Raw genomic sequence first — 72,089 nt, forward strand, 5'->3', positions numbered from 1 at the left:
AACTATGCAACTTGACCTAGACCAATGGCTGGCACTGCACATCTGGGCCATAGTTTTCTCAGAGGTTGTCAGGGGGAGAAAGGGAAGCATGAACATAGGGAAAAGATGAAAAGAAGCTGGCTGGTTGGTGGGAAGGAGAAAAGGAAACTGGAAACAGGGCTGTCAAGAAAAGCAAAGAGAAAATAGTGGGGGAGGGGGAAATGATATACCTCCATTAAGGCCTTGCGGGTCCCCTATTTGTTTACTTCTATACCCCACTGTTCTGATAAATCTGAATCTTGAATGTTCTATTTCACAATACTGCTTTGGGTACACATGGCAGAACGCTCCCTCATGACGGGGGAGGGGGGAGAGAGAGAAGAAAACAACCACAAAACGCTCCCTTGGAGGGGGGGGGAGAAAACATCCCCGCCACTTATTTTAATTTGTGGAAGGAAACATTCTATATGGAGTATTCAATTATGTGCATGTGTGTGTGTGTGTGTGTGTGGGGGGGGTACAATCCAAATTTGTCCTCCCCAATAAAAAGCAGGCCAGGGTAATCATCTCATGCAGAAGCTGGAGTTCAGCCAACTTTGGGATTTTTATGTCTGTTTTCGTTGAAATTCGCACGGTAGCACAGGAGACCCTTTCATCAAGAAGCTATGCAAATTGCATAAAAATAGATAATGTTTCTCTGATGTAGAAATCATGAACACTAATCACAGCACAGGCAGAGTTGTGTAAAAGCCCACAAGTGCTGGTTTTTTAAGACTCTCCTGAAGCATCTAAGCTAGCATAGACTTTGCCTAGGTTTAGCTTGGTCCAGTCATGAACTGTCCTGAGATTGGATACATACATTCAGGGATTGCTCATCTCTCTTATTCCCAAGGTTCAGGAGTGTCCTTGAACTGTGCTTGGTAGAATAAACCAGGGAGAGTGCAGTTCCTTGGAGACTTACAATGCAGTCCTTGAGGTTCTGCATGGGAGGGGGTCCTTGAAAAGAGACTTCAAAACACAAGTACATTTCTGCAGAAGTGAACACAAAGCTTAAAGGATCCTAACCTGACAGGAATTATATCTGATCACCTTGTAAAAAAACATCGTTTAAAAATAAAAACAGAGTAGCTACTGGCTTCAAAGCAGTATAAAGGCCAGTTGGTTTAACCTCATGTGTAGATATAGAAGCCAAATGCTGTTGGACTCAAATCAGCCCGACTTTGGAGGTCTAAAGCTTAGGGGAATTGTGTGTACATTAATTAAAGACTCTCTCACCTCTTCCTCCATTATTCAAGCACTGAAGCCAACCACTTGGCAGTCTTTTGTTTGATGAGTACCTTGTTTCTTCATGCAGACTGAAATGCTCAGAGTAAATTTTGTCTTGGTTCTGCTGCAGTCAAATTTCCAAGTGATTCTCGGGACATCACTAGTGCTAGGAACTATAGTTCCTGAGAATAATGTGATAAATTGCACATTGTGTTATCAGTACACTTGAAGATAAGTTACCTTATACTGAATCTATCAAGGTCAGCACTGGCCTGTTACTGGTCCATGAAAGTCAGACTCAGTGTCTCTCCACTGTCTCAGGTCAAACTATTTTATATAATTGATTGCCTTATCCTTTTGGCTGCATATACCAAAGACTGTAGGTGGGTCCTTCTGCATGCAAAGCAGATAGGGATGCCAGAACCCTAGTGAAGCTGGGGGTTCCCCACCACCAGGCCCTGCCCTCCAACTGGTGACCAGCTGCTTGATGGAGGGACTTTAAAAAAGACAGAGGAAGGTAACATCACTGGTAATGTAGTGACATCACTTCTGACATTCATAGGAAGTGATGTCATCATACTAGCACTGTCTGGGAACATTTTGGTATTTGGATAAAAACTCTATGGTAGAAGCCATTTTTACCATAGAGTTTTTGCCGAAATATCAGAGCATCAGAGTGATATTGCCATGTAATGATGTCACTTCCAGTGCATGCCAGAAGTAATGTAGCCATGTCACTGACAATGTTGCCTGGGTCTCCCTTCTTCTCCTGGTAAATCCCCCCATACCCCAAAGGCAATCCTAAAAGCAAATGCACTGCAACTGAGTCATAGACCACCCTGCACATGTGCTAACAATTATATGGAGAGAACTCTCAAGCTTTTTTTCAGAGCACATGCCAAAAAGCTTGTAATATCAACTTAATTCTGAAAACGAGTGAAGAATTTCTCCACCACTTAATCCCCAAGTAATGCATGTCTGAACCTGAGCCCTTGCTGTAATATGTGCCTTGAAAATTGATGCTTCGTTCTACAGACAACCTTAATATAAGGGACCAGCTTTTCAGTAGAACTATTAATGTTTGATTTGGCCTGTATTAGTAAAATAAATATATGTCTGGTGTTCTCTGCCAAAGCCAAATATCCTAGCTATAATTTCAGGATTTCCCTCCTATTTCTTTGTTTTAATGGAAGCACAAAATTATGGATTTAGTTCTTGTAATGGGATCACAGATGGTAAAGTTGGGTGCTAGAACAATGGCAACCTGCCTCATAGTCCCCAGTCAGATTCAGTCATTCATAACATCAAAGGATTGTGGGACCAATAATACTGCTCCTAATCTCCTAATTCATACAATCATCTTCCACTTATTGTTCAAAATGGCAACTTGCATTATAGTACTCAGTGAGAGGATGTGAGGGTGATCTGGCTACAACAATTGTTACTCCATTGATTGCCAGGGTTGATTTGGCTGATCTGGCTGGCTAGGCAGGTAACTTCTACCGCCCTCACTGCTCCATGTGCATCCCTCCCAAAGCTGCATGCTCAGTGGAAGAGGACAACCATCCCAAATAGAAGGATGTAGCATTCTTCAGTCAAGGGTATAAGATAGCTGCACTCCCCTGTTAGAAAAGCCGAGCAATCTCAAGGTACTTAGACCCATTCCGTATTGGTGCCACTACACTGTGCTGCTACCAGGTGTTTTGGCTAGACGGGGGGGGGCATTTTCCCCACTGCACCAAGTCCACCCCAGAATTATGCCCCTGGATGAGGCAGTCAGGGTGGTGAGGTTCTGCTGTGGTGCGGGTCAGCAGGGACCTATTTTTTTGTTTGTTTGAAGAACATGGTATTGCATAATAACAAAGACAAAAAAAATGATCCAGGCGAAGCCACCTGGAGCATTTTTTGTCCTTTCTGGGATGCTGTGGTTGCAGCCATGAGTGGGAAGGAACTGGCCTGACTCTTCCTTTCCCGACAGCCCAGTCTTGACATAGGCCCCGTTGACACCCAGGACAAAAATGGGAATGAGGATATATCCCTGTTCCCTTGTCCTGGGGAAAATGAGTGCCTGAGTTGGGCCAGCGGTGGTTCAGGGCAGATTCCCGGTGTGGAAAAGGTCTTAGTGAGGCATCAGATAAAGGCACCCAGGTTTGGGCTACTGTGTAACACAGAGTGTTGGACTAGGTGGGCGATTGGCCTGATCCAACATGAATTCTTTTGTGCTCTCTTATAGTCTTATAATCCTAACTATGAGTACGATAACATGGTTGTTAGTTACCTATAATAGCCAAGCCATTATTTAAACAACCCATTCTCCTCATGCATTTTTAAAGCATATTATATACAGAACGGGGGAAACCACATCAGCATGGAATAGTGCATTGCTTATGTGGAGCTGAGAAACCAATGGAAGAAACCCTTATTCAATCATGATTATTACTGGATGGCTGTGGGTAAGTTTTCTCACAGTCTAACTTTCCTCACAGGGAGAAATGTCAGAAATCAAACCTGCTAAATGAAAAAGAAGAAGGAGCATGGGGATTAACTTTCCGATCATTCATAGGTCTTAGGAAAGAAAACTCCTCTCTTTATATTTCAGCACTGAGCTTTACAAGAGACCTATTGCTCTACCAGGTACTAATCATTGGCTTCCTGTTTCCACCAGCATTCTTCACTCTTTAGTAGTGGAACAGTTGGTCTATAGCTAATGCTTAGACATCCAAAGTGATTTATCTCAAGACATCTTGCTGGTTTTGCTCTATTAATCTAGAAACAGAAGGTCTGTTCAACTCATGCAATAGGATATTGAAGCCGTCAAGAACTCCCGGGAAGGTTTGCTAAATGCATTGGGGGGAGAGAAGGGGGAGAAATGTCAGCATACCCTGATTTTTATAGAGTCCAGATTCAGTAGAAATATGTATTTTGTGAACATTTGTTTCTCACAGCAAGAGCTATTATTTTCTGACATATTTATCTAGCTTACTGCTACCTTGAGATATAATTTCTGACAGATAACCTTCTTAAATTAAACATACCAATTTGCCATACCGAGAGAGAAGATGGGAACAGTAATGGTTCAGAGGATGACTCTAAAGGAACTCTTCTATTAACTCTTCCGAGCACCACAAAATCTACTTCTCTATTAAAAAACGAAACAGGGGGCCAGGATGATGAAAACGATGCTGAGAAATAATAGTTTGCAGATTTGGGACTTAAAGCTCCATATTATTCACATTAACAGAGTAAAGATTAAAGTAACAGGAAGTTTTCAGATGAATAATTTCCTTACAAAAAAGAACAACTTTTTGTGTACAGAAGAAGTCTACAGTTATACGTTTCACACTAGGATCAGTTATACATAGATGGAAGACATATATCTTTTCATCAGCTTGGCAGGGTGACCAGATAATGACTTTGATCCATGTACAAATGTAATTTATTCATATTTTCCTTAGGACAGTAATGGAGAGGACTTGGGAGAAGATTTAGATGCTACATGGGAATCCTCAGCTGGATAGGTAAAGCTTTGCAAAGTCTTTGGTGATCCACTGAGGTGCAGCAGTTGGACTAAACCTGAGGAAGTCCAGGTTCTCCCTTGCCACCAACTTCACTGGGTGACCTTGGGTCAGTCAATTTTTTTTCCAAATAATCTACTTCCAGGGTTCTTTTGAGTAGAAACTGGAGGAAAGGAGAATCATATAAGCAAACCCCTAGCAGGAATGGTGAGATAAAAATAAATAAATAAATGAAAATTTGCAGAAGGCACACATGTATGCTGACTACAGTTCTTTTGCCCTCCATTTTCTCCTTTGACATTCCAAAAAAAGCACCAGTAGCCAGATTCAAGAATAACTCACTTGTAATAACTGTACCCCATATGGTCCCATTCACAGGCAAATTGACCAATATTTTGACTGGTTTTGTAGATGTGCCATTGGTGGAGCTACCCTGTGCATGCTCTCCATAGATTTACAATGCTAGGATTAGAGGTGCTCCAGGGATCATCAGGTCAAATCACACATTATTTAAGATCAACTACTGCTTGATGGTGTGTGTGTGGTGCTTTGGTATATACGGCATCTGTCATTGGTGGACGTCATCATGCTGACATCTCATAACTTGTTAGATGGAATTAAAGTTGCCAGGCAACAGCATGGAAATGTACAAAGTATTTGTGAGCCAGTTTAGAACTCTCAGTGAACAAGGAACACTTCTATTTTGTATTTTGTTTTTATCTGACAGGTGAGTTGGGTGGATGGTGGATGGGTTTCATTCCTATTTTCTTGTCTTTTTACCTGTGTAATTTAAAGTCCTTTCTCTCAATATGCAGTGGACCTGTAACAATGGAAATAGCAAATGGCTTCTCCTGAATTTTTATTTTTTAAAAAATAGATTATTTTTGAAGAATAACTTTCCCATATTCTTTTTCAGCCACTAATTTCTTGTCTGCATCGGATAGTCATTGTAGAACTCGTCTGATGGTGATATAATCTTCATGCTACCACAGTCCTGTATGTCTATAATTAAGGTGAGGTTCTGTGATTCAGCTTTGTTTTTTCTTAGTGAAATGTGAGGAATTCTCTGGAGGAAGCTTTTTTTTTCTTTTTCTTTTTTTTTGCTGCTTGTGCGATTAAAGTTATATATATTCCTCCTGAATTCTCTCCCCACATAATGTCAAGTACACTCTTTTGAAAAATGGATAATCTATACACTGAATTTTTATAGGCAGGATCCATTTTTAAAAGTCTAAGATAAAACCAAGGAACTAAACAGAAGTAAAGAGAGAAGGGAAAGGTAGGAGAAAGGCAACGAAGGAGCAAAATGAAGCACATTTATTTTATGGCAGGATGGACTGTGAACAGAAAATGTGCTATTGTTTATTGCAATATATTGCTAGAAAAAGGGACTGTGGTTGAAATTATGGGCTGCGAGAATGGAAGACAGCATTTACATTCTAAAAAGGGAAGGGCATGGTAACATAAACAGACCCTTCCTTCATTTTGCTTTTCAAATTTGTATCTCTGCCCATGACTTTAATTTACGGATTGTCTCTGTCAGTCACCAACTCCTAGGATTATAAAGGAATTAGAGACAAAACCCGTTGTGCCCAGAGAATAAATGGGCTCTAGAATGCACACCTGCACTATGGCCTTCCTGTGGGCTGGCTACATGGCAAAAGCTCCTGCCCACCCCTGGACTCTTGAGGCCCCACCTCCAAACCTGAAGGAACATTGCTGACCTAGGGGTCACCAATCTACAGGTGCAGCCTGGAAATCTGGAATTGGAGGTCATCTGCAGACTATAGAGATCAGCTTTCCAGGGGGAAATGGCTGTTTTGGAGGGGGGGCTCTGCAATGACAACTCATTTCCAGGCTCCTGGAGATGAAAGAGACTTTCTTGGGAGGGGGGAACTCTGTGGCAGAAAGGTTGCAGGATGCCAATCTCCAGTTGGGACCTGGGGATTTGCTGGGATTGCAGGACATTACCAGGCAACAGAGATCAGTCCCCCTGGAGAAAAGGGCTACTTGGGAGGAGGGATTCTCTGTCTTTGCATTCCATGAAGGTGCAGGGATGCCAGGCTCCAGGTGGGAAACAAAGAAAAATGCTGTGTGGCAGTAATTGCTAATAACGATAAACATCCAATAATTCATAAACTTGTCAGTTTCTTCCTTCAATGAAAATATTTAATTGATCTGAGAGATCCTGGGCTGACCATCTGCTCTGAGGAAAAACTTGAGTTAGAGCACTGAGTTTTATTGACAGCTACTCCATGCAATGTCTGGACAACTGGGACAGATATTTGGCTGAGGGAATTTGAGCACTGAGGTTATACTCCCAAGGCAAATTGGAATCATAATTCTTCTAGAGGTAAGGGAGATCCCTGCCCAATTAAAAATAGGAAATCAGGTATAAGGATTTCCTCAGACTTGGATATGATAAAGTGCCTCAGATGTCTCAGTTGACAGTAGATTACTGGTTCTTCCAGGGAGGGAGAAAGTGGTGGTACTAACTAAGAGTACCCACCTTCTATCTAGAAGACAGGAGAGTTCTGTGGAGCTAAAAAAAATCAGCAGGTTCTCTGACTTGTCACATTACCCTTTGCTCCACTGATACACCATCTTATTCCTCATCCCCTTTTTCATCCCTTGCATCACTTTTATCATGCTCCCTTTCTGCTTACATTATAGAGGGCTAGATGTTCCATACCTGCAGAAGCTGAAGGTTGTTAACAGATACATAATTTTATTATTAGGGTCAGTTTTAGTACTTGAAAGTGGCAATCTCTCTTTTAGGGAACCAGGTTTGATTTCCCCACTCCTCCACATGAAACCCGCCGGGTGACTTTGGGCCAGACACAGTTTTGTCTTTCAGCCCCACCTTCCTTGCAAGAAGCGTGGAAAGGAAAAGAAGGCCACAAAGTAGCCCACTGAGAAAAATGGGACATAAAAATTCTTCTTCTTCTCTCATACCAGTCAAATTGATAAGCTGTTTTTAAAACTTCAGAGGTTTGTTCTAAATTGTAACTTCTCTCCTGTATTTAACTTGTTTATTATTGCTGTTATCTATAATGAAATATCTTAATGAACTACAGATATTAAGGCTTTAATCCAGTTTTCCCTGGTCATAATCCCCCATGGAATGAAATGAGGTTTACTTCTGAGTAGACTTGCTTACTCCATAACATCCTACCAATTAGCCAAACAAAACCTTACTTGCAATGAAAAAGATGAGGAATGGTAATATTATGCTCATCACTTGTCAAGACATTATAGATATCAATTGATTACATGAATACCTGGATAAATTGCCAGCATATATTCTTGGAAACTGAACCAGTATCTTCTTTGAAAATACAATAACTTCCAGATAATATAATAACTTCCATATACAATTGCACAGGACGAAAGGAGTCTCAAGTTTGTCTTTTCTTCAGACCTGATTTCTGGTAATACAAAAGCAATAATTCTTTCATTGGGACAATACAAACCCTGCCATTGGGAATACTGACTCTCCCCTTTAACGAAATTGATTTTCAATAAGGAGTTCCACTTTACTTAATAGGGCTAACTTCCAAGCAAAAGTTCTAAAATTAACTTTTAGGATTAAAATTATGTTTAAACCTTTATAGAAATAAAATACATACTGTGAGGGCTGCACAAAGTAAGGGTCAGTTCTAATGGATAGTCCACGTTTTTGTTGAGTCTGTGGGCACTTTGGAGTTCTAACACTAGGTGGTGGCCACAGCCTCAAAATGATGATGTCATCCGTTCAGTCGTGTCCAACCCTTGGCGATTCCATAGAAAAGTCTTCGCCATGCGCCTCTGTCTCTAACTGCTTCTTTTAATTGGTTCATGGTCAAAATGTATCAAAATGGCTGCCACAGAAAATGAAGCCAACCACAAAAAGTCAGGGAGTGAAATTATGCTCAACACTTATAGTAGTTCTTCAGCTTTATACACCATGCTTATACATAGCATATCTTCAGCCACACTATGAAGATCCTTATGCTTTGATGGCAGCTGGTAGAGAAACAATGTTGTTATTTTGTTTTTTTTTTAAAAACATTATAGCCAATTAGCACTCAGTAGCCAATCAGAGGGCCTCTTGTGGTGCAGAGTGGTAAGGCAGCAGAAATGTTGTCTGAAAGCTCTGCCCATGAGGCTGGGAGTTCAATCCCAGCAGCTGGCTCAAGGTTGACTCAACTTTCCATCCTTCTGAGGTTGGTAAAATGAGTACTCAGCTTGCTGGGGGGTAAATGGTAATGACTGGGGAAGGCACTGGCAAACCACCCCGTATTGAGTCTGCCATGAAAACGCTAGAGGGCGTCACCCCAAGGGTCAGACATGACCCAGCGCTTGCACAGGGGATACCTTTACCTTTTAGCCAATCTGAAGTTCTGCTGGGCAAAGCCCCCAGCTGACCCGATCACTTTCTAAAAATATTTGATAGGCGCCAAGAGAGGTATCGGCAGGCACTATGATGCTCCTGGGCTGCACCCTGAGATAGTTTGAAAAGGTCCAGTTCTCTTTACGGCTCTTGGAGATTTTGTTAGAGGTAGGAGATTAGTAAATTAAACCACACACAAAGGGAAAATATAGCCGAGTGACATATGACAGGAAATAGTTCTTTGGGGAAGCAATGTAAAATTGCATCAATAATAAAAAGGGAAAGAGAAATTAAGAATAAAGAAAAAATAAAAGAAGGAAGAAAATAATTTACAGGCAGTTAGAAAGCTTTAGGTAGGCTATCAAAGTTTAGAGAGCAAAATTTATTTTAAATTTAAAAAATGAAGAATCTTGAGGAGAAATGAGATACAGATAAAAGTGCAAAAAAAAAAAAAAGCACAAGGAAAAAAAGTGTTGACAGCAGAGCCTATACTGAAGAAAAGTAACAGCTAGCAATTTGGAAAGTTGGTTGAATAAATTCCATGCAAGATAAAAATAAGTATATAAAAAGCATAATAAAAAGATGATTGCCAGTTACCTTGGCAACACAAGGATGCATTCCCTTTAGCAATGAGATATGATGGTTTCTTTGTGAACCCTAGCATACGGTGCCAAAATTGAGGCAATACAACCCCGTTCCCATCACGATGTAACAAAGGGACATGCTGGCCATTTCTGCACATAAGTAAAAATAGCATTACACCAACAGAATGGCAAAGCGCAACATTTTATTGAGCTTCCCAGGCCCTCCTCACCTTTTTGCTGTCTCGCCTTTGTCTGCTGCCTTTTCACACGTTTCACCCTCCACGTCTGCTACTGGAAATGATGGAAGAGAGCAACACGCCTTATACGTGTCCCTTCAACCTGTCAATCAATTCAGGCAACCAGTTCCCTTCCTCCATATTTTGATGTAGTTCAAAGCCACGATGCCCACTAATTTTTTTAAAAAATCTATACTTATCTGTTGCAATGCCTAAGCATAGAATCATATATTCATAGTGCCTTTTGAACGCCAACCCTTATGGGATAACAACTCCTTTGAAAAATTAATATCGTTCCTGATTTTGGGGGAAGAAAACTTTCAAGAGGCATGCTTTGTGTTACAACACTGAAAAAATATTATTTTATTTTTGGCATGGCCTACATGCGTGTCCGCCTATTCGTTGTTCCAGGCACATTGCCATTTTTAAAAAGAAAAGTAAATCCCGGGAACAATGGAAAGGGAGGTGGGTGGAAGGGCAGGACGATGCAGACGACTGTAGTGCATTTGATTCTCCATACGTTCCTTCTGCTGGTTGCCTGCTGGTTGTCTGGCAGTGGATTGTGCTTTTTAGGTTGGTGAATCCACTTTATGTGATTCCCAAACTCGCACATTAAAATGGAGTATATGGTGAGCTGTCAGCTGGCCAGATGCTACATGTGGGTGATTTCATGCAGAGTGGCCGGAATATAACACCTACATTAAATATTTCACTATATTTGTGGTGTGTAGAAATCTCCACTGTCTTACTCGTCACCATGAGCAAACTTCAGGCTGTGTTTGCATTCCTCCACCACAGTATCAAAAGGGGAGCTCTTTCACCACCTGTGAACGAGGGGCCCTTTAGTTCAGCCCTAGATTAGATGCATGCATGTAAAGTGGCATCAAGTAGCAGTCGACTTATGGTGACTCCAATAATGGGCTTTCAAGGCAAGTGAAAAATAGAGGTGGTTTGCCATTTCCTTCCTCTGCAGCATCTTCCTTGGTGGTCCCCCTGCTTAGTTTCTGAGATCTGATGAGATTGGGCTATACCATGCCACTGTCCTTCTCCCCTAGATTAGATAAAGGGCATTCACCCCTGGCCAAAGAAGAGTGACAAAGTTATGCAGTATAGGAAGCCATGGGGATGGCAATTGGCTTGAAGCACAATAAGCATCTGTGCTGCTTCTAGATGAGTAGTTTTCCTGAATGAAAACAGGAACCCCTGCATTAAAGCAGATTTCATTCATTCATTCATTCATTGGAAGTGTGCATGCACATGACAGCTCATACCCTGAATAAAACTTTCTTTGCCTTAAAGATGCTACTGGACTCTAATTTTTTTTCCTGCTGCTTCAGACCAAGTGGCTTTCCACTTGAATGTGGGTTTTCCCTTTTTAACTTGTTTTTCTCTAATTCAATCTCTTCAAAGTTCAGCAGTGGAATAGGCTGCCTAAGGAGGTGGTGAGCTCCCCCTCACTGGCAGTCTTCAAGCAAAGGTTGGATAGACACTTTTCTTGGATGCTTTAGGATGCTCTGGGCTGATCCTGCATTGAGCAGGGGGTTGGACTAGATGGCCTGTATGGCCCCTTCCAACTCTATGGTTCTATAATTCTATGAAAGAGTGTCATCTGGAGAATCCCTCCATTGACACTGTAGAGAGGGACATGGAACTAAGCTCTCCTTTAAGTTGGTTGAGGACAACTCATTTCTCCTTCCAGGTTGAGCCACACTATGGGGTGTGTGTGTTAGGGATGCTGGGGATCCTTTGTGGACACCACTTTAGCTGTAATTTGGCATGGAAGGAATCGGTGTTGGAAGAGTGTGGAAGCAGCAAGCAGAGTGTGACCAGATATGTGTGGATGCTGTTTCTGTCCATTCTTTGTGTTGTCACAACAAGGCCACATTTTCATGCTCCCTATTTCCCACCCTCTCATGTGTAAGCAGCCTGTGTTGTCATATAAACCTTTGCTCAGTGGGCTGACGGAACTGATTTAGATGGCTTAGTTCTAGAAAGCAGAATCATTCAGAAAAAGAAAACCATCAGGTTGTGAAGAAGAGCTTCAGCTGGAACATGTGGAAGAGTTCAAATCAGGAGCTGGTACAGTTGCCATCATTCCCTTCTTTCCCCCCAGACATCCTGCCTTTGGTCCTGGAACTACCCTCTGAGGATTGGGAGAACACTGGAAGCAACATGAGCCACAGGGCATGGTGAATCCATCAGGTAGCTGAACAAACTGGATAAAATACTTTCTTCCTCTTCTCTTCACAGCTTGCACCAGGGGATAGAGAGGGAGGTAGTTTTGCCTGGTTCTCTTGTGTCACCTCAGTACCTTGTCTTGCGTTATATTTTGCTTGCAAGTTTTTCTCAATCCATTTAGAAGAGTTTTGTGGTCAAATGGAGGACCACTTGAGGAAAGAGGAGATGGGGAAGGAGCAGTTCCATCAGGTTCTTCTGTAAACTCTTCCACTGAATTCATCCCAGAATAATCAAGGAATATACGCAAGTATATGACTAGCTCTGTTCACAAATGTACAGTCTGACTCTGTATTTATTTATAAGTTTGTGGTTAATTTGTGTTGCATTCAATAGATATACAGTAGAAACAGCCCATGTATCTATATATCTATTATTTGTGAAACTGTATTTTAGCTCTTTCTCACCCAGAGATGTACAGGCAGGATGTATATGCACTCACTCTAATACAGGGACAAGGTTTCTTTCTGTAAGAAGAACTAGGAATAATGAGGTTGAGCAGTGAGAGTGTATAATGGCAATGAGGAACGAAAAGAAAAAAACCCTTCTTTCTGCTGGTAGAAAATGGATTCAGCCTAGTACTTTTGCTTTTTTTTAAACAAAAAATATCAACAAGTTTAAGATCTCTTTATTCTTCTCCCCTTCTCCTTCGTAAAATATAGTAGGAAGAAGCAACCTTCAACAAATATGTTTGGCTCCAATTTGGGCTGTATTTTGGAAGCCCTATTTTTATATGCAGTTTAATAAGTTACATCCATACCTGCTTCACAACTGGATTAAGATTCTTCAGTGCAGGTACCGTGTATTATCTCCATGCTTTGCTGTTGATAACAGTATTGAAAGCTTTGGCAACTTGGTCCATGGTCAGGTTGTCCAGCTGTACATTCTTCTCTCTGCCAAATTCATATCGAGCCCAGAGCTTGGGCTGCACAGTCTCTGATCTGAAAAGGGAAATTTGGTTTTGCCTTCTTCAATAGAACATCCTGTTTTTCAATGACGTCTCTGGCTGTCCAGCAAACTGGGGGTCCAGATCTCCTTGAGGTGGCTCCCGATGACCCATGCAGCCAAACTCCAGCCCAGTATGATTACATTTCTTTACATTAAGCTTCTTCACTCAAGTTTAATTGAAAAAAAATAGAAAATGAAAAAGGGGTCACTGTCACAACTAAAGATTGCAAGTGCAAGAAACATGGCCATTTCACAGCCAGTTGTCACAATGGCATGGTTGCTAGTCCTTTAGCAGCATGTCCAAGGTTTTTTTTTTATAAAACTGCTCATCTGATAAGCATCCTCTTTCACAGCATTTCCTACACAGCTGCCTATAAGGCAGTATGCTTTCCTTGAACAGGTGGAAATCAGGCTAGCAAACATCATGGGCAGGGAGTATATTGCTTTCTAATCCATGGAACAGTGAATCATGACCTCATAAACCTGCAAGGAACAACCTGTGGCAGCCAATGAGCAATTATATATTTTAGATACCTCAGAAACAACTGAATAACAGATGCAGTCAGAAGAAATTTCCAGACTAAATCGAGTATGACTGTATGATTTAACAATGATAATCTGGGAAAATCAATCTATAAGCAGAAATAGGAGGGGAAATATTGCATGTAGAGAAATGAATGAGTGAACAAGGGAATAAAGCCTGAAAAATATTCCATAACATTTTACTGTGAAGTTAATGAAGACGGAAGGTATTATGAAACTCCACAAGATGAAGAAATAGCAGCTGTTTTTACAGATGGACACTTCCTTCTTTCCACTTTGGGTTCATTTTAGTTTTAATTTTTAGCATTATGGCGAGAGAACATCCTTCCCTCTAATCAGTTTTGAGCAACAGAAAATGTCATTTAAACACGGAAGCCTGCCTTTTACTGCCTAGTTAGCATTCTAACTGTGTCATCTTTCCTACTGTCCTGATCCTGGCTTCTCTTGTGACCTCAGCTCTCATCCAGGGATTTGACACCATCTTTTTGCTCTCAGTACCATCCTTGGCTTTCACTTACTGCATGGAAGGCACTGTGCCACACTGCCACCTGGTTTCTGGCTCGGGGCAGGTTGCTCTGAGTCTTCCTGCTCCTGCAAGGGGGAGTATTTGGCCCGCTGTACCCCGTCCCTCCTGGATTTGTGCTCCTGCATGAGACAGCTGGGGGAGGGAGGTTCCACTGCACTGTGGGGTGGGTTTTATTTTTAATTTTTAAGAATGTGTGCTGTGTCACAGCACAGTTCCTAAAAAAAGAAATGCTGGAGGTGACTCCACCGTATTGTGCAGCATGGCAGAGCCACCTGGGGCATTTATTTTTATTTTAATTACACGGTACCACAGGGAGGGGGGGGAGCCAGGACAGGACAGCTCAGTTTCCCCACTTCCAGATGGGCCAGACTTACATACATCCCTATGGAGCCTGTAGCGAAAAAGGGAACACCAATTTATCCGTGTTACCTTGCCACGTGCCAACTGAGGGCCTGAGTAGTGCCAGGCCTGGGACCACTCTGGACTGGTGCCAATGTCATCCACAAGCAGGAATTAGCCCTGCATGCAGACGAGTACTGGGCCAGGCTGAATTCCAGGTGTGGAATTCACAGTCTCTGTGATCTTGGTTTGCCACCTAGTGATTTGGCATGGTCTCAGCTTCTGCTTCTCCAGGGCTAATCTGTGGACTTGTTTGTGATTTTGGCTTATGCTTGGCAACTCATAATGGAGTGGGCTTCTATCCCCCATGACAGCAACCCTTGGACCCTTTAACCCTGTCCCAGATGCCACCTAGCCACTGTCTGGACAAAGCTCCAATAGTGAGAGGCAGTCAACTTTGGCTCACCATTATCTCCAGTTATTCTGCTGTGGTGGGCTGGGACAACCTGTGAGTGAGCAGAAGATTCCAGTTAACACCTACTCTTTAGCTGCCATGGGTCCATTTGCCAGTGGAATAACATCAGCAAAAACAGAACAAAGTTTGAGTCCAGTGGCCCCCTTAAAACCAACAAAGTTTTATTCAAGAGATAAGCTTTTGTATGCAAGCACACTTCCTCAGATATAATAAAACCGATTTTCTCAACCATGCATATACGTAGGGAGGGGATAAATTGTCAGGAAAGTTAAACTAGAATTCGGAGACATAATTAACAGTGATTATAGCTGAGATAGGATTGAGGCAGTTATCAGAATCTCCTGAATGGTTGACAATCAGCATAAAAATGCAGCAACTTGAGTTCAGTGGTAGCCCCAAGGTCAACAAGTTCAACTCTGGGTGCAAACAAGAACTGAGAGATTGGTATGTGCAATTGTACACGCCTTCATTTGAAACAACTTTCCTTAAATGTTACATGTAGGTAGAGTTGATAAAGAATAAAGATGTACAAGTAGTCTGGCAATAAATACAGCTAAGAATGGAACGGCACATTTGCTAAGATGTTTAAATTGGCATACACACGGCAAACTTTGTCCTCTACTTCAGACAAACATGGGTACCCACCTGAATGTAGCAGCAAAAACAGATATGCTGTTTTAATGAAAGGCTGGGGCAACTACGGCATGACACTTTTGTAAGCGTATGACATCTGCCTATCCATGGGTTACACGGGGAGATATCCTTACATCCTTGCCCAAGAGTTGTAATTTCAGGATAGGACCGAGCTGTTAGGATACGTTTCCAAAACTGCCTTCATGTTTTTGCTATGCATATACATTACATCCGAATAAACATTTACAGGAACCCACTAGTGGCCCATTGAAGAAAGTGAGTCACAAAGCAAAAGGTTACAACTACAGAGAAAATAAGCTGCAATTTTCTCTAAACAACCGGCTTGAGAAAACTGCTAATTAATTGCTGATAAGTAATGACATGGAATGGCAGAGATGGCAACCACTTGCTGACAGATAGGATGGGGGAAAACATAATGGGAACGATAGGTGATGACAAGCCACATGCGAGGAGGGTGGGGAGGAGACTGTGCCCAACTGGAGAGGGGCAAAAATGATTACACATTCCCTGGGGAAATTTGGGGTGTTTTCTAAACCAGCACAATACAGTGTGAAATAATTAATGCTGTTCAAGCAGGGAGAGGGTGATCCTAATTGGACGCGTTGCTAGAGAAGCCTGGCAAGTGAGTGATAGGCAAAGCCATGGTGTTCTGCAGGAGCATGAGAGCTAATAGGATTCAGAATGGATTTTTTAAAAAGTGCGGAATTATATGCTCCACACTGGAAATCGACTAAAGGCCCCCGAGGAAGAGAAGAACCCCTGAAGAAGAGAAGAACGATGCTTGTTTAAAGGGCGACCAATATAAGTAGCTGTGCAAGCCAGATAAACAGCCAGCATCTTGGGAACACAGGGAGGATAAAGATATTAATCAGAAAGGGAGCTGCTGGAAACACACCTTTCTTTTTGAAGACAAGATCTCATAGGAGAGCTCACAGGTTTGAAGTACTGGTGTGGGAACATCATCCAGAGAAAACTTATGAAGTGGGGAAGGGTATGAATTTTTATTTGTCCGTACAGTGCATTACATTTATACACTGCTTGACAATCTTTATCTCCACAGTACACCTTTGAAGCAAGTCGCAGTTTGCCTTTTACATGGCAGAGTAGGGGAGGATTCCTGCAGCCCCAAATGATGCAGATCTGCCTTTACTAATTACCTAGTGTGTCAAAAAAGCAATTACGAGATCAAATATAACTGTGGGGTAACTGGTTCTACTCTGTGTTTTTAAAACGTTTCTTCTTTCATTCCAAATATAGGATGTCTCTAAGAGAATCCGCTATTAAACCCTCAATATCAAAGTTTACCTACCCAATAGAATTATCTATTTAGGTAGGTAATCCATTCGCCAACAAGGAATTTAGATAGACATCCTCGCAACTTGTATAGTAGATTCTGTATAAATGTCCTTGGACTCCCAGGAGTTATGCATGAGATGCTCTAGTTAATCGGCGATTTATATTCTTATAGGACAAGAATTTTGTTATCCAAACACTGATAAATGAACAGCAAGGGTAACAGTCACGTCTCTGATCCTTTGGAAAGTCCCAAGGAATCATAAAAAGCTGCAGTGTATAAAACTGTGCCGGTGTAACCAATGCAATGAATGTGAACGGTGACCTTGAATGTTGTTGTCATGTTGGTTTTGATGAATAGGAAAGAGACAAAGTATACTATAAAATGAATAGGCCTTGCAGGAGCCCCCCTATTTTGGCTCCCTTTTAGTATGTTCAGAATAACCAGACATACACTGAAATGCCATCCTCTGGTTCTGCATTGTAGATTCAAACATCAAGCGGCTATAGGGACATTTGACTTGAAACCTCTGTTATTTTTGAATAGGGTTATTTCTTTTCAAGGAGAAAGCCTCTGTTGACCAGTTACATCTTGACTGAAGGCAAAAACCAGCGACCCAAAAGAATCAAAGTAGAGTTTGGGTTGGTTAGTTTTTTGCTTGTTTTTTACATCAAGTTTCAGCAAACGTAAGATAATCCCTTCGGGTTTTCAAAGCAGGTGTTCAGAGGGGAGTTGTTATTGCCTATCTGTTTGTAGCCACTTGAGACTTCTTTGGTGGTCTCCTATCAGAATCCTAATCATGGCCCGCCCTGTTTAGCTTCCAAAGTGTCATAAGATCTTGTTAGCCTGGACTCCCAGTAATAGGCTCAAAGGCCACAGTAATGATAATCTCATGTGAGGGTCTCTTTGATAAGAAGAAATTGTGTCTCTCTTCATTTATGAACTCATATACTTGAAACACTTTCAGTGCTATGCTAACAAAAGCTGAGTACCTAGAAGGATGTTACTCTTTCAGGCTGTACTGTTTCTCAATAAAAAGTTCCTTAAAAAATAAAACTGGCCAAAAAAAATCCCATTTTTGGCATATAATTTTCTGCACAGACTTGTGCTGAGCGGTGCACCTAAGCCCCATCAACATCCCCCCCCCCCCCATGTTTTAAAGCAACCAGGATTCCGATAAATGCTGCCTAGCACCAAGAGACTCCCCTCCCCCTGTCCCCTACCTACACAGGTTTCATCAAAAGATGCCTCAAGTTGCTTACCACATTTTCCTGCCCATCTCAGCAGAGTACTTCTGGGGTTTTTTTACAGATTGTTAGGTAAAAATCAAGTCAAAAATGGAATTTTTGGACAAGACGGCTATCCTTTGCCTAATAAAATACAATTAATAAAACAGTGATGTTTTGTAAGTACATGACACTGAGCTATGCATGCTTCTTATTGGGCAGTTCATATAGGAGAGAGAATTTTGAAAGCCTGTGATAAGCATACTTGTATATTGGTTATTGCACCCTACAGATAATCAGGCCATAAATATGATGAAAGCAGGAATCTACCTCTACTACTGCGGTCCTGACAGTTTCTAGACAACATGACTGAATGTGACAATTAGGCAATGTGACTGAAAGGGTCTGTCTGCCTAATGGGAATGAAAGTTACCCTCCAGACATACCTTCAGCTTAGGGACAGCTGGCAATTCTCCTTGCTTTATAACCTTGGTGCTGCCCTTTGGAAAGTCAAATGAAATAAGAATGGCACTTAACGGAGAAAAATTGCCAAATAAAGCTGTCAAAAGGACACATTTACTGTGTGTGTGAAGCCCTCTGGTTTTGTAATTTGGGGCAGCCCACTTCTATAAACATCTGATGAATGAGTCCGGGGCTAAATAAAACACACAGCAGCATACTCAGTGAGTATCCACACTCCTAAATGACTAAACACGCTCAAATGAATAAATCGCCATGGTATCAATTTATGTTAATGTCGCAGATGATGGAATCCATTAGAACAAATAGCCAGTAAAGTGAGACAAGGAGATAAAACTATGATTGTGCGATAGGATGTGCATTTAATAGAATTTTCTCTTTCTCTCTGGCATCCACAATTAAGTAGGTGTTTCCCAACTTCTATTACCCCCCCCCCCCCAACACACACTTGATTCAATTGAGATTGGCTGATGTGCTTCCAATTCTTAGCTTCTGTTAATCTGTTCTGGTGTTGTACAGCTGCAGCTCAGTGTATTTCATGACAGTGGGAGGGAGTAGGCATTGGCGATATGCTGAGGGCCCCAGGATCCCGCTTGCGGGTGCAGCATGGTGTACCCCTCAGCTGCTTCCTAGAGTTGGCCAAGGCCAGTTGGAAGATTTCAGAAGCACCTGGTGTCCGTAGGCATTCTTGAGTTACTAAAATAGGTTGTGCTGACCTGAGTTTCACAGCTCCTGTTAGATTTCAAAGAAGATTTCATAGCTGCTGTAAGATGTCAACATTGTGACCATTAATTATATTTTTAAAAGAACATGGAGCTAACTATGGGTCAGAAAAATGAAAAGCATGCCTACTGGATGGGGGATACGCTTCTAGGTAGCACTGTGTGTGAACGAGACCTTGGGGTACTTGTGGATTGTAAACTAAACATGAGCAGGCAGTGTGATGCAGCGGTAAAAAAGGCAAATGCCATTTTGGGCTGTATCAACAGGGGCATCACATCAAAATCACAAGATGTCATAGTCCCATTGTATACGGCACTGGTCAGACCACACCTGGAGTACTGTGTGCAGTTCTGGAGGCCTCACTTCAAGAAGGATGTCGATAAAATTGAAAGGGTACAGAGGAGAGCGACTAAGATGATCTGGGGCCAAGGGACCAAGCCCTATGAAGATAGGTTGAGGGACTTGGGAATGTTCAGCCTGGAGAAAAGGAGGTTGAGAGGGGACATGATAGCCCTCTTTAAGTATTTGAAAGGTTGTCACTTGGAGGAGGGCAGGATGCTGTTTCTGTTGGCTGCAGAGGAGAGGACACGCAGTAATGGGTTTAAACTTCAAGTACAACGATATAGGCTAGATATCAGGAAAAAAATTCACAGTCAGAGTAGTTCAGCAGTGGAATAGGCTGCCTAAGGAGGTGGTGAGCTCCCCCTCACTGGCAGTCTTCAAGCAAAGGTTGGATACACACTTTTTTTGGATGCTTTAGGATGCTTAGGGCTAATCCTGCGCTGAGCAGGGGGTTGGACTAGATGGCCTATATGGCCCCTTCCAACTCTATGATTCTATGATTCTATTATTCTATGCTTATATTGATTTTGAGGTGGAACGGAAAGAACTTTGGGTCTTAGGGGAAAAACTACAGCCAAACTTCAGCCACATTCAGGGGCTTAATGGGGTACACTTGCCTGCTCACCTTTGCCTCCTGGGAGGCAGGAGTCATTCAGATTCTTTGAAGGCCAGTTCAGGTCATTTAAGTAGCTCTGTATTGATAGATATAATAGAAGAATATATCAGTAGAGGATCATCTTTATTTACCAATGTGTTATGCTTGGCAAGTCATTATATTGATTGTCTATCGTGGGTGTCCCTGCTTTATACATCTCTTTCATCCTCTCTGGCAGCTTTATACTGGGAAGCAAAGAATAAATGGCTGTGTCCTGTTCTGAAGTTGGACAAGCCTGGAAGCATGACCTGTATGACTGTTTTTCTGCTGCCACTGATGGTTTGGTTGCCTCTGACCATTTTTGCATTGGGAGACATACCTTGCTTTAGCCTTGCTTTGGATTTCCTTTGGATGCTGCGAGTCAGCTCTAGAGTTTCTGCATTTGGGCTTTCCACCCCTATTACCCAAGCTGAAATTTGTGACCTGCTTTCCATATTGAGACCAATGGAGGCAGCCTCCCTTTGTGCTCTGTCCCTATCCCCCAGTTCTGGCCATAGCCCCAAAATTGGTTCTCTTCACATCCCACTGCTTTTATATGCAGATGATGCGGTAGTGCTGTCCCATTCACAAATTGGCTTAAAATTGGTTGTGCCCCTGTGGACAATGTTGTATAGAAGCAATTACACACGTTTTCTTCCATTGTCCATTTTATTGCTCGATCCGAGCTAAATTTCTTAACTCACTGCTGTGTAAAAGAGAACTGCATTCGGATGAACATAAGATTCAGTTTCTTTTGACATCCCAGAACCCTGATATAACTGAACCAGTTGCAAAGTTTTTATATCTTGCCATGAGAAATCGTGAATGTATTATGTCTTATCCTAAAGCATGATCTTTGCCTTTGTTTCCACTAGCAGTGGATCCTTTTGCACTTTCCCTTCTTATATTGTATTTTATATGCAATTAAAGTCTTGTTGTTGTTATCCTCCCTTTGTGGTTTGTTCCTTTCCCCTTCCCCAAAAACATGGATTTTTTTTTACAAAATGATGCCTGCTTGCACCTTTGTTTTCATTGCACCCCTTAATCCCACCATTCTGATTGCTTCCTCCATTCTCCCCAGAGTGTCCAAAATATAATTAAAAAAAACCCCTGAGTAATACCATTACTAGGGGCACAGCCCATTGTGCCCAGGAATATAATGGGTGCTGGCAGACTTGCCTGCCCTGTGGCTTTACTGGATGCTGACCCTCCCCGTGCCCCATTCCCCACTGCTCTTGAAATCCAGCATGTTGGAGGTGATTAAAATGTAGGAGACTCTAATCCCAAGAGCCCAGATTGATCCCCCACTCCTCCTCCATGTGCCGCCAGCTGGGTTGCCAACCTCTAGGTGGGGGCTTGGAGAATTGATATTTAGGCACCAGTTCTTCTGGAGAAGACAGCCAAGAGGGAGGGAGGGAGGGAGAGCAGATGCCGTGTTGGGTCCCATGGGGCTGGTGGGCAGACTTTACTCCTTCTCCCAGCCCCCGGGATTCTTGAGGCTCCACATCCAAACTTCAAGTAACATTACAAACCTAGGGGACATCAACCTTGAGGTGTGGCCTGGAGACCTCCTGGAACTGGAGTTCATCTGCAGACTATAGAGATTAGCATCCCAGGGGAAATAGTTGTTTTTTGGGGGTGGAATTTGACAGCTTAGTTCCAGACAACAGAGATCAGTCACTCTGGAAAAAATGCTGCTTGGGAGGGCGTACTGTGGCCTTGTGTGCCACACAGGTGCAGGGATGCCAGCCTCCAGGGGGGAACTGGGGATCCCCCAGAACGACAGCTCTTCATCAGTTGCAGAGATGATTCTCTGGAGGAAATGACTGCTGGGGAGGTGGGACTGTGGCCATGTGCCCCGCAGAGGTCCAGGGATTCCAGCCTCCAGGGCTGCTCCCACCCCATTTCTATACCAGGCCAACCCATTGGGGCAGACTGAACTTCAACCCCCTTCCAGGGCCCAGCTACTCACTGTGGCCAGCTCTTCTTCCTCTGCTGCTGTCCCAGAGGGGGGCAACAAAGATGGTGAGGGGTTTGGAGACCAAGACATATGAAGAAAGGTTGGGGGAGCTTGGTCTGTTTAGCCCAGAGAGGAGATGACTGAGAAGGGATTTGATAACCATCTTCAAATATTTAAAAGGCTGCCATATAGTGGATGGAGCAAAGTTGTTCTCTCTTGCCCCGGAGGGATGGACCAGAACCAATGGGATGAAATTAATTCAAAAGAAATTCCGTCTAAACATCAGGAAGAAGTTCCTGACAGAGCGGTTTCTCAGTGGAACAGTCTTCCTTGGGAGGTGGTGGATAGAGGCTGGATAGCCATCTGACAGAGTCAGATTCTACAGACCTCTGGACAATGTTCCTCCTCAATTGTCTAAATGGGTTTTTTTTGGGGGGGGAGCATAGTTTCTTCAGGGCAAAAAAATCCTGCAGCCAAACACACTAGAGCAACCACTGGCCAAAAGTTTCCTAATGCAAACAGAACCAACCATACCAATACCAACCATACCAGAACCAACCCCTAGAGGGATGGACCCAGAACAAATGGGATGAAATTAATTCCAAAGAAATTCCATCTAAACATCTGGAAGAAGTTCCTGGCAATTAGAGCAGTTTCTCAGTGGAACAGACTTCCTCGGGAAGTGGTGGGTTCTCCTTCTTTGGAAATTTTTAAAAAGAGGCTGGATAGACATCTGACAGAGAAGCTGATTCTGCGAAGGCTTAAGGGGGTGGCAGGTTACAGTGGGTGAGCGATAGGGTTGTGTGTGTCCTGCATAGTGCAGGAGGTTGGACTAGATGGCCCAGGAGGTCCCTTCCAACTCTATGATTCTATTCTATGATTCTCCCTCCTCCCTCCAGGACCAAGCTACTCTGTGAGGCCTCTTTTTCTTCAAGCTGAGTTTCTCACTGGGGCCTCTTCTTCTCTCCCTCCCTGGCTGAGCTACTCACTTGGGCCTCTTCTGCTGCTGCTGCTGCTTCTTCTTCCCCACTCCTCCAAGGCGGAGCTATTCACAGGGGCCCCTTTTGCTGCTGCTCCCCCTTCCCTCCCTCCACACCCGAGGTACTCATAGGTGTCTCTTCTTCTTGTTGTTGTTCTTCTTCTTCTGCTGCTGCTGCTGCTGCTGTAGTGAGCCCAAGGTCACCTAGCTGGCTGCATGTGGAGGAGGAGCGGGGAATCAAAACTGGCTCACCAGATGAGAAGTCAGCATTCCTAATCACTACACAAAGCTGGCTCATACCATGTTCTAAAATGAAAACTGGTTTTCTGGGGATTCCTTTGCTGTTGAGCAAGTGAGGGAGCAGCTCCGATCTGTGCCCAAAGAGGTGAATTTCAGTGTGGAAATGGGCAAAAAACTTAACCCTTTAAAATGCAAATCTGAAAGATATCCCCAGTGTAGAAATAGCCTCTGTCTGCCACAGTACTGGCTGTTTCTGACTGGCATTGGCACACTTTCCAAATATGAGATCACTTCCTGTCCAGCCAGGTGGGACATAGGTGCCACAGAGCCACTGCACATGTTTTGTAGGGCCATAGCCTCATACTCTATTAGTGGAATGCGTGTAAGTATTCTCTTGTATTAGTACTCAATACACTTATGGAGGACAGCGACTCACTGTTAGTTTATACTTTGTGTGTGGAAAGTCATGGCTCAAGCCCTCTGTAGTCACTGTGAAAGGTGTTTTTCTCTACCTAAGAACCTCAATGGGGCACTGCCTCTCAGTTAAATGGACCAAGAGTCTTATTCAATGTAAGGCAGCTTGATTATGTGTATTTTTTCCTTGCTGGAAACATTGTTAAATATCATAGAATCATAGAGTTGGAAGGGGCCATACAGGCCATCTAGTCCAACCCCCTTCTCAATGCAGGATCATCCTAAAGCATTCTAAAACAGTTCTCCTTTAGGCAAGGAGAACTGTTGAGTTCCCCAGGCATCCCTTTCTCTCTATATGAGGCCCATAATGCAAAGTAGCCACACATATTGTTAAGTAAAACAACACAATTTTTCCTAAATAGTAGTCCAGTATTTTATCCCAATTCCTTTCCATGGAACACATTCCATAAAAGCTGGTTCCCTTTGCATTCCCCAGTTAACGGTGTCTGTTCACTCTGACAGATGGCCCATGATATATGTGATGCCAGCTCACTCCAAAGACATCTCCGTGTCACATTTCGACTTAAAGCAATGCACATAAACATATTTTATGTGTAAACTGGCCAATTAAGAAGGCAAATGTTTAAAAAATACAAGGATTTATTGGCACAAAATTTGCCATCTATCAATGCTGTATAAACTGTTTTACATAAAAAGCCATCTGGAAACAGGTTGTTTATCATATTTATTCAGTTGCAACTTGCTGGTTTAGAGCCTGTGCCTAGCTCATTAACCATCAAGGCACTTCCTACCCTGCTCAGGAGAGGTGTGTGCAATTGATATTCAGCACGGTGCATGAATATTAACGGGGACTTTTATACAGTGGCACCACATCAAATCAGCATCCTTGACACACATCGTTGAAAGCAGTCTGCAAAGGAAACCAAATTGACAATCTGAGGCAAGACTTCCTTGCTGCAACCTCAAGAACATGAAGAGAACCAGTGGTACTATAGAGTTACCAGCAGCAGTTTATGAAACCCCTAAATATTTGGGGGGCAGTGCCTAAGAAGCATACAGTTTGGGGGCAGGAGGGTCAGCTAGGATTGAGTGATGATAAAGACTGCTAAGAAGAGGAGAGGCCCAGTGTAGCTGGCCCAGCTCTACTGGAAGCTAACCAACAGGAGGAGGTGCAAGCATTCCAGGAATCAAAGTTGATGTGGAATCACCTCCATCCCCACCCCCAGCTCTGACCCAGCAGATGAAAGCCAGTTGCCTGTTCCCAGCCCTCTCAGATCACCTTAGAGAAATGCAGGAGGAGTCTCCAAATGGAGCTACAAGCTCACAGGCAAAGTGCATGCCTCCTGGCTTGATGCCAATTACCTGCTGATAGTGATGAGGAGCCTTTGCAGGACTTTGCCTGAAAAGCCAGCATGGATCTATAAAGTATTCCAGGAGATGCTGTAGGGCATAGATGCAATGTTTACAGCAGACACTGAATTGCTGGCATCACCTTTTCTGATACCTAGAACTCTGGCCTTTGGACCAGATGACTTTGCTTTTGATTTACTTCTAGAAGCATAGCTTTAGATTGGAAAGATTCTGCACTTTGGAAACCTACTTTGGCTGTGTTATCTCTGAAGAACAGTGAAAGATTCTGTAACCTGACAACAGGGCTGGTTCTGCACTTACTTTGTTTTTTCTGTTGTTGATCCTGCTGAATTCAGATTGATTTGAACCTGGATCTTCCTCCTTCCTTCTCACCAAATTGAAACAGAAAGTGTTCTGCACTTGATTGGGGAAGCTCAGAGGGATGAGGGGAGTGGTGGTCATGAAGCTGCTTGTTTATATTTCTTTTCCTGAATGAGCGAGGGTGTGTGTGTGTCAGATAAAGCTCCAGCCAGCTGGCATTAAAAGAGCAGAAGGCCGGAGAGTAATTTATTTCTTGTCTTTTGACTCCTGAGAGACTACAGCCAGAGCAAACCAGGGAGGAGCCAAATGTAGCACAAGGCTGCTTGTTTCTCTCTCTTTATTTTCCTGAATGGAGAGGAGGGGGGCAGCAGCAGCCTCACAGAGACAAATAAATTCAAGAGGCAAATATCTGTTGAGAGAAGTGCGGGGTTCTGGAGCACAGTCACTTTAAAACAGATCCCAAAATGAGGGGAAAGATAAGTCTTGCAAGGGAAGTCTTGCAACTGGGAACCAGGCAGTCTTTGAACTGATACCCTGACCAATCAGTGACAGACTGATTTGCTATGTCAGCATTGGAGTTGCGCAGGAGGGGCAGGAATTTAATCTAGCAAAATGCAGAAGATCTACACTTGATACTGGAAGCTCTCAAAGCAGGTTCCTCAAATATATATCCACTCCTGGATATCGCAGGGGAAAGGTAGGGTCACCACAGTTCAATCATGGATGCTGCAGAGGGAAAATTTCAAGCACCCCAAATCAAAATAGAAATCAAATACAGTGCAGAGAGTTTTATTTGGGTTGGGAGAGGATAAAAAGCTGCATGCAGACTTGACCCAGGAACCACCAGGCTATTACAGAAGCATGGACCGTAGAGTCTATCCTCTAAAGTGATGATTTATTCAACAGGAACTAATCTATATAGTCTGGTAACTCCTGGAAATTTTCAGAACACAGCTTGAGGCTGGCTATGATAGTAGCTTAATATACATATATATATAGTGCTATGAACTAAGAACATAGGACAACCTGAGTTCACCAATAAGGTAGTTATGACCTTTGGCAAGTCACTTGGTTTCTATTTATTATGGGAAAATAGTAGTCAACTGTCAATAGTTGTTCTGAGACTAATTGGATATTGATTGTGAGGAACACGTCAACATTTCTGGTAGTTGGAGGAGAGAGAAATAAGAAGTCTTGCTGACTTGCAAGCTAGCAGCACTGAGTTACATCTTGTTCTGGCCTCCTTGTACATGTTAAAAGCCTGGGTGAGGCCAGTAGTGCAAGCCTTTGGGCATGAGTTGAAATGCCAAAGAGCTCCTGACACATGGTTTGCACCTTGGAGTCCTGTGTTAAGCAGCCTTGTCAACTGAGACCAGTTCAGGATGTGTTTGTTTTGTTGGTTTAATTGTATTTGTTTAAATTGACGAATTATATTTCAGTGTTGTTCTTCGGGTTCCTCTGGGGAGAAAAAACAGCATACTAACACCGTGAATAAATGCATAAATACATTTCAAATGAAATGGAAATTATTTCTAATATTATGAATTGCAGCAGAAAGCCTGAACTTTTCAATCATAGAGACAGAACGAGTTTGTACAGAAGGCCAGTTTAACATTTGCCTTACCACTAATCTGCAACTGCTGTATGTTAAGATTCAATTTACAGCTTGGTAGAATGATACAGATGATCAAGCTTTCAAAGGGTGAGAGAATTCTTCTGTATAGGCTCAATGGATCAGGGCCTTTAAGAAAAAAAGATATACCTTCTTCACCATGTTATGCTCAGAAAGGCCACACCCTGACAATTAAGGAGTGGAAAAAATCTATTAGTTTCTTGGAGACATTTCTAATCTGTGCCCAATTTAGGTTCAGAATATAGTGGAATTCCTATTATAAGACTAGCAGGATAAATAAGACCTGTTAATGTGTAGATGGCTCTGGATTTTGTCATTTAAAAGGTTCTTCCAAATGGTTGGCTGAGTGTCACATACATAGGAGGCAAGATCTGGAATATTTCAGCACTGAGATTTACTAAATTCCTTGGAAAATAACAGTAGTTCAAAAGGAGTCAAAGGAAACATGAAGCAAAATTCATTTTGCTTTGTTCATGGCTTTCTGAACCAAAGTTCATGATGGCTTTACTTTACAAACTTTACAAACTCCCATGAACTTACTTTACAAACTCCCATGAACTTACTTTACAAACTCCCATGAACTTCTAAAACAGACCATAGTTCGTGCATAAAATAGAAGGGAGGGGTTTACATAGCCTCTGAGTTCCTGTACCCCCCTCCTTTCTGTTCCCTCCAAAAGCTGCAAAAACAGCTGAACAGTGGGGAGGTACTCCCTGCCACTCAGCTGTTTCAGTTGGTCTAGTGCAGTTTCTTTAAACTTTAAAGGGATTGTATAGGGCAGCCTGAAACAGCTGAGTAGTAGTTCTTTCCTGCTGCTCTGCTGTTGCTTTTCAGGATATCTTCTCCAGTTCTTTTAAAGTTTAAGGGAACTGCAGAAGACAGCCCAGAACTGCTCAATGGTGGGAAACTGTCTTCTATTTGCTCAGCTGTTTTGCAGGCTTCCTACAAACCACACTGAAAGGAACTGTGATCCCTTTCCATGGAATTATGGGTTCACAAGCTGGTTTGGTTTGTGGTTTGCCCCCAAACTGGCAAGAACTGCATTTTCCCAGTTCATGCCCATCCCCAAATAGGACATCATGATGCCATTTACCCCTTTATTTGGACTTAGAGAGAAGAGACTCCATTAAGGGACTGCTGGGAAGAAAGAGATAATGGGTTGAATCCAGCACATGACTTCTATGGGTGCAAGGACTTCCCTGTAGAGGTATTTTCTACCCCAACTGAGATAGCCTGATACATCCCTTGCAGGCTTCCATGGGTGGGGAGAGGAGAGAAAGTCCCATTCTATGAGCAGAAGTTCTTGTCCCTGCAGAACTGTGGCATTATAAGAAGGAAGAAGGGAAGATTTTTTCCATCTCATAGACGGGAATGAAAATAGCAAAGATCTTACAATTCAGCAACCAGTACTTACTCACACTCTTTCTACCTTAAATATGAGCCAAGGTTTATGTATAATAGAATGTATTTAGTCCTTTACAGCATTTCTGTAAATAAAAATTACATTATTTAATATTCTCTTCTTCTGATTAGAATGTTGGCTATGTGTAGAGCAAAGAGCACAACCAAGACTTACATGCACTGTTATATGTGGATCAGGAGGAGGGCAAAGCAAGAAGGAAGGTAGTTGGGCAGCTTCATGCATGCAGGGGCAGGATCAGCTGCAGCTGTAGCCATCAGCTGATCCAGCCTGTTGGGATGGAGCTGGCACTCCCCTGAGATACTTAAGTAGCTCTCTGTGATTGGCTCACCCTCTGCTTTTCCCTCACCATCTCATTTGTATATTCTTAAGGATCCCTATTGTCATCATGTGCTCTTTGGAAAGGCTGGTGATTCGCTTAGGCTTTTATGGGGTGGATTTAAAGGTCCATCGGCTGTTTTGCAGCAGCAGGATTACCATCAGCTGTTTGGTGGTGGGGTAACTTCCTTTCTGTAGTAAGTGGAGCTTCCTTTGGATGGTGAAGGAGTGCTCTGAGATCCATCATTAGTAACAGCTTTCTTTTCAACCAGACTGCAGAAACTGGTGAAGTTGCCCTTTATGGTTACTACGTAAATGTCTTCATTCTCTGAAAACTTGGAGATGATGCTGGTAAAACTGACTCTCACCATGAAATGAAGGGGATACCCAAGGACAGTGGTGAATGGTCCTTCCAAAACTTCTCATGGACTATAAGGTATTTAAGAACTTGATGGCCTCAGCTTACTCTGGTGGTAGATATCCCAGGTATAGGTTATTATGAGGCCATTTCCTTCAGGAAATCTGATCTCTTTATGTATTTTAGAAGTACTCCAGGTTCCACCATGAGGTTGACAATCTTTCTCCTACAGGTGATAAGAGAAGAAGAGTTTATTTTTATACCCCACTTTTCACTACCCAAAGGAGTCTCAAAGTGGCTTACAATCACCTTTCCTTCTTCTCTATCATTCTATGATTCTCTAGAACAGACACTCTGTGAGGTAGGTGGGACTAAGAGAGCTATGACAGGACTGCTCTGTGAAAACAGTTCTAACAGGACTGTGACAAGGCCAACTGGCTTCAGTGGAGGAGCGGGGAATCAAACCTGGCTCACCAGATTAGAGGCCGGTGCTCAACCACTATAGCAAGATGGATCTCATAAAAAGTGCACCCATGGGTAATTTGCAAATTTAGCACAGCTTTTATGTAGGATTCCTATTTCTTTCCTGTTCCTGTACACCTAGTTGTTTAACATCTCGTTCTGGCCTGAAGAACAAGTCAAGAGGTTTCCAGAAAATGCCAACCAATTTTTCTCCCCATATGAAATTTACATAGAATTTCATTTAAAGATATGTGTTTACTGAAGACAGACTGTCTATTACTAAACAGTCAGGTTGCATGAACAGTTTCCATTTCTAATGACTTTTTCTTGGAAACTCTCTAGATACTTGTGAATCATGTCAAATATGATTTTATTTGTTTTGCTCAAACAAGTCTTGCTGTATGTTCCAAGTAAGGTATCATCCACTTAACTTAAGGATGAGGGCCTTGAACCTGCTCATTGTTGAAAGTAACTCATATGTAATAGCATTCAATAATAAAAAAACTCAGGCCCACACTGGTCTATTTTTCTTTCTATATATTTTCCCATCTTCATTTTAAGGATAGTTAGGTCTAGACACATTTTTCTTTAAGACATCAGCTAGATCTGTGCAGTGGGTCTTTGTGTGTTCGGTAAATGCCATTAGGCTGCTTCCAACTTATGGTGTCCATATGAATTAATGACCTCCCAAATGTCCTTTTGTTAATGGCTTTGCTCATGTCTTGCAAACTGAGGGCCATGCTGTCCTTGATTGAGCCAAGCCATCTAATGTTTCCTGCTGCATTCAACTTTTCCTAGCATTATTACCTAGCATTTTCCAGGGACTCCCGTCTTCTCATAATGTGGACAAAGAACAATGGTCTCATTTCGGGTTCTAAGGAGCAGTCACATTTGATTTGATCTAGAACCCATTTACTTGTATTTTTGGCAGCCCACGGGATCAATGAATCTCCAACACCACATTTCAAATGAACTAATTTCCTTTCTGTCAGCTTTTTCATTGTCCAACTGTCACTCCCATACATGGTTAATGGAGAATACTATGGTAGGAATTATCTTAATCCTAGTCACCGGTAACAAATCCTTACACTTAAGAATATTTTCAATCTCTTTCAGGCTTCCATTCCCAGTTCTAGTCAGAAAGAAACTGATTTCTTGATTGCAGTCTCCCTTTTTGCTCATGATGGAACCAAGGAATAGGAAATCTTATTTCTTTTCTGTCAGCCTTCATATTATGAAACTCCTCAGGAGTCATTGGTTTTGTCTTCTTGATGTTCAGCTATAGTCCTGCTTTGGCACTTTCTGCTTTAACGTTTATTAGTAGTTGTTTCTTCACTATTTTCATCCATACTAAGGTAATGTCATCTACATATCTCAGACCAGTAATGTTTTTCCATCAAGTTTCACTCCACTTTCAATTTAATTTAAAGCCAACCGTAACTTTTCTTGGTCCAGACAGTCCAAGAGTCACAAGCTGATTTTCTTCCAAAATGTTCTTGTATGCTTCAGTAAGACCCATTATGCACGAGGGTTTTAGCGCACATTCGGGGTGGAATGGCGGCGACTAAAATCACGGATAACGCACGGAGCCGGCTGCAACCGGCTGCAGCTTCGGTGCATGCCGCCGAAAAAGCCGTGTCAGTGAAACGCGGAAGAAAGCGCAGCTTCCGGGTGAGCGGGGCGCAACCAGAAGCGGCGCCCGGATCGGCGCGTGCATAATCGGTTACTCTGGGTTTTGCCGCCGTTGCGCCCCGCCCCGTGCATAACTGGTATGCGTCGCGTCTTCCCCTCCGTGTTTTCCACGTGACCCGAAATCGCCGTTTCGGCGGCCGTGCATAATGGGCCTAACCAGTGCAAATTTGCAATATAGCCTCTAGTGCTTCTTCCTTTTCTGAATCCAGATTGAACACGTGATATTTCTTGTTCCATGTATGTCTCTGTTGTAAGATTTTGAATATCACTTTACTTTCACGAGAGCTTGGAGTTAATATCAGCTATGTTTATTGCAATCCATGGTGCATCTTTTGCCCAAGGCAAAAAAGGGACTTTGATTTGTAACCTCAGGAACTGCTGCTTCTTGCTAAGAATCTCTTGTTACTAACTGCCAACATCATTTTGGGTAAGTATATTGTGAGTTTAGAAACAACGGTGGTTTATTTCTTGTCATGCTCTCTCTCATGTGTTTCTTGAATGGTAATGCTAACCTCTTGCTTACATGAACCTTTGTGTCCTGATCTGTAGGAATTCTAAAACTGTATTAATACTTTCATACTTTCCAGCCAAACTACTAAGGGAATGCATTCATTCGCAGAGAGGTATGGAGTCATAGTTAGCAATTGGAAAGTGGCAGAATCATAACTCAGCCACTTAGGTAGATCTCGACAACAAAGTAGTTTAAAAAGACTTCCCTATTCTCCTTGAAGTGGAGGTTCTAAATCTATTTATTTGAAATATTTATACACTGCTTTTCTGCCATACAGTCAAGATAGTTTCTATATATATAGATACTACCATATCAACAGCAATAGATTCAAACAATCAGCACAGCATTAGGTCAGTTTTTCAAAGGCACTTTTAAATAATTCAGCCTTACATTTTTTTGCCAGATTGCCAGATACAATGCTGTCTGTGCTTCTCTAAGCAGCTCATTCCAAAGGATTGTGGCTACTACTGAAAAAAAACCCAGGGGCAAACTGAGATGCTCCTAACCTCCCCACTTACTGGGAATATAAACTCTCCCTCTTTTGAGCACTCTTAGGAGCTCCTACTGTAAGCAATGGCACAGCAAATTAGGAAATCCCTGGCTAAAGATTAATATTGCAGTTTGAATCTGGATTTACCCACAGTGGGGAAACTTTAACTCTATTTAAACCAGGGTCCCGACTCCTGGCTATGCTATAAAAATTCAACTTCAGGCATTTCAAGGAACTCCCAATCATTACTGCAGTAATGCTCACTGCTGTCTTGTAAGGAGTCCTGTGTTGTTGATGGGGATGAGGCTGAGCAAACACTGTCTTGCCTGCGGCCACCGAGTTCGTTTGTGGTTAAGGGAGAATTTAAACCTGGGATGACAGTACATAATCCTATGCAACATCATGACTCAGGGTTTTGCATGCTACACTCCAATAAAAATTGGGTGGAGAATGTTCATCAGGAGTGGAAGGCCTGTTTTCATAAACCAGGGTCAGGATCTTGCAATGAACCCAGCTTCCATATACAGTACCATAGCTAAAGTACTTGTTTAAAATGACCAGACCAGCTCAAAAAGTATAGCAAGAAAAAGATTTAAATGGATTGAGGTTAAAGAGTTTAGCAACATGCACTCTACTTAAGACAAGCTCACTAAAATAGTTGTGTTTAATTCAAGAGGTTCATACAGGACTGCTAACACTTAGGGCCTTTAAGGGTTTAGAAATTGGAAACATTCCAGATTTGCACCTGCAATTTGACTCTGCTGGATACAATCTCACATTTGAAGTAAGATGGAGACCAAGATTCTGCTGCATGGCATCTCCTGTTTCCATATATCCACATGCATTCATTCCTTTTCACCTTTACATTTGCTAGAAGCTTTTCATAGAGTCCCAGCTGATTTCCCTCGAGTTTCCCTGTATTATCAATGGACAACTAGCAGCCATATTTCAGAGGTCCTTCTACCAACTCAAATCCCTCCTAAGGAAAGATGGTATTGCTACAGAAATCTGGTTCTTCAGTCCTGACTAGGTTACAGTGATGTGACCATTCTTAGGACTTCCTTTGAAAAATCTTTACAAATTTCAGGTGGTTCACGATACACATCAACCAAGCATTTAACTGGGTCATGCCAAATTGAATGTGTCGCACCAGTGCTTAAATATCTACATTGGTGTCCAGTTTGTTGCCATTCTTAAATGGTTTGGAATCAAAAGCCCTCAAGGACTTCCTTGGTGCACGTGACCCTCTTTGGAAACTGAGATCATAATCAGAAGTCCTTCTCCTTGTTCTCTACTGAAGCAGGGTGAGATGTCTGTCCTGTTTATTTACATTCTTTATACCCAACCTTTCACCTCAAAGTGTCTTACAGGGATATTTAAAGAGAAGAACTATGTGAGATAGGTTAGACTATGAGTAATGTGACTGGCCCACAGTGGTTTTCCATAGCAGAGTGGGGATTCAGATTTGACTCTCCCAGATCCTAATCTAACCATATGATACCACACTGGCTCTGAAACCAGATAGAGCTTTTTCTGACACCATCTATGCTATCCTCAGGCAGTTAAAGCTTTTGATCATTCCCCCTCTCTTCCCACCCATTCTTATTTAATTTATCCATTTTCATCCCATCTTTCCTATGAGAAACTCAAGTGGCACACAGATGTTGCATCTTATCCATTTTATCCTCACAACAGTCCTGTTAGGTAGTTTACAAGTGAGGGAATGAATGACCCAAAGTCAACTAGTAAGTTTCATGACCGACAGAGATTTGAACTCAGATATATGGCATCTGGCCCTCTCAATTCCTGGCAAATAGATGGGAAAGAAATGGAAGTAGTGACATATTTTATTTTCCTGGGCTCCAAGATCACTGCAACAAATAAATTAAAAGATGCTTGCTCCTGGGGAGGAAAACTATGGCAAATCTAGACAGCATCCTAATAAAAAGCAGAGACATCGCCCTGCCAACAAAAGTGAGTCTAATCAAGGCTATGGTCTTCCCAGTTGCAACGTAGGGCTGTGAAAGTTGGACTATTAGGAAGGCCAAGCATCAAAGAATTGAGGCTTTTGAACGCTGGTTCTGGAGAAGACTCTTGCGAGTCCTTTGGACTGCAAGGCGAACAAACCGGTCAGTCCTAGAGGAGATCAGCCCTGACTGCTCTTTAGAAGGCCAGATCCTGAAGATGAAACTCAAATACTTTGGCCACCTCATGAGAAGGAAGGACTCCCTGGAGAAGAGCCTAATGCTGGGAGCGATCGAGGGCAAAAGAAGAAGGGGACGACAGAGAATGAGGTGGCTGGATGGAGTCACTGAAGCAGTAGGTGCAAACTTAAATGGATTCCGGGGAATGGTAGAGGACAGGAAGGCCTGGAGGATCATTGTCCATGGGGTTGCGATGGGTCAGACATGACTTCGCACCTAACAACAACAGCATATTCAATTGACTCAAATCAGTGTACTGTATATTGTGTTAAGGCTACTAGGAATTTTATTTACTCTTGTTTTAATTATTGTTTTAATTGTTTTAATAACATGTTTAGCCTTAATATAAGGCACTTTGCACGTCTTTTCAGCAGAGAGGCAGGCTATGTAATTTACACCTAAATAAATGAAATAGTGTATCTTTTCCTTTACCCTTAGACACTTTTGAAAATGGGTTTCAAACAACTTTTCTTTACAAAGTGATGCATACGAAATGGTAGCCTAGCAACTATCCATAAACTCTGGTATATTTTATTACATTATTAGTATGTAAAGGGTTCAGCATTCCAACTGGTGGGTGGAGTGCACTATATATTAAAAATATAGACAAAGCAAATTGTGTTTGCTTGGTTGTGGAGGCAACATTTGAAATTAAAATATGGACTAGTATAGGTTTCTGGAGATAGACATGTGATTGATGTGCATTGCATATATAAAAGTAGAGTAGTTTATCCCTTTTCAGTAGGAAAAATTAAACCATAGTATCTGACAGCTGCTCATAAATTTGGATACTTTAAAGTCAGGAAGAGTAATTGGTGTGACTTGCTCCATCTTCTCTGCCTTGTAACGGTGATCAAGAAAAATCACATGATCCCAGCAGTTCTGCTATGTTTGCTGGGCGTCGTTGACAAGTGTGCAAATTTCAATAAGAAGAAAAGACCATAGAATTCAGCGAGCCAAATCAGTAACCGTGTCCAACTTTGGACTATGACCTTGGATTCTTATTAACAACATGGACATATTCTATTCTATTACAGGGAGTACTTATTAAATTTGCAGGCGATACTAAACTGGGAGGGGTAGCAAACACAACAGAAGACAGAATCAGAATACAGGATGATCTTGATAAACTCGAGAAGTGGGCTAAACTGAATAAAATGAAATTCAATAGGGACAAATTTAAAGTTCTGCATTTAGGTAGAAAAAAACCATAGATACCAATATAGGATGGGTTAGACTTGTCTTGGCAGTAGTATGTGTGAAAAGGATCTAGGAGCCTTAGTAGACCATAGTAGACTTAGTAGAGCCTTAGTAGAACATGAGTCAACAGTGTGACTCGGTGGCTAAAAAGGCAAATGGGATTTTGGGCTGTATTAAACGGAGTATTGTGTCCAGCTCACGGGAGGTGATAGTATCATTTTGCTCTGCTATGGTTCGGCCTCACTTGGAGTGCTGTGTTCAGTTTTGGGCACCACAGTTGAAGAGGGTTATAGACAAACTGGAGTATGTCCAGAGGAGGGCAAAAAAGATGGTGAGGGGTTTTGGGACCAAGCCATATGAGGAAAGGTTGGGGGAGCTTGGTCTGTTTAGCCTAGAGAGGAGACGACTGAGAGGGGATCTGATAACTATTTTTAAGTATTTAAAAGGTTGCCATATTGAGGATGGAGCAGAGTTGTTCTCTCTTGCCCAGAGGGACAGACCAGAACCAATGGGATGAAATTGATTCAAAAGAAATTCCTTCTAAACATCCAGAAGAAGTTCCTGACAATTAGAGCGGTTTCTCAGTGGAACAGGCTTCCTCAGGAGGTGGTGGGTTCTCCATCTTTGGAAATTTTTAAACAGAGTCTAGATAGTCATCTGACAGAGAGGCTGATTTTGTGAAGGTTCAAGGGGGTGGCAGGTGACAGTGGATGAGCGATAGAGTTGTGATGTCCTGCATAATAGTGCAGGAGGTTGGACTAGATTACCCAGGAGATTCCTTTCAACTCTATTATTCTGTGATTCTATTCATCCATACTTTAGGGCAGTGCATTTTAATAACGATCACAAGCAAAACAATCCTTAAGCAAATATTTATAACGAATAAAATGCAAATCTGGAGTATATTTGGATCTTACCCAGACTTTGGTTTGAATTCTATCATACTTTGTCGATGATGTTCTAAGTTGAGTGTCCTTTACAAAATAACCCCCCCCCAAGGAGAAAGATTGGGATTAGTTATGTGAAGAAAGAATATCAACATAAAGCATAACAAAATTAGGACTGTATTGATTGTGAAAGAGATTTCTTGGGATAATGGTGCAGAGGGTTTCCAGCTCTGGGTTGGAAAATACTTGGAGATTTGGGAAAAATACCGAGGAAGGTGGGGTTTTTGGGGGGTAGGGTTTGGAGAGGGAAGAGGGATAATGCCATAGAGTCCACCTTCCAAAGTGACCATGGTCTCCAAGTGAATTGATTTCTGTCACCTGGAGGTCAGTTTAATTCCAGATCTCCAACCCAGAGCTGGCAACCCTTAGTGCAGCAGCATCCCAAGGAATCTCTCTCATAATCATCCTGGGTTTTCTGTGGACGTCAGTGATAGCAGGACTGGAATATCAAAATATCCGATATTTCACTTAGTGAGACATTTCTTTTTCATTACAAATCTCTAGTTTGGTCCTGCTTTTCATTATGAGGGAGAAGCAGTCAATTGTCCTCTGGTATGGGGAGGAACACTGCCTTTGAATGTGGATAACTGTCACTAATAGAGTTCCATCTTTCTTTAATCCTTTAAAAATATGTTGGCCTGTTGTGACCTTAACATGATCCCACTTTGTGAAGTTGGGATGATGATAGGAGGTGTCATCAGTGAATCCCATCAATGGCTTCCCTTCTCACCAGCCGTAGTAGCTTAATGGTCCAATCAAGGAAAATTACAATTTCCAACTATCTGCATCTTTTTCTCAAGCCATTTGGGACTTTCCGTTATTAGCTGAAATGTTTGTCTTTATTCTATTGTGGCAGATGCTACTTGCTCTCTGCCAGTGATATCATGGTGTGTGGTAACCTAGAGAGCTGTAAGCACCCTTGAATTTATGATAAATATTTGTAAATAAATTTTGACAGCCTGAGAATGCCAGTTGTTGATATGTGTATTGAACAATGTTCCTGTCAAATCAATTGATCATTGCTTTGCATCAGACTCTCCGTATTTAGAAATGGAGTGTATCCTCTGTATTGGAATTGGTTTTCGCAGTCAATACAGGGACGCTGTGATAAGGCACTTTCCCAGATATCATCGATCAAGGATTACAGGGCTGAAGGGAATCCAGCAGCATTACAAGCTGTTGCCACTGTTTACTTTACAATCATCTTTCTTCCCCTTGAGTTCTAGTAAGCTTTCTTATTCATGGTGTTAAGTGTTTAATGCTCCTTACACATGGCATTGATCCATTTGCAAAAGTGATTTATTTCCATTGGATTTAGTTGAACAATAACGGCTAACTAACAACTGTGGGTTTTAAATAAATAAATAAAATAACTTCACAAAAAGGAAGCTTTTACATGGCAATGGATATATTTAAAAGTGTCGGATTTTCCTTTTTCTGGCCTCCTTATGAATTAAGTGCAGGGCTTTATCACTGCATCTCAGTATTGATTGCCATAACAAACAAAGAAATAGGTTAGGATGTATTCCTGTTATGGGAAGTCTGATAAGGTGATACTGGGCATAAAGCCCCTTACAATGATTGGTAGAACTAGCCTAACACCATGGAAAGGAGGGGAGTTGAGAGGTTCCAGGCTGCTAATGGCTGAACTGCACTTGGGCAGGCAGATAGATCTAGGAAAGGTAGGGGGAAAGATTCAGGGTCTTCGGAAAAGAGGCCTCCAAGCACCAGTTCAGGGTTTCTCCAGTCTCCTGGAAAGCAGATGGAAGGTAAGATAAAGCTCATATGAGGAAGTGACAGTGGCTCCTACTTTTTGTCTCAGCCCACCCTCCTAGCTCATGTGGCAATGGGTCACTGCTCCATCCTTGCCAAAATGGCTGCTTAGATCTCACAAGAGACTGGTTCAAGATTTTGGTCTGTTCCTTTAAAATTACTTTCTTCCAGGTTTGTAAAAGAGGAAGAAATAGAATGTCTCCTCTGTGCACCTGGACCTATTCACTGGCTTTTTTCATCCACACAAAGGCCAGATTCAGAATTAGTTATATGATTGCAAAATAAAACAGATAATTTTGGGCGAATAAAATATTCTCCGCTATCCTTCTTACATATGAGAGTACTTCATCTAAGAATGAGACAGAAATGAGGTGGGAGACTCTCGAGGTCTTAGAATGGACAGTATCACACTTCGTACCACAACAGAAGGTCAATTATTTAAAATGTTCCAGTATGGAAAAAGCTACCTACTGAGTAAAACTCCTGCATTGTGGAGAATATTAGGTGAAAGCCTTTCCCCATTTTCTGCTAGGCTATTTTGTAAGTGTGAAGTTGGAACCACTCAAATAATTCCTCCTACAATGTGAAGTGGTATAGTCTTCATTCTGTGTAAATTTAGCCTCACTTAGGTTGGTATAACATTATAGAATGTAGCAAAACTCTGTGCAGAAAGTAGGTGGCAACTGGGGAATTGGGTACTTTATTTTGGATGAGAGTGGGCTTAAAAAAACATTTGCCGTGTTTCTTTCCTAGATTTACAGTGCAGTTCCAATTTTGATTTTAATTCATCTCCTTTTTGTCCGTGTCAAGCCGGTCACTTACGTCTAAGGAGATATGGAAACTGCCTTTGTCCACTTTCATTTCTTTAAGTCATGCTTAATATTTTGCATAAAGAGTCTTCTTCAAGGAATGAGAAAGATCAAAAAGAGGAGTCTGAGCCCAAGCAGTTTCCAAGCTCCCTCCCCCATTTCCCCTTTCTAGATGGTGGCTCAATAAAGCTTTCAAAGTGATTCCAGCTGGCATACAGGTGTGAGATCAGATAAACTGGTTTGCCTTTTCAAAAGACCCCAGGCACTTCTCCTCAGCTGAAACTCAGAAGCTTCCAAAGTGTGGCCTGCATGCCAAACATTATTAACCCTACTGCCTCAGGAATAAAATGGTATTCCTCCTTGATTATACCCTGTCCCTAAAACAAAGAAGAAGAAGAAGAGTTGGTTCTTATATGCCACTTTCCCCTACCCTAAGGAGGCTCAAAGCGGCTTACAGTCGCCTTCCCATTCCTCTCCCCATAACAGACATCCTGTGAGGTGGGTGAGGCTGAGAGAGCCCTGATATTTCTGCTTGGTCAGAACAGTTTTATCAGTGCCTTGGCGAGCCCAAAGTCACCCAGCTGGCTGCATGTGGGGGAAAGCAGAATCAACCCAGCATGCCGGATTAGAAGTCGCACTCCTAACCGCTACACCAAGCTGGCTCTAACTCAAAGCATGAGTTAGAACAAGGCTGAAATATCTGATAATTTAACTGAAAAGTATCATCAACCTCTTGGGGGATGAAAAGAGTAGGCACAAGTGTCTTGCTTTTCCACAGGCCAGAAATTGGGGGGAGTTAGGAGGGCAGAAGTAGTTGTCCTGACTTCCCAATGACTGGTGAATAAGTGGGGGAAGACCAGAGGCAACTTGAGCCTCCAGGGGTAGGGCACCCAAACAGCCCTGCATCTCCTTATATATGATCATAGGAAACTAGCTTTTATAGCGTTAAATCAGGCTTTTTCAACCTTTTGACCATGAAATTTTTTTCAGGCTTCAAGGTGCCAGGAAGTGATGTCAGCTGGCTATGCCTCCCTGCCACATACCCCAGAAGTGAGAGGAGCCTTAGGTGGCAAACATTTAAATGGCCAGGGCCCCTCTCCTTTCCACACCTTCCAGGGTCATCAGTGGCCACTTTGGGAGGAGGAGTGGCCAAATAAGGGTAATTAAAAAAAATTAAAACCTTTCCTTTCGGAGGGTGGGAGGGCTCTCCCAAGCCACAGTTTTGAAACCCCCACACCATGGTACCATTGAGGGGCCTTTGCAGTATCATATGGTACCTTGATACCATGGTTGGGAAACCCTGAGTTAGACTACTGACTCTTCTAACCTTGTCTACTAAGACTTGGAGCAACTCTCCAAAGTCACAGAGAAGTGAGAGGTCTTTCCTATCACATGCTATCCTATCAAATCTAGAGTCAACTGGAGATGCTGGGGATTGAGCATGGAACCTTGTGCATGCCACACTTCCTCCCCCAATGGGATCCTCCCTTTTTATATTGTAGTAGTTTTTATCTTGGATATCCTAGCTTTTGTTACAGATGAAAACCACCCTCATCTCAAAAGAATAAAAATTGCCTAGAAGTTAAAATGTGTCATTGATATCTCAGACTGAACTTAAAAAAAAAACCCAATACATTAAGTAAATCTCTCTCACTTGCTCACTCATAGGCTATCATACCTAAGGGGCCACCTATCTGAATATGTCCCCTGAATAAATTTTCAAGCTAGGGTTAAGGCTAGCTTATTTATGGGTCCGGTTGGGGAGTTTGTAGGTTTAGTGGGAGTGTTATCGTTGGCAAATTTAAATTCTCATGTTAGGGTTAGCTTACATATGTGGTTGGATGGGGTGTTCGTAGATTCAGTGGGAGCATTATGGTTGGGAAGGATGTTGTGACATGGTTAGGAAAGGCTATGGAATGTATATTTTGACATAATTGTACATGTAAAAATATGGGGATTTATATTAGCACTAGAAATAAAGCCCATTTTTAAAAATGGGCAGAGCATAGCTGTGGACCTGGCTGGCCCCTCTGAGGGCCCGCGCACCCTTCTCCTTGCCCATACTCACAGCGGGCTGGGCCGCGTGCTTTGCTGGCCGTTGCCTCTGCTCCCGGGCAGCGGTGTGGCCAGGCCTTGGAGGCTGCGTGGGCGGCAGTGCGACAGTGGGCACAACCACGTGGAACTCCGCGCCTGTGTGGTTGGCACCACCGGTGCAGTGCAGGCTACGTGGCCCCCGCGGCCTATGTGTGTGTGGCACTGGCCGTGAGGGGTGGGAACGGCCGGCAAAGTGGATGAAGCAGTGAACCATAAGTACTGGCAGGGAGAAGGGTGCGGGGCCCCCGCAAGGGATGGGCGGGGGCGGAGTGGGAAGCGCCCAGGCGGCGGTCGGAGAGGTACAATAATGTCAAAAAATAGTTATACATTCCATAGCGATTCCTAATCATGTCAAAATATCTTTCCCAACCCTAACCCTCTCACCAAAGCTACAAAATCCCTATCTGGACCTATAAATAAGCTAACTAGAAGCTAACTATAGAAGCTAAATAAGCTAACTATAAATAAGCTATCCCTAAACAGAATTTAAGCTAAAATATACATGCCATACAAATGCCATGAATACCTAGCTATAACTAGAGACCTTCCAAATGCAATGCCTGCTGCAGATTTTGGGTGTGTCTCTATGACCATTTATGCACTGGAGGTTTGATGCTGGGCTGCAGGCTGGAGTTTTAGTTGTGGCTGGCTGCCCCAACTCTTCCTGCATCCACACAGGGGAGCATTTGCCCTGGGGCACCTCATCCACCCCTGATTTGTGCATGAGAGCTGGGGCAGTGAAGTTCCCAATCCGTAAACGGTCTATGACTATAATCGAAATGGAACAATTCAGACAAAATGTGACAACCAGCTGCAAATTAAAGAACCTATTCAAAAGCGCAGGCTGCAATGGTTTGGCCGTGTCTGCAGAATGAACACCAGCAGACTGCCTCATAAACTCCTCTGGTGAGAACGACCAACTAAATGGAAGGCAGAGTCTGCACTTACTTTCTTTATTCCATTGTCAATCCTGTTGAATTCAGATCGCTTTGAACTCGGGTCTTCCTCTCCTCCCCCCTCCCCATTGAAACAGGAAAGTCTTCTGCACGTGGTTAGGGTAGTTCAGAAGGTGTGTGTGTGTGGGGGGGGGGAGCCTCTTTCTTTCTTTTCTTGAAGGGGGGGGGGAAGAAGAGCCAAGCAGGGAGCCTCTTTCTTTTCTTGAAGGGGAGGGGGAGAGGATCAAAAAAGGCAGAGGAGGGAGGAAAAATCCAGGACCGACAGAAGTTGAGAGAAGTTAGGGACTTCTCCTTTAAGGCTAGCGTGTCACATGACCAGGTGTAGCCTATCAGAGGTTCTCTACCACGGAGCTTGCTTTATTCAGGATTTTCAGCAGTCTCAGATATGGCACAATAAAGGTAGGGTCACTCCGGATCAATCCTTCTTGCTGCAGAAGGAAAATTAAAATCGCCCCAAATCCAAACTGAAATCAAATTCTGTGTAGAGGGCAGGGACTGAATCGATCTGGGGTTGGAATAAAAGCTCCGTGCAGTTTACACCGAAGACTGGTGCCAAAGACTGCCTTAAACAGATTGAGGAAGACCTTAGAAACCAGCGATTGACTATCCATAGGCCACAAGTACTGCCATCAATCGTCAAAAGTGGAAAATATTATAACCAAAGCAAAAGAATTCAGCAGCACCCTCAGCAGCATGATGGCTGAGAGGACAACCTGCTCCACCAATCGCCAGCTCAAGGATAAAAAGAAAAAGAACTAACTATAAAATATAAACAATCCATTTTCCTAGGTGAGCGCACTTCTCAGCATACGCGTAGATTCAGAAGTCTTCAAAATGTCAGAACCTTGGAATCCTACAAATGTATGTGCGAGATCATCAGGGTGTTGGAGCTGCAGAAAGGCATTAGGAAATGTCAGTGCAGATGAAGATTAAGCCATATCCACCTCACGTCAAACCTGCCATCTGTCTCTCTCTGCCGGCGCCTTAATCAGATTTATGTGGCAAAATATATTTATGGGATATATGATTTTGCAGGCAGCCCTGTCCATTGCAAGTATACACATGGAGATCTGGCAAAGAAGGGCATCTTGCATCTTGACACCTTCCTGGTGTAAGTGCTGGGTGCTTTTGATCACCAATATATCATCTCTTGAAAGGAATACTTCAAGGAGAGTGTGATGCAGGAAATTTCGGTATGCTCAAGGAAAGGGGAAAAAATAAGGCTGCTATTATAACAGAGTTACTTGCCAATCAGCTTAGCCTCACATAACCTGTTTTGTTTAGTTAAGCTCTCTCCTCCCGCCAAAGAAATAAAGCTTTCAGCCCCTGCTCTTTCAACTAGCATCTGTTCATTCTGCTTTCAGGTTATCTAGTGCATGCCTAAGGCTGTTGTTATGTGTCACATTTGCTTTAATTTTGTATTTTAAAACTTATGTCTAACTGGCATGGTTATGAAAAGCCCTTAGAATTACTCCCTTAAAAAAATAGAAAAGCATATCACTGTGCTGGTTAAATTTAATGATAAAAACCAAAAGCAGATATAATCATTTAAAAGCATACTGTAATTCCCATTAAAACTACAATAAAGTCACAAAGTGGTCTAGGGCAGGGGTAGTCAACCTATGGTCCTCTAGATGTCCATGGACTACAATTCCCATGTGCCCCTGCCAGTGTTTGCTGGCAGGGGCTCAAGGGAATTGTAGTCCATGGACATCTGGAGGACCACAGGTTGATTACCCCTGGTCTAGGGTACAGTCAAGTTCCATAGGACCAGAATGTTTATCATTAACCCCCTAAAGACTACAACTGAGCAGATCAACTGAGAGTCTTTGGGGAGTTCCACAAAATAGAGGGCACCTCTGAGAAGGCACCATTGTTTGTGCCAACCAGCTGTACATAGTGCAAACATGAAGCAGGGTTGTATCTGATGACCTCAGTGTATAGGAGGAGTCAGTCTGTACACCAAAATGGTTCAGACTTCTGAAAGGCAAAAATAGCACTGTATTCTGAACTCAGAGAAGTTTCCAGTCTTTAAAATGCATTTCACATAAAGCCTGTTGCGTACAAACGGTGTGTATAATAGTGGCCAGGCCCTTGCAAGGATTCCATGGAGAGCCCATATTTGACATGGCTCCAGCAGCTGCACAGGCTACTAGTTGAATTCTGGATCTAGTTTAAGGTGTTGTACACAGTCCAGGACCCCTGAAGAGTACTGCATTCTGCAGACGCTAATTTGCTAGTCATCTCCAGCCCCAAAGAAATGTAATTGACCTCAGTCAGAGCCAGAGCCTTTTTCAGCTCTGACTCCAGCCTGGTGGAATGAGTTGCTAGCAGAGACCTGGGTCCTATCGGAGCTGCCATAATTCCGAAGAGCCTGTAAAATGGCATGCTTCCACCAGGCATATGGTCAAGACCAATGGCAACATAGATTAACATCAGAATCCCCCCTCCCTGTAACCCTCCTCCCATTTGAATCTGGATATAAAACCTAATTCAGGATATTTCTGACCCCAACGAACCAGTGTTGGAGCATTTGAAAAAGTTATTGAGTTTAAAATTTGAATAGTTCTTGCTAAATGTTTTAAATATTTTCTGTGTATGGATTTTAATGTTAGCTGCACTGGGACTGCTGTCAGAGGAAGTCAGCCAATAAATCTAATAATAATACTATTGTTATTATTAATAATAGTAATAATAATAATAATTAATCAATAAAAGTAAATGAAAACAGCAGAAGTCATTTGCAATTCTTGCTTAATGCACTTAATGTGCCATCTTAGTCCAAGTAGACACAAGAAATTCTAGTCAGGAACTATCAATCAAATATGTCTTGACGGTCCACTGAGAATTTACATATGCATTTATTCTATTTATTTCCCCAACTCAGTGTGCTAATAGCATCAAAACAATTGTTAAAATTATTGTGAAGCTCACAGAAACTGATTGGTTCCTACCAGCATGCACTCCTGCTAATTGGTATTTGCTGATTATTTTCACTGAGGAAATGCTATATAAAATTCATGCAGCAGAAGTTATTTAGAATCAAATCTGAAGGTGTCAGATAAAAGAAGTAATGATTGTTATCTGACCTAGTTCCGTTACCTGAAACACACCAACAGAGAGAACAAGATGTGTAAATTGGTCCTGCTGGGTGTCTTATCGGTGCAACCTTGTTATTTATATATGTGTTTATTTGAGTTGAACTGAACTGAAACACAAGTATTTGCGCTTAACTCTTGTTTTCTTTCAGAAGAGTACAGAATGAAAAGACAATATGGTAATGGCAATAAAGAACTGTGCTGTTCTATGCTTTGAATTGTGCTGTTCTATGACCAGCATGCCTACTACAATAACCAAGTATCTGTTCATATGGAAAGGTCTCCAGAGTCTTCCATTAAAAGGATCAATTGGTAGGTCATGTGAAAGATCTCTAGTTGAGACGCGAGATAGCTAGTTGAGACGCGAGACACCAGTCAGAGTAGACAATACTGATCCTGATAGACCAATGTTGTAACAGTATCAGGGAGTGTCATGTGTCTCTTTCTGGCATTGGAACTGGGAAGGGAGTGGCCACGTTTGTAGATAGCACAAAATTATGCAGGATGTTGAATACTAAGCCAGATTGAAGAGTTCCAAGAAAATCTCCATAATTTGGGTGAACGGGCAACAATTTGGCATATGAAGATCAGTGTTGGTAAGTGTTAAAGTAATGCATATTATGGCACAAAACAATCCCAGTTTCAAGAAATGGGATCTGAGCTTGCTGAGACTGATAGGGAAAAAGATCTTGGGCTCATAGTAGAAAGCTCAATGAAAGTGTCAACCCAATGTGCTGCAGCAGTGAAAAAGGCAAACTCTGTTACAGATTTTTAGGAAAGGGACTGAAAAAATGGATGCTATTATAATGCCCCTGTATGGATCTATAGGACAGCCTCACTTTGTATTTTGTGTATGGTCATCATCATCATATCTCATATTGGCCATTGCCGAGTTGGGGAAAAGTACAGAGGTCAGCCAACAAAATTTGGGGTTGGAGCACCTTCCCCTATAAGGAAAGTCTGAAGAGTCAGAAAAGAGATGACTAAGGGTGGGGGCATGATAAAGGTTTATAAAATTATGCATGGGATACAGAGAGCTAACCACTACACCAAACTGGCTCTCTGCTGGGTGCCTTATTGGCACAACCTTGTTATTTATATATGTGTTTATTTGAGTTGAGGGCATCCAATGAAATTTATGGGCAGTAGATTCAGGATATACAAAAGGAAATACTTCTTTACACAGAGAGTAATTAAAATGTGGAATTTGCTGCCAGAGGATATATTGATGGCCACTGACATAGATAGCTTTAAAAGGGGATTAATTATATTCTTGGAGATTAGGTCTATTAGTGGCCAGTAGCCAAGGTAACTAAAAGGAACCTCCATGTTCAGAAGACATCAACCTCTGAATCCTAGTGTCAGGAGGCTTTATCAGGGGAAAGCCCATGGTTGACCCTCCAAGGGAACAGGTTAGCCATTGTGTGAGGAAGCGTGCTAGGCTAGATAGACTATTGGTCTGATCCAGCAAGGCACTTCTTATGTTCTTAAAAGTGCTGGAGGAAACAGTCACAAGTAGGTAAAGGCAGGAATTGAAAAGGGAAGGATTGAGGACCTCCTTACAACATGTTCTTTTTACATCAGCTGTAATTTAGCATACTTATTATACAATTTGGTACAGTTATGAAATTTATATTAATACTTAAGAAGAAGAATCAGTTTTCTACAAATGAAACTATAAATATACTTCATATTAGAGGGAAGTGAGAGACAGAAGGGGTACCATAGAATCCTGCAAGATACTTGCTTTGGCACCTGTATTTTATACCTTGCCATCTGAAATGAACGGGAAAAAGTAGAAGTTCAAAATAGAAAACATGGATTTCCTACTAAACATAAGAAAGTTGGACCGAAATAGTCTCATACTGTCAAGCAGCATATTTGGACACAGAGATAAAATTTATGACATTGAAAGTGATGAACTCCAGCAGTGTATTATTTTCAAATGCATCAGAGCATGATAATAATGGGCCTCGTTTGTCACAGTTAGACAATAAACATATCCTTAGAAATATTGTATCTGTTTATATTATGCACAGGAATTATCATTCCATAATGATGTGGATTGTCTTACATAGAAATCTTTATATTACACTAGGGGCAAAGCCCGTTGTAGCCAGGAATACAACTGGCGCTAGCAAACATGCCTGCCCTGTGGCTTTCCTGGTTGCTGACTTCTCCCTCCCCCATGTCCTGCTGGATCTTGGGATCCAGTGTGTTGGAGGTGATTAAACAGTAGGAGACTCTAATCTCAAGAACCCAGATTGATCCCCCTACTCCTCCTCCATGTGCAATAGGTGGGGACATGGGAGATCTTCAGGGATAACAATTGATCTCCAGGCACCAGTTCTTCTGGAGAAGACAGCTAGGAGGGAGGGAGAGAGGGAGAGAAGAATAACAGCTCTTCATCAAACTGCAGAGATCAGTTCCCCTGGAGAAATGGGCTGCTGGGTAAGAGGGACAGTGGCCCCCTCCACACCAGGGCTACTCACTCTTCTGCTGCTGCTACTTCTCTTCCATGCCTGAGTTACTCAGTGGGGCAAGCTCCGTTTCCACCCAACACATTCTGAAGGCATCAGAAATTGCGGGCAGAAAGCTGACTCCTTATCAGCCCTTCCTGGTTCAGTGCTCCTTCCCAATAGAGGCTCAGCTACAGGGGAGGGCAATTACTGTCCAAGGACTAAAGAAGTGGGTACAGGCAGCGGTTATTTACTGGTATTTTCAATTTTGTATTTTCAAAGAATATCTAGAAGAAAAAACATTTTCATTGAAAAATTGGGAAGAAAATCTTATGCAGACACAAAATTCCTGTCCCCCTTTCCTCAAAACTTTTTCAGTTTACCTTCTGTGGAAATAGAAATTCCTCCTCACTCCTCTAGTGCCTTATATGTGAGTGAAGCAGACACATGAATGATATTCCCATTTCACCTGGTTCTGCCCTTGTAGGCAGTATATTCTGTCAAGACAAATTTATGCTTGTTGTGGAGAGCTGTTTTTATGGACAAACATTGGAGACCACTCAAGATAAGTGTCAAAAGCCAAGGCTGTAGCTTATAGAATTACTTGAGAAAATACATCCAGAAAAAAGAGATGCACTCACTGTATCTGGAAACCATTTTCTTTTTCACCTGTCATAGTCTTTGCTGTTTTGTCTTAAGTGTTTAATTTTTCAGGGCCAATTGTATTTCTTTTTGATGCAGAGGAAGATTGGTAACCATAATTTCCCTTTTAGTTGATAAATTAAGTCTATAAATCTCCTCTTCTATTCTTAAAGTTTGATGAGTTTTTTAAAAACACAATTCCATACAGTATTCCTGAAGCTTAGGCCCGCATCTCTCTATTGCTTTTGAAGGCAGGTTACTACTCATTTTCTACCTATCTGGAAATAACCACTTTGATCAGGACCAATCTCAAGGCTATTTCTAACCAAGTCAACATGCCTGTAGCTTGTTCTTTTCTCAACCTAGTTCATTAGGATAGAATTCCCAGCAATGCACACTAGGTGGCTTGGCTATTGTAGATCCATGAAGCCTTCTGTAGAAGGTGACAGAAAATGACAAAGGGGTCATTTTGATAAACAACAGAATTGAAAGGTCTGCTCTTGTAGACAATGGCTGCATGCTTAGCAATGACAAGGGCAAAAGGTGCTTGGTAAGTGACATGGACATAGAGGCGGGATATGAAAGAATCTACTAGGTATTGAGCACTCCTGAATTTGATTACCTGCACTGACCAGTATATAGAGATATGGAAGATTTTCACATTGCTATTCTAAACTGATGTTATTGGTTGTTGGCCTGATTTCCAATAAAGTGATACAGGGATGGGGATTTAATTAAGTGAATTTCCTTCCATTTTATTTTAAATCTTTATTGCAAACACACATCGGGGTCCAATTACTGTGGCTGGCCTATCAGAAGTCTACCTGAAAATAAAGAGAGACCAGCATTATACAAAGAATTCCAAAAAGAGATCCAAGGAGATGTTTTATTATTGTGTCATGATCCTATAGCAACGTGGAAGTGTAATTAAAAAAAACCTGTTTTACTGTTATAGCGCGTCCCTGTGGCTAAATGGAAGTGTGCATTTATAAAAAAAATAATTATTTCAGGACAAGGGGGGGTATGGAAGTTTGAGTCCCCAAAACAATCGCTGTGAAAGGACTGGTGGCTTGCAATGATTGAGAGTGGGCGGGGCGGGGTGGGGTGGGTGGGGGGCAGAACCTGCAGGTTGTCCACATTTCCTGCTTCTCTGCCTCCTTGTTGGGAAGAGAAAAGCCATGATGAGATGGCAGGACAATGCAGGAGGGGTCTCCCATCAGGAAGCATGCAAACACATGATTTACTATTGCGTGGTGGCAAGCAGGAGGTGGCACACTGTTTGGCTCTGTGCGGAAATGGTCTGAGTCTCATCAAGTCCTTGTCATTTTGGAAAAAGTGGGTTGATGAACTGCCCACAAATAATGGCGTGGAGCGGACAATAGAAAAACACATGTTGGACAGTTTCAATGCAGCTCATATTCTTTTACAGTACGGTCTTTTTGTGAATCTCCCAGCAGAGGGGAGACCATTAAATCTTGCTAGCATAAATGCTTGCCACAGTTCAGGGTCTGTTAGGTGGTAAAAATATGACACAATGGATCCATAGCTTGGCAAAAGTCCCAAATTCAAAGGAGAACATGATCCTCTGGCTGTCTCACTAAGATTTTGTAATGCCATGTCCAATAGCATACACTTTAGACATATACTTAAGATTCAGTTACTATAAATAAAGAATCTAAGGAGATGCTCATAGATCTAGTATTTTGATCAAAGTATCTTGGCTACTCAAATGTAGAATGTGCTGTGAGCATTAATGAACAAAACTGTTAGAATCAGATCTAAGAGAGCCAGTTTGGTGTAGTGGTTAGGAGTGCGGACTTCTAATCTGGCATGCCAGGTTCGATTCTGCGTTCCCCCACATGCAACCAGCTGGGTGACCTTGGGCTCACCACGGCACTGATAAAACTGTTCTGACCAAGCAGTAATATCAGGGCTCTCTCAGCCTCACCCACCCCACAGGGTGTGGGGAGAGGAACGGGAAAGTGACTGTAAGCCACTTTGAGCCTCCTTTGGGTAGGGAAAAGCGGCATATGAGAACCAACTCTTCTTTTTCTTCTAAAGTGGACACAAAGCCCAAACTTAAAAGTAATGAACCATGCTTTCATTTCCAATAGTCTTTGATTCATTTCCAGATATAGAACAGTATAGGGGACACAATTCGGGGTACCAAGAATTTTATGAAGAAAAATAGATTGAAATAGGTTGTAAGCTGTGATTATTTTGGGTAGTGAAAAATTCCAGCTCTTCAAGACTCAATGGAGTCAAGGCATCTCAGTGGTGCCACCACTATAGTACTGAAGTGCTATATCGGGTTAGCGCTATAGCATCCAACTTAGAACATTTTTAAAAAGTCAACGGAAGGTTGCACAATGAAAAGGAGCAGGGGGGAAAATGGCATTGTAGGAAGCACTATGGATATTTTAAACAGCACTCCACAGCAATTCAGGAGCACAAAGAAGGGCTAGAAAAAAGAAAGCATATTCCCTCAAAAGCAGCTCAACCATACTTTGCTAACCTGATGCAAGCTGGTTTGTATGAACAGGTAAATATATTCTGCTAGCAGCTGGTTACTAAAACGGGTCTGTCTGAAATGACAGAAAAAATTCCATTAGCAACCAGTTACTGAAATGGAATACAAAGGCAGTTTGGGAATGGCCATTGACAAAGATAAGCAGGGACAGTCAGCAGTCAGTTCCAATTCCATTGTAATCATGTGAATTAGATGGGCCAAATGAGCTGGAATTATTCATTAAATCAGCAAAATCTGCTTGTCACTTGCTTTTACGCTTGATTAATGCCGATAAGCAAAGGACTTCAAGCCATCCGGTTCTTAGGCATTTTAGAACATGCTGTAAAGTCAAACAGATGCTTCCAGCAGCCTCCCCCCCTCCCCAGCCCAATGAATCAGCATGACTGCAATGAGGATGCTGATGGATGATCTTGAAAGGAACTGTTCACTGTACTGGGGCTTTGGTTTCAGAAAGAACTCATAGGGACAGAGAAGGCTTTGATACAAGGACACACAATAGGACCATTTCCACCTTAGGAGACATACCTTGTTTTAGCCTTGCTTTGAATTTCCTTTGGTCACTCTGCGTCAACTCTAGCATTTCCACATTTGGGCTTTCCTCCCCTCAATTCCCAGGCTGAAATTTGTTATATGCTTTCTGTGCTGAGTCTGACGGAGGCAGATTCCCATCATGCTTTGCTCCCTTCCCCTTTTCAAAGACTATGTTTTTGCAAAATGGTGCCTGCTTGCACATTTGTTTTCATTGCATCATTTAATCCCACCATTCTATGCCTTTGATTGCCTCCCCCTCCCCACAAAGTGTCCTGAATGTATTTTTCTAAAAAATCCCGGTGTATGACATAAGCCTGCTGTACAAGACTACTTTTTTAAAGCTTAAAAACAGCATTGTAACACAATCACCCCCTCTTTTTTTTTAAGGCAGATTTTTTGGAATGGAGGAAGAAGAAGGGAGGAGGGAGACATTATGGCAATGAGGAAAAAGGCATGCCCAGATGACTCAAAATGGCAAGTGCACATATTTCTGCACTAAACAGTCCTGGACTAGACCCCATTAGATCCTGATTGCAAGGATGAAATCAGGTTTTCTGGGGATTCCTTTGTTGTTGGGTCCGTGATGGAGCAATTCAGGTCTCCAGCTTAAGAAGCGGATTTCAATGCAGAAATGGATGAAAAAAATTGACCCTTTAGTGCAGGAACAGTCTAGGAGAGCAAACAGACCCTACATAATATTGCGGGAAGCAGCGTGTTATGCTGTTATACCTCTTTCTAGCCAGATTTATTCCCCCAACTAAGAAGCTACATTAAGCAAAGACGGTACATCCAAATATAGCTTCAGAGTTGTGTTAGCCTGCCGAAGTACAGCTAGCCTTGAGTCCAGTAGCACCTTAAAGGCCAAGAATAGACCAACATCCAGTATATGTTTCTCTTTTAAAATGCCCACAAAGAAGAAAACAAGATTCACTACAAATGAAACAGGCACGAAAGATGTTTTGTTGTTGTTAAAAGCTAAAAGGAAAAATAAATCACACCCTCCATCCTTGTACCTCCATGATAAACATTCAGAACTCTCTAGGGAGACTCATCTCATATTTTGGGAAGCCCAACATTAAAAGCATGGAATCCACAGCTCAAAGCAAATGGCCATCAAAACATAAAACTCTCATTTTCACTTCGTCTTTGGATCTACAGGGCAAATATGATTAATGTAAGCTGAATGGCTTGACTGTAACTGGTCCTAAGCCAAATGGATTTTCTGTGTTGACTGGCCTAAAAAGCTCCTTTTCTTTTAGCAGGGGTAGAAGGCTTTTGTTGCACTGAACTCATTACCTAACTGGCAAGACCCAAGATAGTGATTTATGTCTCGAACTACATTCCTCCCACATGGACGCCTTCGTTCAGAATAAGGAATTTGTGGACATGGTTCCTTTGAAGCAAAGTTTCCCTCTCTTAAGGCAATATCTTGCTAGAACTTCCTTTCATTTATGTTGGAGAGCATTACACAAACCAGGTTCAGTTTACATCTGATCTACACATTGACATAGCCGGGAACAGATGAATTGAGGAATTTGGGTCTAAATAATTTGGGCTTTGTGTGATTGCCGTTTTTGCTGTTCTTATCTGTTTTAGATTGTATTTTATGGGGGGTTTATGCTTTCACTATGTTGTAAGCCGCCACGAGCCAGCTTGTCTGGGAGTGGCGGGGTAAAAAATATAATTATAAATAAATAAATAAATTCCAAAAGACAGTATAATTTTAATTAATGGGGACACTATGAATAATCATTATCCCCATTTTGAAGTTTAGAATCAATTATTAGTATTGCACAAAGAATAAAATTCTTAGGGGATAGTCTGGACCTCAGTCACAGAAATCAGTACTGTTTACGTTTCAGACATCTCAAGAGGAGACGTAAGGTGTATGGGGCTTGCAGGGCCTTTGGGCCAGTAATTCTTTTTCAGCCTCATCTACCTCAGAGGATCCTTCCTGTGAGGATAATATAGAAGGGGGAGAACAGTGTATCACTGGAAAGACACAAAGGATTGTCAATTTTGAGATGATAAATTCCTGTAGATGAGAGCCAGTTTGGTGTAGTGGTTAGGAGTGCGGACTTCTAATCTGGCATGCCAGGTTCGATTCTGCACTCCCCCACATGCAGCCAGCTGGGTGACCTTGGGCTCGCCACGGCACTGATAAAACTGTTCTGACTGGGCATTGATATCAGCGTTCTCTCAGCCTCACCCACCCCACAGGGTTGTGGGGAGAGGAATGGGAAGGCAACTGTAAGCCGCTTTGAGCCTCCTTTGGGTAGGGAAAAGCGGCATATGAGAACCAACTCTTCTTTTTCTTCTTCTAGATTTGGGGGCAGAACACAAAGAGGGTGGAGGCTAGGAGGCTCATATGATGCCATAGAACTAAATCAATGATTATTGTTTTTAATGATAGTTTGAGATTGTAGCCATGCAGGTCTGCAGTAGAACAGCAAGATTCAAGTCCAAAAGCACCTTAGACCACCAAGGTTTTTTGCCCCATGAGCTTTTGAAAGTGGTATCTGATGAAGGGAGCTTGGATTCTCAAAAGTTCATAGTCCCCAAATCTTGTTGGTTTCTAAGATGCTTCTGGACATGAACCTAACCATTTAGAAAGACTTGGATCTGGAAAAGTTGGGTGCCAGCTGATGGGAGGCATTGTGGCAGGACATGGTAGAAGATGTAGGAACGTGTGCTGCCTCCCTATAGGCAAGTCTCCTTGATTAGAACATAGCACTCTTTCACAGAAACAGGATATGTTGTTTCAGGCCATTCAAAGCCCATGTCAGTTATGAATCATCGGGATTTATTTATGATAAGATTGTATCTCTGGTTGTAACAGAGAATGCACATTTAAATTTAATTCAGGTCACGATTTTCTCCAAGCACTGCAAGGGCAAAACAGGTGGACTTTTATTACTGAATATATATGCTGTGTAAAGGAATATCATTTTTGTGTCTTTTATAGCTTGTAAACTATTTAAATATCCTTCCTCTCACAATTTAGCCTACAGATGCTCCAGAATTTCCCCAGGTATTTTAATTGGTTCACTGGGGTTGTCTTGCTCACTCCACTGTGTTTTTTTTTTCAAACGACTCTTTCCTGTGGGCTTCTGAAATCTCAATTCATCTTTGCAACTTGGCTTGGTTTGATGTGTAATTTTGGCCTAGTTCTCACCAATGAGGTAAATATGTGTTGTCCGGGCAGCACCATTTCAGACTGAAGACAGGGATGTCTGAATACTCCATCATACAGAAAAAAGAAATTTCTTGTATGTAGAAAGGTAAAGTGTCAATAGGGAAAAAAACAAACCGGTGAAGAATCTTGCCCTTTGATCCCTCTATAACAGTCTGTGCTTCTGACCTCCGGCAGTTCAAACGTTATCTCAGGTCCCTCTGAGCCAGTAGTTTTGCTTCTGGTTTCATCAAATAATGCAATTTTTAATGAGAGAAAAACTAATTACAGTTTTTTTTGGTGCTTTTGGGTTGTTGTTTTATTTTTAATTGAAAAGAAATATGTTCAATTCTAAATCCCTCTCAGCAATGAGGCAAATGATGCCACCTTTTCCTTCTTTGCAAATCTCTTGGATTTACAAATTTAGTTTTCCCCTCTGCTTAATCTCTCTTTTTACTTGATTTAATAGATTAAAGGTATCAGAATTCTAGAGAGGGAGTTAATCTTTGCCTTAATTTCCTTTTCCACCCACTCCTTCTAATACCATTGATACCAGAACTGGCCTCAACTTCCATGGCTAATTCAGAGATGTGTCACATGTTGGTTTGAGGTTAGCAAATCCCAATTTCAGATGCTACATTAAAAGTAGAGAATCTGAAGCACATTTTTTAAAAAATAAAATGAAATATTTATTACCAGCTTCCTCTAATTAAGTTCAGGCCAGAATCAGTCCAATGTTTGCAAGCTTCAGATCTGAAGAACTTCCAGACTGGCCCTCTGATATCTCCAAGGTGCAAGATTCCAATACAGATGCCTCATTTCTTTTATGTTGTGACAGCTGGTGTGAGAAAGAAGCACATTTGGAGTTCTGAGCCAGAATGGATCTGTATCATGAAGATTCAGGCATCAAAGATTATTATTTGCAGTAACCTATCAATTGCATATGTTTTCTGAGGATTCCTAGGGTATTGCTGAATTTTATTTGGAATTTTGTACTTGGCATTCATTTCGATTTTTTTCCTGTTGCCTCCAGGTTTTTTTTTAAGCCAACTGGCTTAAAGGAGAATGAAAGAGTCACACTCCTCTCCCTCCACTTACAGGAATCATTCCCAGCAGCCAACGGGAAATCATTCAAGAAGATCCTATGACCATTTTTAGCAGGAGTGGCTGGACAAGTGTTTTTGCTCAATAGTGAAACCTTTCCTGAGCCATTGGCCTTGGTAGTTACCTGACTGCTGATCTTTGACAGTAGTCCTTGCTGATATTCAAGGACTTCTCAGCAGAACAATGAATATATTAACAACTGCATGGTGTGAAAATTTGGTTTGGCCATGTTCAAGATTTTTTGGTTAATAACTAGCGTGACAAAGTTTCTATAAATTGAACATGAACATTTAAAACTATTCTTCTATAGCAGAAAGAGCCTTGCTCCTCCATTTAGGAATCTCAGGAAATAACTAAGTGGTATAAGTGAAATATAAGTTCTGTATCTTTTTGCTCTCTCTTCTTCCTAGCATTTACTACAACACAACGGGTTGGATACAGTCAAAAGGTACAGATGGTTTTGATTCTTTCCCACATTCCTGTCTCTCTAGCAGTTGTTTCTGCTTTTGTGAATGTTTATTCCCATTGTTGCTAGACTTTCAGGGACAGTCATGCAAGTCAGGAGACTGCAGTAGCAAGGGGTAAAACATTGCCCTTTCTGCCTCTTCCATGTCAGTGTAAGAGCATCAGAAAGAATTGTCAGAGGCAGAGGATAATCCATGATTCTTGCATCTGAGATCACTGGATCTGATCCAATATGTGGTACATCATCCCACTCTCCATTTCCCAGCGTCTGCCAGCTAATGAGACACACACACAGCACAATGTTGTCATGACAATCTGTGTTGCTGCGGGGTGATACAGGATAGCAAAGTATGGCAACCCCAGACTTTGTATATTGTCTTAATTGTGCCCTAATAATGAAAAATGTACTCTGTATTGACTGAGTTAGATTTTTAAAGAATACTTCTTGTCATCTGGGACAGAGATTAAAGTTTGCAGCCTTACCACTAAGAATACTGATTGTCCGATTAATTTCCATAATCTGATTATGTGGGTTTACTTTTCAGATTACCATGTCCCATAGATTGCAGTTCTAGGAGACCCATTGCTGTTTATTTCAGCACTGGATTAATGTGATTGTATCAGTTAAGTTTGTAAATGCATATAATTATTAGCAATGGGTTGGGTCAACAAAGATCAGTAATTAGGCCACACAACAATACTGGAAAAATGAAGCTGTGACGGACTGTACTTTTGAAAGCTTAGAAGTATTATACTATCAGGTAAAGGACTTTATGGGGTTCATTTCTTACAGAGCCAGAGAGTCTTGAGTGACAGGCTGCTCCAAGAGATCCAGTTGGTTAGCATCAGTTGAGCAGAGAAAAACTGAATGCTGAGAAGAACTCATTTGGAATTCAACCTTGACTGAGAGCAATTTTAACATAGATGGAAGAACTGAGTGAATGTTGGCAAAGAAATTTCCTACCCAGTTAAATAATGGGTAGGTGAGGATGAGGGTGCCCTGCTTGGTCAGAACAGCTTTATCAGTGTTGTGGCGAGCCCAAGGTCACCCAGCTAGCCACATGTGGAGGTCGAGCAGGGAATCAAACCCAGCTCAAGAGATTAGAAGTCAGCACTCCTAACTGCTACACCTAGCTTCCATGGAGGGCCAACTAACAGGGCATAGAAGCCAAGGCCTTGGCCTGATGATTTCCCCTTGCACTCACATTTGTTGGCCAGCAACAAACTTTACACTAAGTACCATTTGCAATGTTTTCATGTCCTGTGCCTGTAAATGATTGGAATGCATGATCAATTTAGACATGTTTATTTTCAACTTTCTGTTTTACTTTAAAAGTTTTGACAATATACATGAGTTGCTCTGTGTTCTAAGGCGGGGGTTGTCAACCCCCGGTCCAAGGCCCGTTACTGGGCTGCGAAGCCCTCGGTACTGGGCTGCCGCCAGCCATGCCTCTGTCTCCCCACCCCCTGCAGCGAGAAGCTCGCCAGGCCGTGAGTGAAGCCGCTGCCAAAGCAGCCACTTTGCTCGTGGCCCGGCTAGCTTCTTGCTGTGGGGATGGGGGGAGAGGCAGGCGCAGCCGCCGGCACACCGGCAGCTGCAAACACACATGCGCAGAGCTGCTGCGCATGCACATTTGCGCCTCCGGCGGGCACAAACATGCATGCGTGGCAGCTCTGTGCATGCGCGTTTGCACAGAGCTGCCACACGTGCACATATGTGCCCGCTGGCGGGGTGCAAACACACATGCGTGGCAGCTCTGCACATGCACATTTGTGTGGACCTGCTGCATGTGCACGTTTGCCCAGGCCGCCAGCTCTCCCCCACCCCCGGAGGCAGTCTTCAAACGGAAAAAGTTTGGGGACCTAAGGTATCTAAGGTATCAGCTTCATTTATGAAAACTCTTAAAGATCCCAATGAGGAATTAAAGAAGAGGACCCAGTGAGTAGCTCAGGCATAGAGGGAGGGAGAGGAGAAGCTGCTGCAGCAGCAGAAAAGGCCCTGGAGGGGGAGAAACATCAGTAGCAGCAGAACAAGGGGCCCAAGTGAGAACCTTGGCCCTGGAGGGAGGTAGAGGAGAAGCAGGAGCTGAAGAGGCCCCAGTGAGTAGCTCAGCCCTGGAGGGAGGGGGGAGAAGTAGCAGCAGAAGAGCCAGCCCCAGTGAGTAGCTTGGTCCTGGAAGGCATGGGTGTGTGTTACAGTCTGCACTGATGAGTTGCCCTGGTGTAGAAGTGGGGTGGGATGGGGTGGGGGGAAAGTCCCTCCTAAGCAACCCTGGAGGCTGGCATCCTTAGACCTCTGTGGGGCACAAGACTGCAGTCCACCCTCCCAAGCAGCCCTTTTCTCCAGGTGGGGGACTGATCTCTGTTGTCTGGAGATGAGCTGTCATAGCAAAATTCTCCCTTCAAAACAGCCATTTTCCCCTGGAAGCTAATCTCTATAGTCTACAGATGAACTCCAGTTCCAGGAGGTGACCCCTGTGTTAGGAATGTTCCTTGAAGTTTGGAGGTGGGGCTTCAAGAGTCTGGGGAGTGGATAAAGGCTGCCTACCAGCCCCATGGGAACCAGCATGGCCTCCGTTCTCCCTCCCTCCTAGCTGTCTTCTCCAGACGAACAGATACCTGGAGATTGGTTGTTATTCTTGAGGATCTCCAAGTCCCCACCTAGAGGTTGGCATCCCAGTTGGCTGCACATGGAGGAGCAGTGGGGATCAACCTGGGCTGTTGAGAATCGAGACTCCTACTGCTTAATTATCTCCAACACTCTACTGCTTAATTATCTCCAACACGCTGGATGTCAAGATTCAGTGGAGAATGGGGCCGGGGGAGGGTCAGTACCCAGGAAAGCCACAGGGCAGGCATGTGTACTAGTGCCCCTTGTATTCCGGGGTACAACAGGCTTTGCCCCTAGTAAAGAATAAAATAGTTTGAAGTAAGATGCAGAGAAAATAAAGAGCTTGAGCATCGTTTCACTGTTTCTCTGTCTGATTTTGATTCAACATCCGCATCCTTTTTGTAAAGAGACTTGTCATGGTACATTTTAAGAGCTTGCAGGCGAGTAGGAAAAGTGTAAGCCCTAGGATCAATTATATTAACTTTCTTGCAAATATTTTAATGCCCCCTCAATATTATCTTGCTCACACTTGTGACATCTGTTCTTTCTGCAAAGCCAAAGAAAAGATGAAACATGGAATTAAAAAAAATCTGAGAGGGAGTCTGAGTTAAACAATAATTGTGCACAACAAGCATTGCAAAATGAAGCCTTGCCCCTCAAAATAGTCCTTAATGCTGCTTTTAAGGGCTTTGGAGTCTATATCTGAGCTTCCTCTGAATGCTTAGAATGGGGCTTTCCATTTTTCAAAGTACTCTCTGTGCTGAGCCTCCCCTCACTATGCATTATGTTTACTTTTGTGTGCCTCCTGGACATGAGCTATTCAAATTATACAACTCTTCTTTCTGCTTGGGTGACCAAACCATCTCGCTGCTATTTACTTTTATCTGAGTACCTAGCTTGCTCTTCAGCTGGTGATGCTGTTGGAACATTCAGAGCCAGCGGGTAAAGGAGAGAAAAATGAAAGAGGGTTGGTGCTTTCCCTGGCTGTCTTTGATACATCCTGCTCTCTCTGCTGTGACTACCATTCTATCAGATTCACATCCAGCATTTACTAAGTAGAACTGTCAATTCCCTTTCCAAGTGGCAACAATGAAAAACACCTCATTATTCTTTTATTTACAGATTACCAAATGAATCAAAAGGGCTATTTTTACTTGGCCTAACTTCTACAAGGGCCTGGATCGATTCCCTGGGCACAATGAAGTTTCCTGTTCCATTTTCTAGGACAGTAATGATCAGTAACCCTTCCCCCAATAATATTGTCTGTCTTGAATTTTGGCCCCGAGCAGTTCCATGCTGGCACATAAGGAAAGAGGGTTTTAAGCATTTCCCACCAAGCAATTTTTCTTCTCTGACAAAGTCCCAGAGAGCAGTTCTTTGTCTGTTACTAATGGGTTACATTTTTTCAGTGGAGTAAAGAACATCTCCCTGGGACCGTTTCAAGCCAGAAAAGTGGCACAGATGGGAAAGCTTATCCCTCCTTACCTAACTCACTTTGGTCTGATTTGAATGGACACACTTGGGAATTGTTTCAATATGGAACACCCAGTACACATCTGAAAGGACCATGTTGCATGAAGACACTCCTGGTTGCAACCTCCCATCCTTGGCCACATGCCTACTTCACTGCTCAATAGGGCAGCATGGAGGAAATGCACAGGCCAAAATGGTGTCCCACAATATTGAAATATCACTTCTGTCGCAATGTTTCAGGGCACCCAAAACTCTATGGGTTTGCCACAGAATTCTGGGATGCAGTGAGACCACTTCCTGTTAGAAGTAATATTGGAGCAGCCCATGGTGCCATTTATGATATCCTGCCCCTCTCAGCCTCCCAGGGGGGTTAGAGTTCGTAGCTAGCAAATCTAATTGCAGGTGACAAGACCTGAAGTAGACACAGGTACTATGTAGTTAAATAGTCTGTTTCTTAAAGGGAGAAGCAACCAGCCCACATTGGGTATTATAACAGTGCACCTTTATTGAGAATATGAGTGAGCCAGGTGTAGATGGCTCACCTAGGTGTTATGGCTCGCTCTCCCCTGTTGCTTTTTTGCCACAGGCCAGTTCTCCCGATCTTTTCCAGTGACCAAATGGGGAGCTTTTGGCCCACTCTCCTCCCTGTTTGCCTCAGAATTTGTGTATGCATGGGATAGCCAAGGGACAGGAAGTCAAAACTTACTGATATTTGTTTTACTCGTCAATCGTCTTCATGTGGCAAAAACTCCCCAATCACCTTCTAGCACCATTTGAGCACCCCCCCTCCAAGTCCAATATATATATATATATTTAAATACCCGGATTGCATTGTAACATGAAACCATTACAACACAAACAAGGGGATAAAATAATGTGGGCTGTTTTATCGCAACATCCCCCCCCCACACACACACGCATGCACTCTCCCCAATCTCACTTAAACCAAGAAAAAATAGAAAGAAGGAAATGTGGCAGTGGGTGGGTGGGGGTTGCTATTTCATTACCTTGGAATTGTGCTGTCATGCAATTGGGTATGTTTTTTTTTTTACGTTTGCGAGGGCAGATGATTGAAGTGACACTCAGGGGGGAGGGAGAAATGTCTCATGTGGCTATAAGAACTATGTCAAAACATGTCAAAACAGCATGAAACCTGTGTTGCATCTAATGTATATAGATGCAAATGTATGTATTTCTGTCATAATGTATTCACTTGATATAGGCACACTGGGAAGCAGGGTCAATCATTTTTAAAGAGTGTTCTAATACCCTAATGACTAACAGCTTTATTACATTTTGATTTACAAACTATTGTGGCTTCCTCTCTGGAATTTGCAATTTTGATTTAGGGAATGCAGGGAAATGTGCTTTAGGTGGATGCCGGCTGGGAGGATGCCAAGAAGAGCAGGAAGAGGAAACAATTTGGAAACCTCACAGTCCCAAACCTATACTCTAAGCTCTGGCTTATAAGTAAGATGTCTCCTTCCTTCTTTCATCCTTTCAGCCACTCTAAACTTAGGGATGTGCATTTGGATATTTCCAGTATGAATATATATCAAAAATACCTTATCTGAATTTTTCAGGTATATTTGGGTATCTGAAGATATATTTGGAATTCTAAGATAACTGGTCATTGGTTCTCAAATGTTTCCAGAAAGGTTTGAGAATATTTGCAAATATCCAGGGATTGCATTTAAAGGCTCCTCCTGGGCCTTTTATTTTGCCTTCAGTTTAACAGGTTTTCCAGACAAAGGATGGAAGGGGGGATATAATGGGCTCAGCTGTTAGGGAAAGCACTGTTTGCCCAATCACAGTGATTTGCTCACAGCTCTTCGTGACTGTCTCAGCATAGACAGCATAGACTGGCTGCAGCTTGGCTCCATTTCATGGTGAGATTTTTTTGGGTAACTGTTCTGTTCTGTTTGCCCCTTGAATTAATTTTGCTGTCTGATGCTGCCTAATGGACAAAAGCTTCTTCTTGTTCTGTGCCTGGCATCTTCAGGGCTGGTTTTCCCACAGTGAATTTTTTTATAATGTTCAAAATATAATTTCAAAATGGCAGCTGTTCAGCCTACCACATGCCCACTTGACCCCTTGCCCCTCATGGCTAATGGAGGCTGGTGGTGAGGAGTACTGGGTCCCATTTTTGGGAAATTATTAATCTGTCCCTAACTCTAGAGACCTTTCTACAGAGATTAAATGATGCTGTAGCTAGGCCACTTTTTTTTTTGGGGGGGGGGTGAACACTCCAGATTCAAGTAACCCAACCAACTATTACCCAGTCTTCCATCTGCTGTCTCTAGGTAAGGTAGCTGAGCATGTGGCCATAGAATAGTTGCAGAGTTTCTTGGAAAAAACAATGGCCCTTGGTCCATTTGAGTTCAGGTTCCATCCTGGCTATGAGGTCACCCTCTGATCTCCCTCACAGTTGATCTTCGGAAACAATTGGATCAAGATGGCTCAACAGCACTACTGTTGCTGTTAGAATTAACGGAGGCATTTGACACTGTTGATTATGGGCTACTAACCCACCACCTAGCCAATGCTGGGATTCAAGATGCTGCCCTTAAGTGGCTGAAATATTTTGTCCAAGGTTGAGGACAGAGGGTTATGATAGGGGAAAGATCCTCTGAGCAATATGACCTGATGTGTGGGGTTCCATGAGGAGCTATTTTCTCCCCAGTGTTATTCAACATCTATATGTGCCCAGCTGATCTGAAACAATATGCTGATAACACCCAGCTATGAGTGTTGATGGATGGTCATCTGTCCTACCGCTAGAGTCTTTGGCCAGGTATCTGGAGGCCATGGTGGACTTGCTCAAGCAGAGTTGTATGAAGTTACATGCAACTAAGATGGAGGTCCTCTGTCTGGGTCAGCATGCTCCAGCTCTTTTAAAAAATGTAATAAATAAATTTTATTTTAAAGGGTATATTACAGAACTATAATTTCTTTAAAACATTACACTTTAATAATACAAAACAAGGTTAAAAAAAAACCTGAATCTTTTCCTAGAAGATAACTTTTATGAAGACAAGAAGAGAAGAGAAGGAAGAAAAGACTCATAATATTACATCTCATTTTCCTGATCTATATAGCCAGTATAGTCTAAGATAGGACTCCATTTTCTTCTGAAGTCTGATGTTAGTCTGTTGTACAGACTATGTAATTTTTGCCATTGTTGCATATTCAGCCACTTTGTCTGACCAGTCCACAAGATCTGATGGTGTTTCTTTTTTTCCATCTTGATGCATTTTGAATCCTTGCAGAAGTCACCATATACTTAACAAGTTCACTATACATTCTAATGTTATTTGGTACTATATTTAATAACATAAATTTTGGTTCTAATAAAAATTAATGTCTCCTCATAAATAATAATGGGCAAGAACAATTTCAGAATTGTGGTGAAAAAGGAGAGAGGGGAATCTTAACTGTGAAACAGTATTGGGGACCTGAATAATCTGGAAAGAGGGTATAGAAACCATTGCTGAAATCTACATTTGAACAATCAGTAATTGTTTTATGTACACATCCACTCATTCCATCCCTTCCAGCAGACATGTACTCCTCATCAAGCCACTGTTGAGGGATTTGAGTCTTCCTTTTTCTCCATAACATTACTTTTGTTCAGTCAAGGTTACCTTGCAAGGTTGTTGTGAGGATAAAATGGAAGGGGCAAGGAGTGTTGCAAGTGGCCTTGGGTCTTCATTGGGGGAAAACTGAGATATCAAAATCTAAAATACATCCAGATTTTTAAAAGAAGTTTTACCTCGTGTAATGATTTAAAATGGGGGGAGGGGGAGAAGCCACATCTTTGCATTAGCTCCTGGCATCTTAGGAATGCCATGAGTGATAATTTAACATTGCTTCCCGCTTTCTTAAGGATGGAGGCGCCAAGGTAAAACTTGCCAATTGAACTCTTGGTACAGAATTTCTGCAAACATTGTTAAGCTCTTCTCTCGCCATGACTGCCTGTTAACACAGCAAGAAATTCATTACACCAGTACTGAGCTGCTGCTGGATGGCTCCTTGATGAATGAGGCTGCTCTCCTGGAATCAGCCACTTCAGCTGGAAAGTGATGCCCATCTTCATATTTCTCTTCCGGCAGACATTCTTAATACTCTCCTAAGCGTGAATACAAAAGGCCGTACGAGGGAACCTTGCAGGGGATTGTCAAAAGGATGACACATGTGCATGAACCCTTGATTGAAGGCATTCACTTCAAGGCTCATTTTGTGACGGGCTTCTGAAGAATCAATATTACTGGAGATCTCTGAAATTATGTGGCAACTAGGGGCAAAGCCCGTTGTACCCAGGAATACAACAGGTGCTGGCACACATGCCTCCCCTGTGGCTTTCCTGGGTGCTGAGTCTCCCCTGTCACCGTTCTCCACTGAAACCTGAGATTCAGCGTGTTGGAGGTGATTACACAGTAGGAGTCTCTATTCTCAAGAGCCCAGATTGATCTCCCACCCCTCCTCCATGTGCAGCCAACCTCCAGGTGGGGGCTTGGAGATCTTCAGGAATAACAACTGATCTCCAGGCACCAGTTCTTTTGGAGAAGACAGCTAGGAGAGAGGAAGGGAGAGCAGAGGCCATGCTGGGTCCCATGTGGCTGGTGGGCAGCCTTTATTCCTTCTTCCACCCACCACCCACCCCTGGACTCTTGAGGCTCCGACTCCAAACTTCAAGGAACATTCCTAACTCAGGAGTCACCAACCTCCAAGTGTGGCCAGGGATGCCAGCCTCCAGGAGGGACCTGGGGACCCCACCAGAATGACAGCTCTTCTTCAGATGCAGAGATCAGTTCCTCTGGAGAAAAGGGCTGCATGGGAGAGGGGACTGCAGCCTTGTGCCCCACAAAGGTCCAGGGATGCCAGCCTCTGGGGGGGGGGACCTGGGGATCCCCCAGAATGACAGAGCTTCATCAGACTGCAGCAATGAATTCCCCTGGAGAAAAGAGCTGCCTGGGAGGGGGGACTGCAGCCTTGTAGCTCACAGAAGTCCATGGATGCCAGCCTCCAGGGGGGACCTGTAGCTTTGCCTCTAGTTAATTAAATAAAGGGAGAACCCATCTATGAAATACTGAAAAGTTACTTTTTTTGTTCCCTAGAGAGAGTTTTCAGGAGTGATCCACCTTTGATTGCATTCTCTGCCTTATGCTTTCACCTCCAGGTCTCCTAGGAGAAGGATCAGCAGAAGTTAAAAAAGTATGAAGAAGAGAACAGGGTACAGGCCAAGAGGAGTGTCTTTCTTGGGACTTAGCCTGTCTCTCACAGGCTATGCATTTGGTATCAAAGTGGATGATTTTACATTTCCCATCTCACCAAGCACTAGAAAATCTCAGCTAAACATTACAATATGGTGAACATTGTCACATATAATTATACAATGAATTTTCTTTCTTTCTTTAAAAAAACAAACCTACAATTAATTCCCACTAATACATATAATTGTGAGATTAAACTATAGGAGTGAATTGCTCATTATGACTTCTTTGGGTTTCACGAATACAGCATGCTAATTACAATATAGTGAAAATTGTCTTTTCATTCTCAGTCTAATGAATCTCAGCTGATTTACTCTGGCAGCGGATTTCACTCTTGGCCTCAAGAATTTACAACCAATTCTGAGCATAAATCACATTATAGACTGTGGGTTATCTCCCCAGTGTAGTGTACCCAACAGGGTTTGCATAACAGGGCTCTCCTGTCTGCTATAGCCCACTGACCCCCTTCAATTCTGCTCTGGGCAGTTAAATGACCTTCATCAATAGTGTAGGAGAGTGAAGATGAACTGGAAAATATTCAAAAGCTGCTAGTCAGTATTTGCAAATGAATTTGAAAATGCTCTGTACATGCATATTCCCACGGCATTTTCCACATCCCTATCTTTGTATGAAAACAATAGGAAAAATGAAGTATTTAAATCTTGGTTTTGGGGCAGAGAATATCTGAGGCACAAATCATCCTTCTAGCCTTGCTCTGTTCACATGTTACAATGAATACATCCTGCCTGTGCATCAGTACATCTCTTTGCAAGAAAGAGCCAATGCACATTCACTCTACAAATGAAACCAGGGATCAGTATCTGGATAAACAGGAAGTTTGAATTCACTTTACAAATGAAACCAGGATGTAGTCTGCACAGGGCTTTTTACCCACTGCCAGATCAAATAAATCCCTGTTACCTACACTGAATTCAATTTCCACTTTGATTTTGGGTGCTTTAAATTTTCCCTCTGCAACAGGCATGATAGAGTGACCCTATCTTTCCCCTGTGATATCCAGGATATAACCCTCGATATTTCAAAAATCAGCATCAGTAAATGTGCAGTTCTCTGCTTTTTATGAATTAACATGCTGTCTAGTGCCTCCAATGCTGTAGCAAAGCAGTCTTCCCTGATTGGCCAGGGTATCAGTTCAAAGACTTCCTGGTTCCCGGTTGCAAAGCTTATCTTAAAGTGACTGTGCTCCAGAAGCCTTTACTTCTCTCAGCAGAGATTTGCCTCTTGGATTTATTCCTCCCCACTCTGCTGTCTCCAATCATCTCCCCTCCACCCCCGTTCAAGAAAAGAAAGAGAGTCCTGCTGTGCTTGGCTCCCCTCCCCACTCTGAGCTTCCCCAATCAAGTACAGAACACTTTCTGTTTCAATGAGCAGGGTAGAAGAAGACCCAAGTTCAAATCAATCTGAATTCAGCAGGATCCACAATGGGAAAAACAAAGTAAATGCAGAATAAGCCCAGGTATCAGTACCTGGATAAACTTGAAGTTTGAATTCACTTTACAAATGAAACCAGATATTAGTACCTAGATAAACAAGAAGTTTGAATAACCTGTTCAGCTCTGAATATACTGACTGTACTCAATGCTTGTACAAAGAACAATCAAGGGTACATTGTACACAAATTGTGAGTGCGTTCAATCTAATTTTATTTATTCTTACATTTATACCCCACCCTTTCCTGGTGTAAGGGTGTAAATTTGTAAGGGCAATTTTGTAAAGGCCGCTCACAAAAATTTTAAAATACATAGAAAGTTTAAAATTAAGATGCATAGAAATGTTAATATTAAATACCATGTTTCAAAATTTTAAACTAACAATCAAAGATCAACAGCTAGATCCACTGGTTCCAGTTACCTCTTTCCCCAAGTAAAAATAGGTGGAGTAAGATGTTCATTGATGAGCAAAACGAGACAACACTGGAACGTTTGAGATACAGGCAATGTTACTGATCAAGAGAGCAGGGCCTGCCCATGATAATCCTAACCCAAGCAAGCCCAGTATTGGTGAGCTTGCTTCCATACCTGTGGCTATACGATCAATCGCTATACAATCTCATCATACTACAGACACACAGATACTCATAATACTTTGTCATATGGGGTGAAGGGTTGACATGGGATATCACCAGCAGTCACAGCAGGAACCCTGACTGTCCATTGTCCCTGAAAAGGATGTCTAATTTAAGGATGTCATAAAGTAAAGGCCTCCAGACTTAGAAATTACTGTTCTAATCCAATTTAGCCTAACCATTTATAGATGGATATATATTTTTAAAATCTATCAATTTATCTGGGGCTTAGCAAGGACATTATAGAAGTTCTGTTGGCTGTGAGAAAACTATGGATTATCCATAAATGTCTTTGAAGCCCCATCTGATATTATGGCAATACCATCTGATGAGGAAGGCTTGCACTCAATGACCGTTTACACACAGGGAACTTCACTGACCCAGCTCCTGTGCAGGAGCACAAATCGGGGGCGGATGAGGTGCACCAAGACAAATGCTCTCCCATGTGGGTGCAGGAAGAAGTGGGGCAACCTGCCACAACTAAAACTCCAGCCTGCAGCCCGGCATGAAACCTCCAGTGCATAAACGGTCATGTGGGTGCAGGAAGAAGTGGGGCAACCTGCCACGACTAAAACTCCAGCCTGTAGCCCGGCATGAAACCGCCAGTGCATAAACGATCAATGAGCTACAGATTCTCCTAATATTTATGTTGGCCTGGTCTATCCAGAAGCTTCATAGCATTTACTATGTGCAGAGGACTACTGCATGGATATTCCTGTTGCTTCCTGTGCCTGATGAGGGAGACAAGGCATCACTGCACATGGTCACAGGTAGGTCACAAAGTGATATCTTGCTTTACATCACAAATTTCTGCCTGGCTTGTACCCCCAGGGTCTCTTACAATGGTGTGAGTTGAATTTTTTTTCAAATCAAATGATTAAATAAACCATTAATCCCATTTCCTCCCTCTCATGGCTACCTAGTAGGAAATAGAATGGGTCCCTTTCTCTACCCAACATGAAAGGACAGCAGCATCAAACCAAGTGGAAGCAGCAAACTGATGGATGTTTGCCCCTGATATTGTAGATCCTGTCCGTCTGACTTTGTTATGGCAACACACTCTATAAACAGTGAAAATTAATGTCTGTGGCTAATGTTGAGCAATGGACCATTGAAGAATTACGTTTTCTCCCAAAGGACACATTGTTGCTTATGGACATAGGCAGTAAGTATTGCTTTTATAAACTGCTCCCATTCATATTTTTTAAATTCTTGAAACAGTCGGGGGGACATGCATGAGAGTAACTCTTAACAGGGAAGATTTGTATTCAAGGGGATACGTCACGTCAATCAATTTGAAAACTTCTGTTTGACATCCAGAGGACTGAGTTTTAAAAGGTGAAGACTATAATCAGAATCCTAATTATTTTCGCAGTAGATCATACCTGAAGATTTATTCATATAATTACATTTGAGTTGTAATGTCTTGTTTTTTGTTAGCTTTGCCCCAAAGTGAACATGAACTGAGCATTCCACTCTAGGCTGAGTTTCAAAGATGTCAGATCAGGACTTCCAGAGACAGTCAGTAATAGACCTATTCGCGTGAGCAAAATCAGCAATGTTTGGGTGGAATCATCTGAATCATTCTGCTTTATTCTGCTGCATTTCCTATGCCCTCATCCCCTTGATTTTCCAAATGCTTATCATTAATTTCACTTCTTGACTCATGGGCTCCATCTGCAAATGTACATTGTTTCAGGTTTCAAAAAGTGGCACAATAATCTTGAACCAGTCCAGCCTGGAACTTACAATTAATGTGCTTTGGGTCTGGAAGCCCATCCAATAGACCCCCTCCTCTGCTCCCTTCATCAGGTCAACACAATCCTTCCATTTGTTCTTCTAGCTTTCTTTCAGGATCTGATCAATCTCATCAAAGCTCCATTAAGTGTCAGCCAGTGTAAGGCTCCCCTGAAGCAATCAGAATAGCAGGTGGATTTTAGCATTAATGCTGAAAAAGAGACATAAGAATGGAGGGTGCCAGCCGAGGCAGAGTTACCCACATAACTCTAATCTCACCTTGTAAACTCCTATTACCAGCGGCTAGAAAAACAGTCCCTGGCCTTTACTGTTCTTGGATTCTGCGTCAGGATATGAAATTGATGGCTAACCAAGGTGGGAAAGATGGACAGGGGGAGACAAGAAAGAGAAGATGGTGGCAATACAAGTACCTCATTTTACAGTGAAGGCAGAAAAGATTTTAATAAATCAAGGAGAGGATAAATTTTTCAGAAAGGTTTGAAGGCTTTCTCTGATATAGTCAAGCTGAAACTGCAAGAAGCAGCACATTTTAACAGTGTTTGTTCTGGTTCCTCTATACTTTATAATAACTGCTGATTTATATGCTCTTGAGGAATCATCATGTGTGGTTTGACATCCCAGGGTTCGTGGACTCAGCCTCCTATTCATTCATGACTGGCGCCCCTGTTTCCATGAGGGAAATATGGATGCAGGACCCAAAAACTGGAAGACTGGAAAAGCTGTGCATCTTGGCTGCACATTTCTTTTCCTCCCTGTTTCTAGGCATCAAGTTTAGGTGTGGTCAGAAGTGTCAGCCAAAGGGCAACAACCAAAGGGCTCTAGATACATGGCCTAGGACTGGCCAAGAGATAACCTGAGATCTAGCTGGTTGTTGTTTTTGTTTGTGTAATTTAAATTCTATGTTTATCTTTGGAAGACACTTTGGTTCCTTTCAATGAGAAAAACGAGGAATAAATCTTGAAGCGAAGTAAGCAAATCATGTTTCGTTGCATTAAGACGAAGTGGATGGACCACATCACATCTTATTCTGCCTATCAAGCCAAGGGATGTTGGTCAATTGGGCAGCCATCTGGAACTTAGATTCCTCCTCATCCTACGCACCTTGCATATGAGTCACATCAGAACAGAAAAATATCTATGTGCTTTATCAAGTAGAGCTGATTGATGGGCTTGTTGTGCCTCTTCAATACTTGTCATTGCTCCTGCTTTCCATTCATTAATCCCATTTAATCGTGCTTCAGGTGGGCAGGCTCATGACAGGTACAGTCTGCATTCAGCATCAGGCTGCTCAAAAGTATATAGATGAGATGCTGTATCAGCAACCTGGGGGTTTGCCAGCAGTTGAAAATAAACCTGCAATGGCAGAAAGTTAAAGCTGCTCTCTAGCTGCACTAGTTCTGTGCATTACAAATCAGAAGGAACCTTCAGCTTTATGAAGTGACCACTAAGTACAGGCATTCAGCCTGATTATTTGACTCTTTTCACTTATGTGGATCAAGAAACTGTCCAACAGCAGCAGCTGAAAAGACGACCTTATATATAAATTCACTGGAATCTTGCTGATAATCATAGGTTATTCTCTCTCTCTCTCTGCCTAACCTACTTCACTGGGTAGTTCTTTGTAGGATCAATGGACAGGAGGAGAATGATGCTATATGCCCCTACAGGACCCCATTGGGAAGAACTTTACTGCAAACACATTTGAGCTCTAACCCATAGTAAGTGTTCTGAATTACAACATCATTATTTCTAATGTTTGAGGGGGACTGGAAACTTTCAGGTTCACTGTCTTGGGCAGTGAGAGACAGGAGGGGCAACAAAGGGAAAGGAGGGGAAAGTTCATTCAGACATCAACTTCTACTTCCTCAGGTCCGTTCTACATATGGCAATCACCTATAGGATTTCTTCTCTTCCTGAAAGTTGAGAAGGAGCCTCCCTTGCATGAAGCGTATATTTCCTGATAATTTCATCTCAGTGGTGGATGGGAATTATATTCAGAAGTGGACTTCAAACTGCAATTAATGAACATTCCAACTGATTTTTTAAATAATTCAATTCAGGTTTCTGAAACAACGCAATAACTGAAATCAAATCCACTTTTTATATACCCCTGCTTTGTCCTAGAATATCATATAGAATAGTGCAATTATACAATGCAATACAAAAACCATTAATGACATCCAAGATATAAAACAACAATACAGAATGAATTTGATGACACAGATCTATAAAACAATAACATTGTAGATGACCAGGGAACAGTAGGTACAAAAGTCTTAAAACCTTTATTACTTTTTAGCCTGTGGGCCTTAACTATAGATAAAAACATGGCTACCAGTTCAGTGGTCTCTAAGCTAGCAGCAA

General features: G+C 42.4%; 1 long non-coding RNA gene across 2 annotated transcripts; it reads right to left on the minus strand.

Annotated features, from left to right (window-relative positions):
• Nucleotides 1-26,458: 26,458 nt before the first annotated feature.
• On the minus strand, nt 26,459-28,779 carry LOC143836860 (uncharacterized). 2 transcript variants are annotated; one of them, XR_013230791.1, is made up of 3 exons: nt 28,708-28,779; nt 27,281-27,397; nt 26,459-27,114 (listed from the first exon to the last, which is right to left on the minus strand). It is a non-coding gene; the product is annotated as an uncharacterized LOC143836860 (long non-coding RNA). The 2 variants fall into 2 exon arrangements; XR_013230790.1 differs by having other exon boundaries at nt 28,704-28,779.
• Nucleotides 28,780-72,089: the final 43,310 nt, after the last annotated feature.

This window comes from Paroedura picta, chromosome 4, assembly GCF_049243985.1.
Source record: "Paroedura picta isolate Pp20150507F chromosome 4, Ppicta_v3.0, whole genome shotgun sequence".
In the NCBI taxonomy this organism is placed as follows: Eukaryota; Metazoa; Chordata; class Lepidosauria; order Squamata; family Gekkonidae; genus Paroedura; species Paroedura picta.